This window comes from Diplotaxodon limnothrissa, linkage group LG19 (genome assembly GCF_057381915.1).
Source record: "Diplotaxodon limnothrissa isolate DT_005_m linkage group LG19, D_limnothrissa_male_GT1.1, whole genome shotgun sequence".
In the NCBI taxonomy this organism is placed as follows: domain Eukaryota; kingdom Metazoa; phylum Chordata; class Actinopteri; order Cichliformes; family Cichlidae; genus Diplotaxodon; species Diplotaxodon limnothrissa.
The window spans coordinates 9928885-10000973 of record NC_140614.1 but is presented as its reverse complement, the minus strand read 5'-3'; the positions used below and the strand labels follow the sequence as shown (position 1 = coordinate 10000973).

The 72089-nt window shown below is 42.1% G+C and overlaps 2 protein-coding genes, 2 non-coding genes and 1 pseudogene across 4 annotated transcripts; 1 reads left to right on the top strand and 4 right to left on the bottom strand.

Annotated features, from left to right (window-relative positions):
* Positions 1–16411: 16411 nt before the first annotated feature.
* trnas-cga (transfer RNA serine (anticodon CGA)) lies at positions 16412–16493 on the bottom strand. The gene has a single exon. It is a non-coding gene; the product is annotated as a tRNA-Ser (tRNA).
* A 575-nt stretch (positions 16494–17068) lies between these two features.
* Positions 17069–17140, bottom strand: trnag-ucc (transfer RNA glycine (anticodon UCC)). The gene has a single exon. It is a non-coding gene; the product is annotated as a tRNA-Gly (tRNA).
* Positions 17141–18125: 985 nt separating this feature from the next.
* On the top strand, positions 18126–18775 carry LOC146611704 (transcription factor 7-like). The gene is made up of 3 exons (XM_085343360.1): positions 18126–18260; positions 18396–18503; positions 18641–18775. Exons 1-3 carry the CDS (start codon positions 18171–18173, stop codon positions 18773–18775), a joined length of 333 nt encoding a protein of 110 aa, XP_085199486.1. The 5' UTR covers positions 18126–18170.
* Positions 18776–25573: 6798 nt separating this feature from the next.
* On the bottom strand, positions 25574–61082 carry LOC146611702 (kinesin-like protein KIF1B; annotated as a pseudogene).
* LOC146611703 (leucine-rich repeat-containing protein 31-like) lies at positions 39403–40261 on the bottom strand. The gene is made up of 3 exons (XM_085343359.1): positions 40207–40261; positions 39717–39881; positions 39403–39566 (listed from the first exon to the last, which is right to left on the bottom strand). The coding sequence occupies exons 1-3, from the start codon at positions 40259–40261 to the stop codon at positions 39403–39405; spliced, it is 384 nt and encodes a 127-aa protein (XP_085199485.1).
* Positions 61083–72089: the final 11007 nt, after the last annotated feature.

Sequence of the window (72089 nt, the reverse complement as noted above, 5' to 3'; positions counted from 1 at the left end):
TCTCCCCTTCAAAAGCTTCCTGCACCTCCTGTAATTCCTGCATCACATTTTCTGCCTCCTTCTTTGCAGTTTGATATTTATTTTTAGCTTCTTGTGCTGTGCTTTTCTCTTCCTGCAATGCTTTTTGAGCTTCCAACAGTTCTTTCTTGATGTTTTCATTCTCATTTTCTGCTTGTTGTTTTCCCATCTTCTCTCCTTTAAGCTTTAGACCCACATGCAGTAATTCCTTCAATACTACTTCGGTTTCAAACTTTGAATTTTTAGCTTCTTCTCTTGATTCTTCTGCCACTTCTTTTAATTTGACATTTTCAGCCTGTATTATTTGAAATTCTTCTCGTAGTTTAATCAGCTCAGACTGTTCTGTACTGTATGGTGACGCACTCACCAATCCTCTTCTCGATCTCCCTTGATTCATTTTGGCCTTTTAAACAAAGGAACCAAAGTTTTGTAGAGAAGTGAAGTTTTCGATGTGTTTTTTTCTTCAACCGTCGTCTGTCCTGCACAGAGATGCTGCTGTAGATGTGTCTCTAGCTGTGTCTGGATAAAATGAAAAATGCTGGAACTAAGTGCTTGTGTTGCACAGTTCTACAAAACATTCCATTCCATGCATGCTCCGCCCACATGGTCAGGAATGTCAGGTGCTGCATCACCAAATGCTGCTCCCGTTGCCTAGCAATAACAGCTGTTTACTTTTTGGGGTCTGGTTCATTATTTAATAAAGAAAACATGTCCAAGTATTGCAACCATGGTGCTGAGGCTCAGTGCATATTCTAGCCTGCTGTGTGGGTGGGCAGCTAGAAATCACTGGTGGGCAACATGAGAGAGGAGAAAACTGGAGCAGCCAAGCAGGGAGCTGCAGGTTGCTGGTTTGAGTCTCTGTTCAGATGCTGGTGTCTCCTCTCTCTGAGATGTTTGCAAACAGTCCCAGATAAAACAATAAGGATAATAAACAAACACGTGACTAAACTAACATTTATGACACTGATATGTTTCATGTGATGGCCTCTATACAGCAGTCACTGCAAGCATCCACATCAGCACACTTACTTTTCTTTAAGCAGGCGTGCTGGGGTCCTCCTAAGGAAAGTTTGAGAACTTCATTTCCTTCATGCTGGTGAACTTTTTACCAAATTTTTTCATCAAAGCTTCTCCATCACTGACAGCGATTGTTTGGATCTTCACACTCATCTCCATGAACCCTAAAAAATGAGTTTCACTTTGCTCATATAATGCCAGGAGTGTCTCCATATTCCACAAAAGTCTATGCAAACATGTAACAGTATCCCATATTCATAAAAATATTATTGATATTATAACAAAAGCTGTCTCCACCACAATTGTCCCAAGTGCTTTTTTTAAAACAGGATTTTAAACCAGAGGATTTCCCTAAAGCTTAATTTTTTTAATATTTTGTAGACAACAACAGAATCATTTCAGAAAAACTCAAAATGACTGGTGTCAATATTATTTGCCCCACAAAAAAGGTCAAATATAAAAAAATATTGCAAATATTGCACAGTGAAAAGGCACTACAGCTCAGTTGTTCCCACTCGCCTTTGTCCTCCTGTTTCCCCTCCCTCTCCCCTCCAACGAGGAGTTAAACAGTTTGATGGCGTGTGGGACAAAGGAGTTTTTAAGCCTGTTGGTTCTTGACTTTGAGAGAAGCAACCTGTCGCTGAATAGGCTCCTCTGATTATTTACGAGCATGTGCAGAGGATGCCCAGCATTTTCCATAATGTCCAGCAGTTTCTTTAATGTCCTTTTCTCTCCCACTATCACCAAAGTGTCCAGCTTCATGCCGACCACAGAGCTAGCCTTCCCGATTCGTTTTTCCAGTCTGGATGAGTCCTTTGCTGTGCTGCTCCCCCAGCTGTTTCTGGTTCTGTTTTGGTTAAGTCCTAAGTAGTCCTGATTTTGAACTGTTGTAGTCCTGTTTTGAGGGGAGAGATGATGAATAGCCTTAGATTACTTACTGGATCCACCCCAGATGAGCTGCTTTTGCAGTTCCAGGAAACCTGTACTCAGACCCTAAACCCTGTGAACCCATTAAAAACCAGGCGCCCAAAACGTGTTCCACAGCCCTGGTTAAATGAATCCACCCAAGCAGTCAGGCGTCAGTGTAGGAGAGCAGAGTGAAAGTGGAAGAAAGACAAATTGCAGGTTTCTTTTGAAATGTTAAAAGAATGTTTCTCAGGTCATTGTGTTAAATTGTCATAATCGCCGTGTTCTCTTTAAGACTATCAGCTCTACTCTAGACAACCCTGAAAGCCTCTGCTGACACATGTCATCAGTTCCTTTCTTTCTTTGTAAACAAGGTCGAGTCTGTCAGGTCAGCAATAGTGCTTCCTACAGATGACCCATCAGTGTTTATTCCATGACTGTAAACATGTTTCCATTTGTCACTTCAGTCTTTACTCTGAAATACAGGAAATGACATCATGGCTCAAAATCTTTGTCGTTCAAACAATTCTTTATTTAACTTTTTTTTAAAAAAAACTTTATTTAAGAAGTTAAACAAAAAGAACTTTAACAAAATACATTCAATAAAAACTTGAACAACAGGAAACTGATTTTTCATCCAACCACTGAAAAAAAAGGTAACGACTGAACACAAACAGAAGAACAATTTATAAAGATTAACATGGAACTACAGGAACAGTTTGATTCATAGCCTCATTAGAACTTTAACTTAAACTTAAGGAGAGCCGACCTGAACTCTGTGGAGCCTGATCTCCAGGGTTTTAAGTTGGACTCTGAAACCAGAGGATGTTTCTCTCTCTTCAGATTCACTCTGATCCTGTGATGGGAACGGTTTCAGCCCTGCGTGATCGCGCTGATGTTTGCACAGAGCAGATGATGAAGTGAATGTTTTGGCACAGTGGTAACAGTGAAACAGTTTATTAGTAACGTGGGATCGTTTGTGTGCAGAGTATGAACTGAGATTACTGAAGCTCTTGTCACACTGCTCACAGCTGTAGTTTCCTTCCATGTGTGTACGTTCATGCTTGTTACGATGACCTGAATGTGAGAAGCTTTTGTCACAGTGTCTGCACTTGTATGGTTTCTCTCCTGTGTGGACTCGTTTGTGTGTTTTAAGCTGACCTGCAGTGGTGAAGGATGACCCACACTGATCACACCAGTACACATCTTCTCCGGAGTGAATGCGTACGTGTATATTTCGGCTCCATACCCGGCTGAAGGTTTTTCCACAGATGTCACAGCTGTATGCCTTAATTCCAGAGTGGGTAACTAGATGACTCTGTAAGTTGCTACTTTGAGTAAAAGCTTTGCCACACTGATCACAGCTGTAAGCTTTAACTTCACTGTGGATGACTTGGTGTCTTTTTAGGACATTCTTCCAGGAAAACGACTTTCCACACAAGTCACAGCTGAACGGTCTCTCTCCAGTGTGGATGAGCTAATGTTGTTTTAGTTTAGACTTCCAGGTAAAATCCTTCCCACACTCGTCACAGGTGTATTTTTTCTCTCTCTTTCTTCTGTGAGGTTTGTCGGCCTCCTGAGAGCGCTGACTTCTCGGTCCACGTTGGTCCTGCAGTGACAGAGATACAAACAGAGGCAGTGAGTGAAATGCAGTCATTAAACAAACTGAAGCTTCAAACTCCCTCCATTAACACTAGTTTTAAACCTGAAGGTGGAGTGTGGCACCAAACACCTTAAAGGTCTCTTATCCCCACCTACTGGTAGTAGTAACACATTACATCCAACCTGCTGTTAAAGATAATTAATCATTGTTCAAACACTCTAAAATCATGCCCATCTCTCCTGCTTGTACACAAATATTAATGCTAACACACTCATAGTAATAAATGTTTACCAGGTCTGTACTTTTTTATATTTCCTGTTTGTTTCCTATTATATATTTCTATAATTGTCTAATTTATTCGATAATAATAAATCAAATGTAACAGTTACTAGCTTGGTTCAGTGAAGGATGATGTCAGAGTCTGACTGTAACCTGACGTTTTTTTTACTTTTACTCGCTACATTAAAAAAAAATCTGTATTTTCTACTCCTTACATTTTCAACACAGGCTTGTTACTTTTGGTTTAAGTCATTTGAGGGGAGTTATTTCATCACTGCGGGCTTCAACGACTAAATTGATTTGAGCCTAAACAGTAACACATGAAATCCAATCCTGCATCATACACCAGGCTGTGTGGTAAAGTCCTATAAATGGAGCATGTAACGATCACTGTAACACAAACCGTAAATTTTATCTGAGTTTAAAGGTTTAAATCACCGTCAATTTCATCCTTCTATGATTCAGAGTTTGGTGACATCCTTATCATACAGAGTTCCGTTGGCTGAGTTGGGAAAAAGTTCTCAATAGAGTTTTTGAGCTCAGCAAGGAAATCTGTCAGTTCATGGTGTGAGATTATTATATTATCTTATGCCACGTTATACCCCTAATTAAAGATAGTGAAATTATTATGTAGTTTTAGTTTGCATTATTCTCCTGACTTTGAAGAAGGTGACAACTATTACAGTTATTAAACTGATTTGTATTACATTAGACTGCTGATTTATTGTGAATGAGTGATATTGTTTTATGATGCATTATACTGCTGAGGTATAAGAAATACTGTTTTCAGAGAGTCATGGCCTTATTTGTCTGATTAGAAGAGAACAGAGCATACCGGAGAGGTTTTCTGCCCCATCTCATCAGGAGGAGATAAAACAGGGAGCCAAGGCCGTCACTTAGGCGCCGTAAGAGAGAAAGAATGTGAATGTTTAGGTTTTATGACTAGGTGGAGGGGGGCTGAAGCTATAAGAATGTGAGAAACATTCAGACGCTTCGAGATCAGGCGGACACCCTCCCGCGCTCATCTCCCCTCCGGATGGTTTATGCTCAAAAGTGTTGAATTGTATGGAATAAAAGATTGTTGATTGAGCATTTATACACCGAGTATTGTCCTTCCTTCAGCCCAAAGATCAAAAGAATTGGGAGATTTAACAATGGACATGGCATGTATGATGCAGTGAAGGCATTTCAAGTGAAGCTGTCACAAATGCACCAGTGCAACCTGTCTCACTTTCCCTGTTGCCAAGTAATGTTGAACCAAGTCGGCGCACTTTGCTGATAAACTGAGCGCACTGAGTTCGCGGCGCTTTGGTGACTGTGAATCACAAAAAGAGAATTTCAAGCTTCTTCTTTACGTGGAAACTGCACCTGTGCAGATTCAGATGGAGCTGCAGTGTAATGGTACACTCAAGGCAAAGTACGACACTGAATGGCCTGCACAGTTTATTAGTTCCATTCCTGCAGCAATGGCCCAGCTCCGTCTACATGCAGCTCCAACCTTGTGTATGTTTTCATTTATTTTTTCTGGGGTTTTTGCAGCATGTTCATATTTCTAACTTGCATAATTTTGACAGGATATATTTTTATGAAGATCAAAACATTTAAAGTTAAAGTTGATTTTTTAAGTTTATTTATTCTGGAATAAAATTCCTGTCTGTTTTTATTCATATTTCTGTTTAAAAAACATGGTTTTAGTGTGTTCAATAAATGTTTATCTTGTTTGGCCCGCGACCTAAAGTGTGCCTTGAGTTTTGCTCCCTGTGCAGTTGAGTTTGACACCCCTGGTGTAGAGGATGGAAATCAGCCAGGACAACTCATGAAACATCTGCAGACATCTGGTTGAATTCAGTTGTGTACATCCACAGAGAGCAGCAGGTCAGCTGATCACATCCTGTACATTAAGAACATCGACTGGAGCTCTCAACAGAAATGATTGTGAGCTGTGACTCTTTTCCCCACACTGAGCCACTACAGCTGATTTTAGGGTTGAATCCTGCTGAATCCCACTTTAACCTCTTCCCTGCCCATTTTCCTCTTTAGAGGCAAAGTCACCCTCTACAATGTAGGCATTGTATTATTACATGAATATTACATTACATTAATATAGCACAAGGTTCAGTTAGTTTTGCATAATATATATATCAGTACTTCATCTTTTACCCCTTTAAGACCTACCATAGAACCAAGAGCTTATGTTTATATTTTTACTAGAGATGGCACGATACCACTTTTTTATGTCCGATACCATAAATTTGGATATCTGCCGATATCGATATGAATCCGTATTTTTTAATCAACAGAACTGGGTTTTTTTTAAATATCTTGCTGTTTTTGTATAAGTTCATACTCAAGTTAAAAAACAAAACACTAAAGCTATTCTGTTATACCTGTATGCAAAAAATACACAGCACCCAAATATTTCATAGTTCAGTAATAGTGATCAATCTAATACACTTAATCCTACTCCATCCTCCCTATTCTGGTATTTTAAGGAGTAAGTAACCTAAATAATAGGGCTCTAAAACTCCCAGCAAAAAAAAAAAAAAATAGATAGGGAATCACCCACCCTCCACTTCATGATGCTTAATCAACATAATCAACTTTAATTTGATGCAGTGTGAAAAAAGATTCACAGAAATCAATTATTTTTCAAGAATAATTAAATAGATTCAACATCTTTCTTCAACAGAATTGCAGACTGCACAGATGGTACCTTCCCAAAGGAAAAAGTAGTAAAGCTTACTAGGGTATATTAGGCTTAGTTACTATATACAGTCATGGACTTCTATACATTTTACATCAGATTAAAACTTTGGGTGTAAGATTCAGATAATTATTTATTAAAATCTAGACATTTTAAATGAGAATAAGAAAGAAAAGGATGTCTTTGTGCCCCCTTTTCCCTGTTAATGCCCTATCGGCCACCCTGGCTAAACTTTGCTAGATCCGCCCCTGCACAGTTACCAGCCGTCAGCTAGAAAAGGATCCTGGTGTAGAAAGTAATATTAAATAAATTCTAACAACAGCTTATCAAGGTTAAACGTGCTGCTGTTGTTCAGCTGCTGGTTTCCTCTTTCTGGCGCGAAGTGGGCAATAAACAAACAAGAGAGACGGACTCGCGACAGAAAAGCCGATCAGCTGATCATGATTTCATGACTGAAGTAGCAGCAGGAGAGGGAGGGGGAGAGAAGAGGCAGTCGCTCCATATATGTTCCATCGCAGGAATGCTTTACAAACATTCAGAGACGAACTTACACACTTGCTTTACTTCTCTCTGGGATAACTTCCTCGGAGATGAAATGCCGGATTGGTAGCGAGGCTACAAATACACACAGCCGCTCTATCACGTGAGCACACTGCTCCGACGTGCTACGGTTATGAGCCGAGTTACGCCATGTCGCAAGTTTTGTGAGGTGCTTTTTTGAAATTTAATGGATCGGATTACATTTTTTATTTCTCTCCGATATCAGATCCAGTAATTTACGTCAGTATCGAACCGATACCGATACGTGATATCGGATCGGTCCATCTCTAATTTTTACATGCCCTTAATGCAGGGCTCTAGAGTGCGACCAATTTGGTCGCAAATGCGACCTGCGAACTTTATATGCAGAACATTGTAGAATATTTTGAAGGTTATCTGCTATAAAAAGCCAGACAAGGAAAATCTCCTTCATGTTTTTCTGTGTTTTATTCTCAGTTACTTTCACACAAAGGCATCTGCTGTGATGTTCACAATTCTGATGAAGTCAGTACTGATAAATGATCAGAATTATAATATTTCTGACTGTCTGAGGCTAAGTTGCATCGAATCGGGACTTTGAAAACCGGAATCGAATGGATTATAGAAATCAGTGATGATACCCAGCCCTAGTGAGCAGCCTAGGCACGACAGAAGTGGATCTAGCTGTAATAGGAAAAGAACTATTGCTAACTTTTCTGTTAAGTTAAGGCCTGATCCTTCTGAAATTCATAGCCAGTGCTCTGACACGGTGTCATCAATCTTTGAATGCTGAAAAAGCACAGTGTATCCAGAAAAACACATTATATTATATAAATTATTATAAAATTTGTGTGCGCCTAACTTTTGTGCTGGTACACCTAACTTTTTAAAGTTAGGCGTACCGGCAAAAAGTTAGTCTAGAGCCCTGCCTTAATGCCATTTTGGGGAGCATTTCAAGTTGCTATACATCAATATGACCATTATATCCCAAATGTTAATAATATCTATGCATTAAGTCCATAGTAACTACATAAAGTGCAAAAAAACTGCAATAAAATACAAAAAAATTTAAATTGTTTTTGTTTTGTTTTTTACACATATTTGTAGTTAGAAAATTGTATCCCTCAAAACTGTAAATTTAAAGTTGCACATTGTTTCCAACCACAGGAAATTTGTTTTTGAGCATTTTTGAGGAAAAACAAAAATAAATATTATAATGCAAATTTGCAAACAAACAGCATGTGCATCAAAATAAACTATTACCAACAGTGCAGTTTGAGTTCTAAGCATCCCAGAAACAATACAGAAAAGAATAAAGTCAAACATGACTTTTAAAAACACCAGTATAGGTGTCGCTGAAGGCAGGTTTTGGCAGGTAAAGTCGGACATGTGATAGTTCGCGCTGGCATCTATTCCAACATAGGAAGTGCTATGAACAGCAAAGCGTGTTTCTGGTATATTATGTTTTTTTGCTGCAAGTGCTTTTTATGCAATTTCTGCAAATACATATGTGGAAGGAAACGTGACCTAGGGCAAGCTGATGGCATAAGATGTAAGTACAACTATTCCTAAATAAAATAATTGTGTTAGCTTAAGTGCAGTTCTACCGGGATTTTAAAATTGTTACGCAAAACGGAGCATTCCTGCTCCAATAGGCCTTAAAGGGTTAATGGAGTATTTCTTAACACTAGTATCTGTCACCTTCTTTGTCGAACTCATTGTTTTCTCTGCAGTGGCTGAGCTGAGTCCAAGTAGCTGAAATGTTCCCCTGCTGCTCCGTCAGACTCTTCTCCTCCTCCTGATCAGCTGGGACACAAAACAGAACTTTGTTAGGCTCCACACTGCACTGAAGAGTCAAAGTGTCTCATATGTTCATCTGAGAGCACAAACAACAAATTTTAGCTTCCCTGGGTGAGCAACTTGTTTAAAACATACACAAAAGGTTTGAGCACCGATACCAAATTCAGCAGTATGGCACACCAGTACCAGGAGAGCAATTCCTCTTTAAAAAAAGCCCTGGCAAAGAACAAAAACAGAACAATCGATGGACCTGCATAAACGAGTACAGTGTTTCCCAACCACTGTGCCGCGGCATATATACGTGTGCCGTGAGAACTGATCAGGTGTGCCGTGGAAGATTATCCTATCTGAGTGGGTGTAGAAATCTGAGCCATGATCTGAGTAACCCTCATCACTCAGTCACACTCCGATTCTCTACTTATATCAAGTCCATTGCACTACTTTCAAGCATTCTGCAACCTGTCCTCTAATTTATTCTTACTGTCTTACTATTTATATTGTTTTCCATGCACAGTTGGTGTGGAGCACCCACAATTTAGTTGAATATGTACAAAGACAATAAAAGACTATTCTATTCTATTTTAAAAACTCTGCAGTACTTTTAAAACACAGATCCCCTCTTGGGGTTCGAGGCTGTATTTGTTTTAAAAATGAATCTCTGGTATCTCTGGCCTATCATTATTATTTTGCTAACAGTTAATCAGGCTCATTTACTGAATACTGATCAGAATTTATCAAATTATCTTTGAAATGATTCTAACAACAGGCCTCTCAGAGTGAGGCCAGTTTTTACAATCACATGCCCTGTGGGCTGACACAACTTTGCTGATAAGACAAAGGCAGCTGTGTTTTAGTCTGGAATACATTTATTTTTTACCTTTCTTTTAAATTGATTTCATTATAGCACTTTTACCGCCAACATATTTGGATTTTTTGGCGCTGGAAGTGACCTTATATTGATGATGGCTGGCGTTAGCTAGCTAGCTAGCTAGCTTGGATAGCACGCTGCATTCAAAAACTATGCAGGTGCCACACAGTGACAGAGATGCTAACTAGCGCTTAGTAACAGACTAATAAAATAATAGAAACTCTGATTACACTTAGCTAATTTAAAAGCTTTCTTCTAATAATAACACTGTTTTCTTCTCTGTGTTTCATTAGCATTTGTTAATATTTTCTTGTAAATTAGTTTATAGCAGCTTGACTTGATGTAGAGGCTTTTTCTTTCAACTGGTTCACAAATAACTGACAACAGAGACCGAGGAGAGCAACAGAAAACTTCACTCAGGAGCTAAATTCAAGATTGACTGAACTCAGATCAAAGTTACCTTAGTGCTTCACTTTAGATGAGGAAGAAAAATAAACTAAAACACAAACACAATGAAGCGGGAACTTCGCGGCTTCTTCTTCTTTGGGGTTTTTCTTTGGCGGTTAGAGCTTTAAGGTGCATTACCGCCACCTGCTGGACTAGATGGTTCTTAAACTAAAACTAGACATTTAAAAGTATTTTAATAAACAATAAAAACAAAGACAAAATGTTTCAGTGTGTTATATTCATGAACATAAACATCAGATGGCTTCAGCTTACGCTTACCCCCATTTATTTAAGAGATTTTGCTCTCTGCAGGCGAGGATTTTTTGTTTAGAGGATCTTTGTAAGCCTGTATTTACTTTAAAAGAAGGGAAGCACTTCTTCATTCTACAGAAAAGGTGACACATTACAGATGAGTTCATAAAAAGTGTCTCTGTCACTCTTTCAAGGCTCTGTCACTTTTTCTTTTTGACTGGAACAGCATGGTAAAGTAGGCCTAGGCTGCCATCTTGTGGCAGTGTGTTGTTACTACAACATATGAAATTGTGTTTCTATTGGAAATATAATTCAGCACCACTGAGCCGCTCTCTCAGTTACAAACTGAACCTGTTTCTTAGACATATAAATCACTAAGTACAGTGAAGCTTTTGGTTTTGTAAAAGTGTTTCTTATTCTAAATGCATGTTGATTTTTATCAGGGTGAAGAGCAGTTAGCAGTGCATTCATGGACATCTTTAAACTATTATTTGAAGAATCTTTGGTGATGATGGCATGAACTAGAAGCGCGAGCTCCAGGTGAGACTGCACAGAACAACAAGTGTCCTTAAACTGCATCAACTGATGACTTCTCACAATTTTATTCCACTGTGTGTTTTTATCATTGAACGTTTCTGTCTTCAGGTTTCTCTCAGACCAAGATTGAATGTGATGACAAGGGTGATGGATGGTGTGACATGTGCTGCTGGCCCACAGAACCAGGTGAGTATGCTGTCCATGTGCTCTGCAACAATGAGGACATCCAACACTCTCAGTTAAGATTAGTTTTCATGATTGTTGCCTCAAGGCCTGAGATCATGGTGGTGGGCTTGTGATGGACACACATGGCTGAAACCTCTCCTGTAGAGGCTAAGCCCAGGCTTGAAACCACTGGGGTGTTCGTTGGCGGGGGTGACGCGATGTCACTGGTATGCATGAATTTATTAAACTTGATACAGTCCAATAACTCCAGCCTTACTCATCTTGTCCTTCAGATTCTTTATTTCTAGGATTTAACAGCAGCGCAGCGGTCACAAACTGTTTGCTTCCTCCCGATCAACAACACAGCTGCCGCTAATTACGTGTGTCTACCTTAAATATCTTCACAAACTCAAAATGTGACCTCTAGCACCAAACGCTTGCTGCAGTTGTTGGTGTCAGAGGTGACACACAAGGTATAGCACAGATGTCGTTATATTGCTCCAGCTGTGTATTGCTAGCTGTGGGGAGGCTTTTTATCTTGTTTACAGCATCTCTCCTGAGCAGGAAGCTCTGCCAGCCCAGCTGGGCTCTGAGCCAGACGTTATAGTATGAGTGGACCAAGATGATGGTGCTTCCCATCATACTCCACTCGCCAAATACACTCTCTGATACACCACAGCACACGGCAACCTGGTGAGGTAACAAATCACTGACAGTGAGGCAGAGACAGTGCTGATGCATTACATGACAGTGTTGGTTTACAGTCAGAACTTAGCAAAGAGTTGCTGTACGTGTGTGTGACACATACCAGAACCTCCAGCAATCTGTAGGTCCCATTTACACAATATATGACTTCATCCATGTTCTCCACTGGAGCTTTATGAAACTCCTCCACCATGAAGAGAACAACAGGTCAACAGAGTGCCAAGCACCTGGCGGTAGAGTGTTTCAGAGTTATTATGGAATTAAAAAACAAGCAAATATACATGTTTAATTATTATTGGCCTGAACTGTTTGGGTAGAGCAAGTTTAAACTATTTAATTTAATGTTTTTGCACACTGCGATGCGGTTGTGTGTTACCTGGAGAGAGGTGAGGATTGAGGAGGAGATGATGATGAGAAGCCAGAAGTCCGTGTGGAAGAACTGGCAGATCATAAAAGCCATGTACGCTGGAAAGATCAGCAGGAAGGGACAGAGAGAAACTGCACGGAAGTGCTTCCACAAACTCCTACGGGACGGGCAGCAAAACCAGCGTATGAGAAAGCAGTCAGGTTGATAACAGGCTTTGCAAACACACATTCAGTCAGATTACATTTATTGATGTCAAAAAGACAAACTGCCTGTTTAAGAATGAAGAAAGAAGGACAGTACACCGTAGTATTACTTAACTTATGATGTTAGCATGAGTTGTACTGATGACCATAGATAATGAATTCTGTGATAATTAACTAACTGCCCATAGTTATTAATAGTTGTTTATGATCAGTAAAAAATAAAACAAACAGTGGGACACAGAGTTTTCTTAAAAATAAACACATGAAAAAAGTCTTTGGTATATTATCTTAATTGCCTCTAGATGCTCCCAGGGCTAGGACTCAGCTATCTCCAGCATGGACTGCAGGATGGAAGCAACAACAATAAAGAGGATGATAGAGAGGAGGAAGGCTCTGTGGATGACCTGCAGCTCAATGAGGCCAGTTTGGACAGCAAGGATTAGCAAGGTGATCCCTTCAGTCATCCCCCTGCACAGAGAGGAAACAAATTAGAGCAACACACCACAATTATATGCCTTGGCTTTGCACTCAAGTTGGAGATCATATACACGTTTATCCAGACTTGACCTTTGGGTATACAATGTCAATTATTTTATCCTATTAGACAGTTGTGTGAAATGCAGACATCCTTAAAGAACAGTGTAGTAGCGGCCGGTAATAAACCAGTCCTCATAAAGGAACAGTGCTCTTTAATGAATTCAGCACAGACTTTACATCGTAGAGGTAACAGGGAGACACAACAAGTTATCAGTTAGCCATCTAACTATACTCTAACTCTAAAACTTTTCCAACTCCACTTTACTCTTATTTCACGACACCACCCTCTAGTGGTGCAATATGGTACGATCATTACAGGACAACATCTCCTCTCTCTTTATGAAAAGAGTTCACCAAATAGCGTAGTACAGAAATAAAGTAATTCACTGTTTAGCAAGTCACACATACACTTGTGAACTTAAATGTCGCAATAGTTATACCATCAGAATACTACAACTAGCAAAGTTTAATAAGCCTGAAACTATATTGCACTCCTACGTAAAATGAAAAGAAATTATTATTCCAGTTTTTCCATGACAATTTTTTCTTAGTGCATTGGTGGCAGAAAATCAGTTCTTTTTAAACTCAAGATAGAACAAGTAATAACATTTCTCTAATGTTCTTTTTCAAGCAACCTATTATGCTACAATATAGTCTTTGTGCCAGCGAGGCTTGTACTTGACGCGTGGCAGTCTTCTGGCAGTAGGTGAGCCAGTCTGAGTGTGGTGCAGCCTAGCAGCTCAGTAGGTAGAGTGGTGGCCCCATGATCGGAAGGTCGGGGGTTCGACTCCACTGAACGGCTACCCTGAGGTACCCCTGAGCAAGGTACCGTCCCTACACACTGCTCCCCGGGCGCTGCACTGGTGGCTGCCCACTGCTTCACTGGGTGAATGGGTTAAATGCAGAGGAACTATTTCCCTATGGGGACTAACAAGCTCACTTTACACTTTACTTACTTTTACACAGTGTCAGCGTTCTTTTCAGTCACTGGGCGACAGCGTGCTAGATGAGTGGCATTCCAACTCTTTCCATCACTCAGCAAGAAGGCATTCAAGCCTTTGGCTTTTGTTACTGTTACAGGAGGGGTAAATCTGGGATGTCCTTTGGGAACATGGTGGGGTTTCCTTATCCTCACACTCTCTCCTGGTAGAAAAGAAGGTTTCCGTGCGTGACGCCTACCATCAGTGTAACGTTGCATTTTCAACTGATATTTCTGAACTGAGTGACGTGCAACGTATCCAGTGGAGACACAGCAGGAGGCAAAGGGAGTACATCCAGTATAGTACGCATCTTCCTGCCACACAGGAGTTCTTAGGGAGAGGGAAGTAGAGGGAAGTAGTTGCATGCGGTGTTGCACAGTAAACTTGAAGCCAATCCAGCACAGTCGCCTTCCATGGTTTCGACTGCTGGATTGATGTCTGGATACAGGTGCGGAGGGCACGATGAAACCGTTCGATTGCTCCGTTTGCAGCTGGGTAGTAGACAGATGTTCTGCTGTGGGAGATGCCTCTATTCTGGAGGAATGAGGTGAACATTACAGAGGTGAACTGTGCACCATTGTCAGTTATGATGTTCTCTGGGTTGCCATGACGACTAAAGACAGATGAGAGGAACTGAATGACATCATCAGTAGTAGCATAAGGTGAAAAGGCAAGCTCAGGCCATTTGGAGTAGTAGTCAGTCAATGTTATGACGTATCTACAAGCAGGTATTGCAGTATCAAAAGGCCCAACAATGTCAAGACCAAGTTTTTTCCACGGTCCATCAGGCAGTGGGACGGGTTGGAGAGGAGCAGGATTAGTATGTGCAGTTTTGTCATTGGACTGGCAAAGGAGGCATGAGGTTATGGCAGACTGAACTTGTGAGTCCATTTTTGGCCACCAGTAGAGATCTCTTAATCTTTGTTTTGTGCGCACAATGGTGACTTTCATGTGCCAGTGCAATCAGTTTAGGTCTCACTGAAAGTGGTGCAATGAGCCTTGAGCCTCTGAGAACATAATCACTTAGGGTTGAGAGTTCATTACGGATTTTGTAGTAAGGTGCAAGCGTGACATCAAGTGCTTTGATTGAGGCAGGCCAGCCACTTTGTATTTGTGAACGCAAAGCAACCAGTTCAGGGCAAGTTGAACAGGCAGAGTCAAAGCCCGCAACTGGAAGTGAGGACATGGCAGCAGAAACTTGGGCTACCATTTCATGATCTGAATCTGATGTGGAATGGGAAGAAACGGGCAGGGGCAGGCGAGAGAGACAGTCAGCTGTATAGTTCTGAGAACCTGGGCGGCAAATAACATCATAGTCAAAACACAGGAGGCGGGCAGACCAGCGGGCGATGCGCATGCCAACCCTATTAAACCCTTTGGTGCTCAGCAGCGTTGTCAGAGCTTGGTGGTCTGTCCGCAGAGTGAAACGTCGGCCCCACAAATACGTTCTCCATTTCTCTGCAGCCCACACACAGCATAAGCTTCTTTTTCAACAGTTGAGTACTTTTGATCTGTTGCAGACAGTGTGCGGTAAGCAAACGCCACAGGTTTTTCTGTGCCATCAGGTTGCACTTGAGCAAATACAGCACCAAGCCCATAGTCACTTGCATCAGTAGAGATCACAACACACAAGGCAGGGTCAAACAGTGCCAGTGCAGGACTATTCACCAGGAGTTTTTTTACTTCTTCAAAGCTCGCTTGTGCACCTGAAGTCCATGTGAAAGTGTTCTTGTCGTTAGCACAGCCACACATAGGGGCTACAACAGTTGCAAAGTTTGGCAAAACTTGGAGTACCATGACACCAAGCCCAGGAAGGATCTCAAACTGAGGGAACTGAGGAGGATTAAAGGGGCAGCACAGCAGCGTTTTGGAAAATAGTGTAAAGGCTTTTCAGGAAGCATTTAGGACGCTGTGAAAATACTGAATTTGAATAGTGGAGGCTAGAAGTAGTGAATGTATCCTTCCTCTCTATCATTAGATGGAGAGAGTGTACAAAGGCCGGCATAGTGGGTCTGTGGCCACTCTTGCTTGCGCTTTTGCGTGTCCGTCAGCCAGCTGTGGAGAAGAGCAAAGTTTTTACATGCAAAGAGCTGAAGTGAAAAGCAGTGCTCCAAACAATGAAATGTGTCCACTCTTTGTGCTTTTCATGCAGTAATGTTTGATGTTTGAAGCTATTTCTGCTGTTGTCCCATTCCCGGTGAAATCCGCTGTCCCTCCAATCCTCTTGCAAAGCAATCAGCATTTGTCAGACGCATCAGTCATTGGCGGTACTCAGACAGGATCCTGGATGACTACACGTCTGGGGTGGCTAAGAGAGCAATTGAAGGATGCCATGTTTACTGAATATGTGCCTAATTTTGTCAGGACATAGCTGGGTCCATTGCTTCTGCGTGCTCTATTTTCACAAGCAAAGGCCTGGCTCTTTCTCCTGGCACCTTCTCAGGTGATCTCCATGCTGTGGCTTCTTCTCAAATCAACGTCTGGACTGCCGCAAAACAGCTGACCGTTGTCGACAGGATTCGAACCTGTGCGGGGAGACCCCAATGGATTTCGAGTCCATCGCCTTGACCGCTCGGCCACAACAACCACGTTTGGTTTTGGAACTACATACTTGAAAGACATACGTCTTCCAAGTCCTACGCCACACGTCTTTCAAGTAGGATGTGCACAACAATGGCCACGCTGGATTGTAAATGCGGTAGCTGCATGACTTTGGTGCGAAAGCTTGTGGTTTTGCAGTTCCGTGAGATCGGTGCAGCACAGCTGCGGTTGAAGCTAGCTGGCTGACATTAGCTTGCTTGTTTGCATGAACAGTAACACACACAGCTGATGATTTTGCCACCGCAAAGAGCTGATCAGTACATGGTTAGTAAAATGTTATCTTCATTCCAAACATTCAGCACAATATTTAAAGTGGGACTGGGTGTCTTTATGAAGAAGTAGCGTGTCCAATCACAGTGTCATGTAAGAAGGTATAGGTATGAAGTGATGAGAACTCAAAGCCTGTGTGAACAGTGTCTTTCCACAGCAAACGGTAGCAGCGAGGCCGATGAAGAATGCACCTGGCCTGACATTGTAAGCCTTTGCAGAAAGAGCGGAGAACGTTTTTAGTGTAAAACAGTACGCAGCCCACATGCTTGAACAGCACTGCGAGAAGCAACTGCGATGGCCGGGAATCGAACCCGGGTCAACTGCTTGGAAGGCAGCTATGCTCGCCACTATACCACCATCGCTGTGAAAAACTGCAACATCACTGAGTCATTGTCCGGCTTATGAAGCTTTCAGGACAATTAACAAGGTGGGCATTGTGATTACTCGCTTGTCAGGTTCTAAACTGGTCAAAAGGTGGATCACTAAAAAGACTAGTGCTTTCATGCAACTGCACATTTAATCTCATCAGCAAAGCTTCTTTGCTACTCAAGTGTGGCCTCTCACGCATTTAAACTCTTGCGTGATTTTTAGCACCTTGACAGTCGCAATGGTCACGCGAGTTCTTCAGGTCACAGCAGACAAGGTGCGAATAGGTGTGAATCTGTCTTGGGACGAATCTGGGACGAGGACGTCTTTGGCTCCTCTCTCAAGTTATTGGACTTTGGCAAAAAGGTTTCACGCTTAATTAAAAAATGAGAGCAAGTGTCTGTGTCCCGAATACAAAGTGGGAGCTGGTTCCACAGAGAGGGGCCTGAAAAGTGATGGCTCTGCCTTCCATTGTACTTTTAAATCCCCTCGGAAGCCAGCAGTCTGAGAGCAAAGCACTCTGTTGGGATGATATGGCACTGTGAGATCTTGTAGACAAAATTGGGGGTGATTATTCAAGACCTTGTGTGTGTGAGGGCAAGTATTTGGATTTTTATTTGGGATTTAATTGGGAGCCAATGAAGAGAGAAGTCCATATGGGGGAAATCTACTCTCTCCTTCCAGTCCCTGACTGTGCTCTGGATGCAGCGTTTTGGAAAACAGTGTAAAGGCTTTTCAGGAAGCTTTTAGGACACTGTGAAAATACTCAATTTGAATAGTGGAGGCTAGAAGTAGTGAATGTATCCTTCCTCTCTATCATTAGATGGAGAGAGTGTACAAAGGCCGGCATAGTGTGTGTACCAGAGCAGGGCTGTGTGTAAAGCACAGCCAGGCAGCTGAACACTGTATTGTTCTCTATTTTGTCCTCTTTGAGCGCGAGACAAGCCACCACAGCTGGCAACACCTGTCAGTGAACACATTCAGGATGAAGATGGGCCATACGTCACGAAGCCTCCAAATGCCTTCATGCTCTATCTCAAAGAGCAGAGGCCAAAGGTCATTGCTGAACTCAACATCCCTGGAAGTGCAGCCGTAAATGCAGTGGTGGGACAGAGAGTAAGTGTGTAACTCTGCATACATTTATGCATCTGTTAATGTTGTCTGCTCATGTTTTTGCATGTGTCCCAGCTGTCCTGTAGTTATGTGTAGTAGCAGTGCTCACAGTGTGTTCTTATGATCTTCTGTCCACAGTGGAAGTCGCTTTCAAACGACCAGAAAGCCAGATATTTCAAGCAGGCTGAAACAGAAGGACAGAATCATGCCAAAGAGCATCCAGCCTGGTCGACCAAAGAAAACTATGTATGTCCAAAGTGCCAACATGCAGTTCCTACATGTGTGCATCACTGCACTGAATGATGAAACAGTCACTGCACAGAGTTTGTATCAGCTAATGAAAACTCTGTGTTTGTTTTCCTCATTGGACTCCCCTGTTGCAGCCCTTCAGTTCCAGACAGAGGAAGCCTTTGTCGCAGACAGTGAGGAAGAACTGCTGTCAGTGCTGGAAGAGCTCGACCCCCTCCCCATCACTGCGCAGTCTCAGCAGCCCTCACTCACCCCTGCCTCTCCTGTAGATGCCTCTCAAACTGCATCAGTTCAACCCCGAGTTGAATTATTTCAAGACCGAGATGAGCCCATCTGTTTTGCTGAAATCCAAGAAGACATGTGGTCAGTGCTTGACTACCTCCCCGTCTCTCAGCAGTCTAATGTGCTCTCCTCTCCTCATTCACACAACTACTCGACTCCTAAACAAAATCTCATCTGTCCTGCTGATTCCCCTCCATCCAAACTGGCGTCCTCCCCTGTTGCATTCACTGAATTGCCGTCAACAACCCCCATCTTTTGCCAACTAATGAAAAACAATAATTTCACTATAGACGATTGGACCGATTTCAATTGAATTAAACTGTTACTCCTGTTATTTCAACATCTGTCTTTGTGTAAATAAATAAAAAAATAAACAAAAGATGCTTCTGTCATAAGTTACAGCAGGATGAAACAACCTTCATGTAGTTCTTGTTTTTAACCCTGCAAACCTTCTTTAGTTCTTTTGTTTCCTTTCATATTCAGCACACATCTGTCAGTGTCCACTAACTGTCAGGGAAAAGCCAGATAAAAACACTGTGGGGTCTTTTGGGACACGTGCTCGTTGGGTTTACTCATAGATATCAGAAATGATCTGTTCTGTATTCAAAGGATACACGAAGGACGTTTGTATTAAATGCAATATAGCGACTGATCATATGCTGCTTTCTTTGGGGGCTTTTCACCACCATGTTACACAAATCCAGTTTCTAACTGAAAAGAAAATCCTTCACCATTTTCTAATCAAATTCCCTGGTTTCCCATGTCAGAGATGTCATGGCTGAAAGGATCATCGCATATTGAGCTCAAAGCTAAACTCTTGTGTAGGGCCTCTTTCCATGTTGCACCATTCATTTTAAAAAGTCCTGGTAACAAGAGACAGAGGTGACTTGATGTATTACAGTTACTTCCCAATTTACAGAAATGATGTGACTTCTGACATTTTCCTAGCAGGAAATGTGCTACTGTGGGACACTGAAAGAATAAACAGCAAGGCACGTTTTGTTTTAATAACTTTTCTTTACTTCATTTGTATGAACTAGGTTTACCTTACAAAATCTTATACTGTATATAATGTTTTATGTTTAATTCATGTCAATGTCAGCTCGTGTTTACTCGGGTGAGCAGTACCGGCCCACAAAGAGAATGCTCTTGGTGGGTTTATGTCAGATGAAGAAGATGAAGTGATGGTCAAAGAACATTTCAAAGCCCACACTGAGAAGTTGTTCAGAAAAAGAAGTTGAACCTGACCAAGATGAAATCCAAAATTGGGAATTAATTGTTTTATTGTATTATTTTTAATGTCACATATGGTGTTGTGTAATCCGTGTATGTATTATGTCTCTCTGCTGATGTGTTTTATGCCTTACTTTCATTTTACTGTAATTAGGCTAGTTTTAAGTTTCTTGAGTATTCTGATAAGGATACTGTGTAGTATGATTTGCAAATGAAGAGGAATCAATTAGTCTTAAATTAATTGACTAAGAGAAATGAAGCGTTGGAAGAATCTTATGTTGATGACTATGAGGTTTCTGGGGTTTATTCAATAGAGCAACAACTGTGTGGGATCTTTATACAAATTCTTATATTCTATTTAGAGCTTGCTTTAAAGTATGTTAGCAAAAAAACAGCGCACGCATTCGTTTTCACGATTTTTGTTCTTCTTTAGTCATTGGGTCTTTTTAGGTGGTACCTCCAGGTACCACAAGGGGGAATGTGGTGGATTTTTGTGTGATATGTATAACTATACACTATATATCTATGTGCACTGAACATATATATTTTAACTTTCATGTAGTCTTAAGCACAAGACATTTTGCTTCACCATGGTTTATTAAGGTGGTGCAGTAACAGGGCAGTTAATGCTGCTGAGAGTTCTCCTGCCTAACTCGCTCTCCAGCTAACTAACCTTCCCTAACGTCTTTCATGCAGCACATGTCTGTATCTATTTTTTCTACTCTTTTACAGAGCATCTTTTTGAGTGTCTTGATTTTAATTGGATCTAAAAGGGTTGGATCTCCACATCGTTGGTGGAAGAAGATTATCAGGATGGCTTCAAAATTTGCGACTACAGCCCCTCTTCTGTGGAACCAGCTTCCAGTTTGGATTCGGGAGACAGACACTATCTCTACTTTCAAGATTAGGCTTAAAACTTTCCTCTTTGCTAAAGCATATAGTTAGGGCTGGACCAGGTGACCTTGAATCCTCCCTTAGTTATGCTGCAATAGATGTAGGCTGCCGGGGATTCCCGTGATGCATTGAGTTTTTCCTTTCCAGTCACCTTTCTCACTCAGTATGAGTTAATAGACCTCTCTGCATTGAATCATATCTGTTATTAACCTCTGTCTCTCTTCCACAGCAGGTCTTTTATCCTGTTTTCCTTCTCTTACCCCAACCGGTTGCAGCAGATGGCCCCGCCCCTCCCTGAGCCTGGTTCTGCTGGAGGTTTCTTCCTGTTAAAAGGGAGTTTTTCCTTCCCACTGTCGCCCAAGTGCTTGCTCATAGGGGGTCATATGATTGTTGGGTTGTTCTCTGTACCTATGAAGCACCTTGAGGTGACTTATGTTGTGATTTGGCGCTATATAAATAAAATTGAATTGAATTGAATTGTGTTAACTTGTGTAGTTACACAAGTTACACAGGCAGAATGCCGTGTGAACACTGTCTCCAGGTGGAAAACAGAATGAGCGATACACCTGCTGTCAGGCCTGCAGGGTTTCTCCCTGTGATGTTCTTCTCTGTCTTGTGGTTGACAATTTTTTTTTTTACTGGCACAAATAATTTGTGGGGCGTCTTATTGTGACACCTGATTGTTGTAGTATTTTTAAAATGGCTGTGCAAAAAAATAAAAATAAGAACCCCAGATGCATTGCCTGCATTTTTAGATGAATAGTTGTATATAACTTTATTATTTACAAAATTTTTGTTTAATTTTAATTTAAAAAAAATTACCACTTATATTTGCATTTCAAGTTATGAAAATAATTTACTAAACATGTCTGTGGTTTTTATAGTAAAGAGAAAATATAACTACTACTAGGGTTTTATGTGTTTGTGTGATTTCAGACCAGTTGTTTTAATAACTGTAAATTTGGACGTGTGAGGTTGTGCTGAAAAGAATGATACCAAGAAAGACAAGGTAAAAAAACAACAACAATCAAAAGCAGCCAAAAATGGCCAATTATATTTTGGACCTCAGAATATTGACCCAACAAATCATGAAAAATGAGGTTTCAATAATTGTTTGTGACAGTGCAGCTTTCTGGCAGTAGTAGTAGTCAGTACAATTTGATTTTTTTCTAACAAAAACAGTATGAAATTTAAGTTAGACTTGTGTTTGGAAATGAGCCCCCGCCCAGTGTTGTGTAGCTTTCTGGATTTTATACTTATTGGTTACATATTTATTTATTATACAGGCTATACAGTACACACATTTTACGTAACTGAAATGTTTAATTATGTGGGCTATAGAAAATAATTAAGTTATAGACCATATTTATATGAAACATATACTTAATGTATATTAATCATATGTAACACCTGCATATGTCTTTAAAACAAGGCTTTGATTTTGCCACCCCATTTGATTTCCATGCCAGCCTGGAAAAATTTCTCTAGATCCGCCCCTGGACCTGTCCTGGACCAGCAACACCAAATCAGTGACTAAAAGAGCTCAGCAGCGACTGCATTTTAAGAGACGACTGAAGAAGGTGCACATCCCCAAACCCATCTTTAATACTTTCTACAGAGGTACCATGCAGAGCATCCTAACCCGCTGCATCACAGTCTGGTATGAAAACTGTCATGCGTCCAATCGCAGAGCCCTCCAGAGGATTGTGTGGACCGCACAGCGTGTTATTGGCAGCTCTCTACCCAGTCTACAGGATATTTACACCTCACTGGGAAAGCCACTAGCATCATGGCTGACCCACATCACCCTTCCCATCAACTGTTTACCACACTTCCCTCCAGAAGACGACTGCGTCATCAGGAGCAGGTCGGCAAGATTGTGCAATAGCATTTTCCCCCAAAGCAGTTTGGCTCCTGAACACCATGGTTCCCTCCTCCGCACTGAAAACTTCTCCACACACTTCTTGGACTACATAATACTCTCCTCTAATTATTATTACTATTATGATGTGAACATTTTGTGCACTTAAATCTTACTGTGCTAATGACCCCTGCATCAGCACCTTGTTTGGAATAGCAGTGGAGAAGACATAGATTCAATGCTGCAGACGTCTGAGCAAAGAAAGCTTCTAGAAGAGTAAAGACTAGCTAGAAGAATGAAGATTCACAGAGTAAATGTGAAAATTCATCACAGGGCTCTATGCACTTGATTAACTGACCATGAGCAAGTTTGCTAGTCTGGAGCATTCAGATCCACCACAAAGACTGTTCAGTGCTCACAGAAACTGCACAATACCCAAGAGCTGCATCTGAGCCTCTACAGGCCTTAAACAGCATGTTAATGTTCAAGACAGTTTAATTAGAAAAAGACAAAACAAGTATGGTTGGTCTGGAAGGGCCGCCAGGAGAAAGCTTCTTGTCTCTAAAGAGAACACAACAACTCAGTTGAGGTTTGCAAATTTGCCCTTGAAAGCTTCTGGAGCAACATATTTTTAAAAGATGAGACTAAAGTGGAGGTTTGGTCATAATGCACAGCAGTAACTTCAGCAAAAATCAAACACAGCACAAACACCTCAAATCCACTGTCAAGCACGCTGGTTCAATTGTGGTGATTTGAGCTTGTTCTGCAGACACAAGCAATAAGCACCTTGCAGTCCACGAACTCCTCTGTATGCCAAAGTTTTCTAGAGTCAAATGTGAGGCCGTCTGTCCAACAGCTAAAGCTTCTCCTAAATTAGGCCATGCAACAGGATAATGAGCCCAAGCACAGCAGCAAATCTACTGCATGGAAGTCCAGACCTCAACCTGACAGAAATGCTGTGTATAAAGAAATGCTTGCAAATGTTGATGAATTGAAGTTATTGCTGCTAACTGCTGCTTCTGTAACCGACTCAATCATAGAATGATTATGATATTGAAAAAGACAAATGCCTGAATCCTAAATTGTGGATATCCTTTTGTTGTGATCTAAAATGTAACACTAAATGTGATTAAAACACTAAAAATCTGGACTCTTGGGCTCAACAACTGCAAGGATCACCAGCCCGAGGAAAACACAAAATACACATGACCCGGTGACAAAGACAATTCATTCTTGAATGAAGACATTGATCTGACTTTTTAAAATTTTGCCAATTGTGTTTATTATTAAATTATTGAGGAAATAGAAAGGGGGGAGGGGTTTTAAAGAAGAAGGTAAAGGAAAGGGATAGAAAGGAGGAAAGAGATAGAGGAGAGAAAACCCCAACAATCCCCTCTGAGCAAGCACTAGGTGCGACAGTGGATAGGAAAAACTCCCTTTAAAGGAAGAAACCTATGACAGAACCAGGCTCTAGAGGAGGCAGTCAACTGTCGGGACTGGTTGGGGGGTGAGGGTGAAAAGAGAGAGGGGGGGGGGGAGGGAGGGAGATGGGACAGGTGATAGGAGTTAAAGGGAAACAGGGGAGGGAGAGGTGTCAGGAGAGAAAGGGAGAGAAAGGGAGAGGAGAGGTGAAAATTAAGATGGAACAGACGAGGTGACATTAGCAGTAGAAAAAGTAGAAAAAGTAGAAAAAGCAGGAGTGTCCCTCCTCCAGAAGAAGCAGAAGCGTTTTTTCTTCTTTTCCATGAGCTTTTCCACGAGCACTTTTTTCTCTAGGATGAGGGTTCTCAACTGATCGATTGTTTCTGCATTCTCCTGCTCAAGTCTCTTGCATGTTTTCTCCACTTCTTCTAATTTGGCTTGTTTGTCTTCGAGCCTTTCTTTCATTTCTTTAGATGTTGCCTCCTGCATTAGCTTTGCCTCGTGCAGCTCTGTATAACTCTGTTGTAATTTGTTGTGTGTGTCTTCCAACTGCTGACTTCTGCTCTCGATTTCTTGAAGTGAACACTGCAGGTCTTCGTTTGTTTTCTCTAGTTGTTGCTTTAGCACCTGCATCTCAGTGTTTTTGCACTTCACGTTGTCTGAAAGTTCCTCGACTTCTGTGTTTTTTCTCAGCATGTCATTGAGCTTACTCTGCATCTCTGAGCATTGGTTTTGCAGTTTTTCCTTTTCCTCTTCCAGTTCAGGTGTTTTGTAGTTCAGTTTGTTATAAAGTTCTTGCAGGTTTTGGTTTTTCCTCTCAAAGTCCTGGAGAATTTCTTTGTCTTCTTTCTGCTTTATTTCCTGTTGTTCTTGGTCTTGAAGCAGCTCTTGATATTTGTGCAGTGTTTCATCAAGCTTTACCTGCAGCGCTCCGTATTGTTCCTGCACACCTTGGAGTTGGCACTGCGTGTCTCTCTGGTCCAGTTTTTCTTTCTCTTCAAGGATTTCTTTATTCTTTTGCAGAGCTTCATCAAGCATTACTTGCGAGCCTTCGTTGTGTTTCTCGATGTTCTGAAGTTTGCAATCCAGATGTTTCTGTTTCATGTCTTGCTGTTCTTTCTCTTGAAGGAAATCTTTATTTCTTTGCAGTGCTTTATCAAGTTTTATTTTCAGCGCTGTGTATTTTTCCTGCACGTCTTCAAGCTTGCAGTCCGTTTGTTTCTGTTTAATTTCTTGTTGCTTTTGTTCTTGAAGCAACTCTTTATTTTTGTTCAGTGTTTTATCAAGCTTTACCTGAAGTGCTTTGTATTTTTCCTCCATGCCTTGGAGTTTGCACTGCTTCATGTCCTGTTGTTATTTTTCTTGGAGGAGTTCTTTAATTTTTTTGCAGAGCTTCATTAAGCTTGATTTGCAAGCCTTTGTTGTGTTTCTCCATGTCCTGGAGCTTGAAATCCATTTCCTTCTGTTTTATCTCCTGTAGCCTTTTTTCTTGAAGAAACTCTTCATTTGTGTGCGGTCTTTCATCAAGCTTTACTTGCAGCTCCTGATTCTTTTTGTCCTTCAGCACTAGTTTTTCTAGTGCTTTATCAAGCTTTGCTTGGAGCTCAAAGTTTCTTCCCTGCATGTCTAGGAGTTCCATTTCTTTCAACTTTTGAATATCTTCCTTTTCTAGAAGCTGGTTGAATGATTTGTCTACTTGATCAGGAAGTTGAATTTTGTCTTCCTGATCACAAAGAGGAGAGTTGGGCTTTACTGTTTTTTTCTGTTTTCTCTGAGACATGTTTGAATCTGTAAACTGTCACTCTGTTTATATCTAAATTAACTAATTTCAAGAAACTGCTGAAATTACCTGGACTGCCTCAGCCCAGGTGATGTAACATTAGCAGACAGAGGGTTTGATGTTGCAGAATCTTTGGAGCTGTGCCATGCTGAACTGAAGAGCCCAGCTTTCACCAAAAGGAAGAACTAACTGGGCCCTAGATTGCCCAATCAAATCTCTTAATGCCACCTGCCCTCTCCTACATTAACTGTGGGCTCACCTTGTAGAACAGAGTTGAGTGTGGAAGAAATGGCAAAAATATGGAGCTGAAAAGCTGAGAGAGAAAAAGAAATGATAAATAAATCAATGTGTCAAATTAACTGACATGTTAGCTGGTGGAGTGCCCACTGCATTATATATATATCATCTCTTTTTTATAATAAATAATCAAAAACTTTATTTAAACTAAGATTTTAAAAAATATGTGCAGTGATTGATGTGCTCTCAGACATGTGCTTCAATCCACACACAAATACAAAACAATCTGACCACACGTACAACTGTTTCACAAACTCTATAAAGCATTCACACTCCAATGGATGCATCAGAAAGCAGCTTGGGATTACAATCTTGTCCAAGGATATTTCGCCTGCAGACTGGAGCAGCCAGGGATCAAACCAGAAAACTTTCTGATCAAAAGCTGACTTGTGCTAAATGCTGAACGGCAGCCAACCCATTTTAGCCATTTAATGAATGTGCCATTTAATCTTGGCTGCAGCCAAGATTAAATGGCACATTCATTAATTACAGAGTTACGGATTGTTACATGGAACTCAAAAGAAATAATGAACCCATCTCGTGTCCTGTGTCTTCTATAGCTGTCTGTACTTTTACTTCCAAAGTTCATCAGCAAACAGTTTGCAGGCCTCTAATTATCAGGCTGTACTCAAGCGCTTGAATTCAACCTAAAAGCTGTGCTGTCATACAGAACCAAGTACCCTCCGCGGAAACTATAGCTAATGTCACAACTGGATCTGATGAGACAGCTATGATTTCTGGACTCGAAGTAAATAATCCTGAATCAATTTATACAACATCAGTTTGTTTGTTTTGCTTTCATAACAAATAGTTTGAGCCATATACAAATACAGAAGTGACAAAAGGAAACATATTTACAATCCAAAGTCAGACTAACAGTTTTCAGTAGCACAGTCTTTTATTTACAGTCTGCTTCTCCTGGTGGTAAACCTCTATCACATGTTTGGATTAAAAATTAGGCCTATATAGCTGCTGGTTCCAGTTTAAGCAATATGTTAAAAATACTAAATTCTTCATTGATTTGAGCTGTGGGGTTTGCTATACACTGGCAGAAAATTGTAGAGTAAATGGTGAAAACGAACAAACCAAATAACAAGATCCTTGAATTCCATCTTTTTTATTAACAGAAACTCCAACAAATTTGTGCCCAATTGATGATGTTTGGGACATGAAAAGTCCAGTCCAGCAGGTGGCGGTAATGCGCCTTAAAGCTTTAACCGCCAAAAAATACAAGAGCAGAAGAAGAAGAAGCCGAGTTCCCGCTTTATGGCGTTTTTCTCTCCGATTATTGTCAAGACTGATTTAACACTTAAAGGTAAGCACCGAGCTAATATTAATCCGAGTCTAGTTAATCTTGAGTTTAGCTCCTGAATGAGGCTTTCTGTTGCTCTCCTCGGTGTCTCTTCTCAAGTTTTGTGAACAAGTTGGGAAAAAAAATCTGACTAAATTGACTCAAGCTGCTTTAAACTAATTTACAGAAAGATATCAGCAAAAGGTTGTGAAACACAGAGAAGAAAAGAATTTATTAGAAGAAAGCTTTTAAATGAGCTCATTGTAATCAGAGTTTCTGTTATTTTATTAGTCTGTTATTAAGGCTACTTAGCATCTCTGTGGCACCTGCACAGCTTATGAATGCAGCTTGCTAACTAAGCTAGCTAGCGCCACCCTTCTTCCATATAAGGTCACTTCCGGCTCCAAAAGACCCAACATGTTGGCGGTAAAAGTGCTATAATGAAATACATTTATGAGAAATGTAAAAATAAATGTGTTCCAGGCTAAAACACAGCTGCCTTTATCAGCGCAAAGTTGTGATGAGGCTTACTCAGATGATGGCTCAGATTTCTACACCCACTCGGATATACAGATGAAATCAAGACAAGTACATCAATACAAAAATTCACACGACTGTTCAAAAAATAATAAATTGCATGAATATAGGAAATCTTCCTCTCAGTGACTGAGTTGTCTCATTGTGTCCTCATTTTTTATAAATCAAGGCCTGAGTAACCCAACCTTAAGTGTTCATTAAGGTTTTTGTCACATAGATAGAAAATAAATTAAGAGATTAAGCGGCTGTTATAGACAGAGTGATTAGTTGTTCTGGTTTACGTGCTGAAAATGGTTTTATTTGTGTATGTTCAATGTGTTAGACTTGTACATAGTTAAATATATGATCAAATAATGTTGAATCCTGGATATGGATTTGTAAGCAATGAAATTTGAAATAAGGGGGTAGGAACAAGAAAACTTCATCCTACTCCTTTTCGAGCACACACATTCTGTAGACATAGATATTTGCATGAAAACTTGATGATTTTTAAGTTTTGTTATTTTTATTTTTTTCTGTTGTTATTTCAATTATATTTGCATGTTTGAAATAAATTTTATCTATCTATCTATCTATCTATCTATCTATCTATCTATCTATCTATCTATCTATCTATCTATCTATCTATCTATCTATCTATCTATCTATCATTTCTCACGGCACACGTATATTGTCGGGTTTTTTCTTGGCCAGGGCATATTTTAAAGAGGAATTGCTCTCCTGGTACTGGTGTGCCATACTGCTGAATTTGGTATCGGTGCTCAAACCTTTTGTGTTTGTTTCAAACAAGTTGTCCACCCAGGGAAGCTAAAATGTGTTCTGTGTGTTCTCAGATGAACATATGAGACACTTTGACTCTTCAGTGCAGTGTGGAGCTTAACAAAGTTCTGTTTTGTGTCCCAGCTGATCAGGAGGAGGAGAAGAGTCTGACGGAGCAGCAGAGGAAATTTCAGCTACTTGGACTCAGCTCAGCCACTGCAGAGAAAACAATGAGCTCAACACAGAAGGTGACAGATACTAGTGTTAAGAAATACTCCATTAAAAGATGAAGTACTGATATGTATATTTTATGCTAAACTAAGTGAACCTTGTGCAATATTAATGTAATGTAGAAATAATGTATACAATGTATACAATGCCTACATCTTAGACGGTGACGTTGCCTCTAAACATCAAAATGAGCAGGAAGATGTTAAAGTGGGATTCAGCAGGATTCAACCCTAAAATCAGCTGTAGTGGCTCAGTGTGGGGAAAAGGGTCACAGCTCACAATCATTTCTATTGAGAGCTCCAGTCGATTTTTTTTAATGTGCAGGCTGTGATCAGCTGACCTGCTGCTCTCTGTGAATTCAACCAGATGTCAGCAGATGTTTCACGAGTTGTCCTGGCTGATTTCCTTTCTCTACACTGACAGTACACTGTCTTTTTATTAGACACTATACTGTTGATATGTGGGTGGAGCTCAGTGAATGAATGTCAGCATCATGAGCTTAAGTTTAAGTTAATCTTTGCTACACTTGATGTAATCTAACTCTGACATGAGCACCACAGTCACTGTGCACCAGTCACACACTGTTCTTTACTTAAATCCATCACATTACAGTAAACTTGCCTGCTTATCCTGCACTAACCTGCAGAGGATTTTACTGCAGTCTTTACATCACATTGTGAGACAAACTGCACACAAACAGTTTGTTTACTGATGTTTGTTGGGCTGATAGAATTGCTGCATTTGAAATTACCTGCCACATAAAAAATATTACTCCATTTATTCTCGCTCGTCTTCTGTATTGCTAACTAGATGTTGAAATACCGCGACCGCAACTTATCAGCACCTGCAGTCGTTCAGGTTCTGGTGGTGTTTGGTGCCACACTCCACCTTCAGGTTTAAAACTAGTGTTAATGGAGGGAGTTTGAAGCTTCAGTTTGTTTAATGACTGCATTTCACTCACTGACTCTGTATCTCTGTCACTGCAGGACCAACATGGACCGAGAAGTCAGCGCTCTCAGGAGGCCGACAAACCTCACAGAAGAAAGAGAGAGAAAAAAAACACCTGTGACGAGTGTGGGAAGGATTTTACCTGGAAGTCTAAACTAAAACAACATCAGCTCATCCACACTGGAGAGAGACCGTTCAGCTGTGACTTGTGTGGAAAGTCGTTTTCCTGGAAGAATTCCCTGAAAAGACACCAAGTCGTCCACAGTGGAGTTAAAGCTTACAGCTGTGATCAGTGTGGCAGAGCTTTTACTCAAAGTAGCAACTTACAGAGTCATCTAGTTACCCACTCTGGAGTTAAGACATACAGCTGTGACATCTGTGGAAAAACATTCAGCCAGCTAGGGAACCGAAATATACACCTACGCATTCACTCTGGAGAAGATGTGTACTGGTGTGATCAGTGTGGCAAATACTTTACAACAGACACACAGTTACAACGCCACATGTTTACCCACACTGAGGAGAGACCTTATCAATGTGACCTGTGTGAGAAGACTTTTAAAACTCCACAGTACCTGAGACAACACCAACAGATCCACACCAGAAAGAGACTCTACAAGTGCAGTTACTGTGAGGTTTGTATTTTTATTTTATTCTTGTAAGTTCAGTCTGACTGTTTGGAACAAGTCTGCTCATTAAATTGTGTTAGCATGTTAGCACTTCTACTGCACCGAAGAGTAGCTCTGAGCCATTATTCAGGTTTTCATTTCATTTAAGTGTAAGTCAGATGTTACTGTAATATTAAATAAGTATTGCTGTAGTATTATGGTGGTAGTATTGTAGTTATTGTAGCCCAGTAAACTGAGTGTGTTAATCGAAACAGTAAAATGTAACTGGACGTCTGCAGAGATGCTCTTTATTTCAGGCGACTTTCAGGATAAAAGTGTTGAAGGACTGACTTACACTGTCTTTGTGTCTTTGTTTAGAAGCAGAGCGACACAGATGGATCCACTTCTCAACCCTGTCATCGCTGTGGTGGTGGGAAAGACTTTCGTTGTGACATCTGTGGAAAAACTTTCAGTCACCAAGCCAGCCTAAAAATACATCAACGTAAACACACTGGAGACAAACTGAAATACTGCAAAGAATGTGGGAGAAGCTTCCCCACATCAGCTGAGTTAAAACAACATGAACTCTTTCACAGTGGGGTCAAAAAGCACCTCTGTGATCAGTGTGGGTCATCCTTCACCACTGCAAGTCACCTTAAAAGACACAAACGAGTCCACACAGGAGCGAAACCATACAAGTGCAGACACTGTGACAAAAGCTTCTCACAGTCAGGTCATCGTAGCAACCATGAACGTACACACATGGAAGGAAACTACAGCTGTGAGCAGTGTGACAAGAGCTTCAGTAATCTCAGTTCATACTCTGCACACAAACGATCCCACGTTACTAATAAACTGTTTCACTGTTACCACTGTGCCAAAACATTCACTTCATCATCTGCTCTGTGCAAACATCAGCGCGATCACGCAGGGCTGAAATCGTTCCCATCACAGGATCAGAGTGAATCTGAAGAGAGAGAGACATCCTCTGGTTTCAGAGTCCAACTTAAAACCCTGGAGATCAGGCTCCACAGAGCTCAGGTCGGCTCTCCTTAAGTTTAAGTTAAAGTTCAAATGAGGCTATGAATCAAACTTCCTGTAGTTCCATTTTAATCTTTATAAATTGTTCTTCTGTTTGTGTTCAGTCGTTACCTTTTTTTTCAGTGGTTGGATTAAAAATCAGTTTTCTGTTGTTCAAGTTTTTATTGAATGTATTTTGTTAAATAAAGTTAAAATATTGTTAAATAAAGAATTGTTTGAACGACAAAGATTTTGAGCCATGATGTCATTTCCTGTATTTCAGAGTAAAGACTGAAGTGACAAATGGAAACATGTTTACAGTCATGGAATAAACACTGATGGGTCATCTGTAGGAAGTTCTATTGCTGACCTGACAGACTCGACCTTGTTTACAAAGAAAGAAAGGAACTGATGACACGTGTCAGCAGAGGCTTTCAGGGTTGTTTAGAGTAGAGCTGATAGTCTTAAAGAGAACATGGCGATTATGACAATTTAACACAATGATCTGAGAAAAATATCTGTTTCTCTCATTTTTACTGTATTCTGATCAAATTTCCAACATTCTTTTAACATTTCAAAAGAAATTGTCTTTCTTCCACTTTCACACTTGGCCCTAAAAACACCAACATCCGTGCATCACCCTTGTGTCAGTCTAATGAACCTAACATGTGAGTGATACATAACACACATTCACACTGGCTGCATATATCAGTCCGGGGGGGCAGAGCAGAACTCTGTATGAATCAGACGCGCTCACATATTCAGGCTTTCCAGAGGCGTTTACCATCAGAAGAAGCAGAACAATGAATCATCAGCACCCTGCAGAAGAACACAGCAAGCAACAACTCTAACAATAAAGACGTGCTGGAGCCAAAAGATGCAGATAGTGAGTTTTAAACGATAACGCACAGGACCAAAGGGGGAGAGGGTAAAAACCCACTGCCTCCTGAGATAAAGATCAGCAAGTCAAGCTGGCAGCAGACGACACAAAACGCTCTCTGGAGGAGGCGGCGACTGTGGAGCAGGCCGACGGAGAGGCGGATCGGCAGACAGGAAGCTCCTGGGGTCCCACAACAAGATGTTGCGCGTCAGACTGGAGCAGGATATCCCCATGTTGGTGACACTGCCCATCGAGGTACAGCCCAACTTGGCAAACCAACCCTTCCCTTTCTTGGACACCACACTGGCTGATCTGGGCATCCAAGACTGAGTCTCACTCCGTGTGGGGACGTTTTTTTGTTTTTGTTTGTTTTTTAAGAAGCAATCATGTGTATATATTCAGCTCAGAGCTGAAGGAGAGGGTGGTTTGGGTTGACACCAAGAAGACCCATCCTAGAGGTACGGCGGTGGGATCCAACTGCAGGGATGTGGTCAGATGGCAGTCTGTGGAAATCAGGTGACAGTGAGAGCAACTTGATTTTCCTATTTTGTCCTTCAGATACGAGTGAAAGCCCAGATGCCAGGAGACAAGCAGCTCCAGGAGGTCCTGTACAGCACCGAGGTCCACACTGACCGCTCCTTCTGCTGCACTGGAATGGATATCCTGCCCTGGAAACAGACGTGTGCAGGTCTAGAAGCAGTTTAAATCCCATACTTTTTTGATCTGTGAGGCTCTTAATGTCACGTCTGCAGCCATGAAAGTCAGCTCAGGGTTTCTTGATTCTGATTTTTCTTTGCTGTGTCACATTTAGCTCATATCTGCATTGCCATGCCCTGAAAACAAGCTGCCGGGCTTTAGTCAGGCTCAGGGACAACGGGAGATCTGAGGAGCAACACAATGAGAACAACTAAAACTGAACAAACTTAACATCTGATTACCTTTTTTATTTATAAGAAAAAGTTTAACGCGCCAACTGTCCACAGCAAAGCTTATTATGACAAGACTGCTTTTATTCAGTGATGTCAAAGTGTCATCACTTCATACCTCTGAACTGACATTAGATGTATTGCATACCTTGTTAGAATTACACTGTTGAAGCATTTGTAAAAAGCTTCTGTCCTTGTTAATTTATGTTTTAGGATAAGTTTTTGGGCTGTGTAAGGTCACAGGTTGCATTTCTGAGCAGAGTAGTAAAGGTAAAGTAAGTGTTTTCAAAACTAGCCACTCAGCATGTGTACAAACAGTGAGAAATCTCTGAAGAAAACCGTTTGAAGGAGCAAGAGCACACGTGTTTCTCCACATGTTAAAGCCCGCTTTAATAATCAATATGAATCAAAGACTTCTGTCAACACAAAATAAATGTAAGGAAACACACTTTCCTGTGCAACATCCAGTTTCTATAACTGACGACAAGCTTGGACCACAGTGATCTAAACTCATCCTCTACATTGGAAATGTAAACAAATGTAAATGTGGTTTTTACTGTACCAGAGCAGGGCTGTGTGTGTAGAGCACAGCCAGGCAGCTGAACACTGTATTGTTCTCTTTTTGGTCCTCTTCGAGCGGGAGACGAGCCACCAAAGCTGGCAACACCGGTCAGTGAACACATTCAGTTTTCAGGCCCCTCTTCTGTGGAACCAGCTTCCAGTTTGGATTCAGAAGACAAGATTTCAAGATTAGGCTTAAAACTTTCCTCTTTGGTAAAGTATATATTTAGGGCTGGACCAGGTGACCTTGAATCCTCCCTTAGTTATGCTGCAATAGATGTAGCCTGCCGGGGATTCCCATGATGCATTGAGTTTTTCCTTTCCAGTCTCCTTTCTCACTCAGTATGAGTTAATAGACGTCTCTGCATTGAATCATATCTGTTATTAATCTCTGTCTCTCTTCCACAGCATGTCTTTTATCCTGTCTTCCTTCTCTCACCCCAACCGGTCACAGAAGATGGCCCCGCCCCTCCCTGAGCCTGGTTCTGCTGGAGGTTTCTTCCTGTTAAAAGGGAGTTTTTCCTTCCCACTGTCGCCAAAGTGCTTGCTCATAGGGGGTCATATGATTGTTGGGTTTTTCTCTGTATCTATGAAGCGCCTTGAGGTGACTTTTGTTGTGATTTGGCGCTATATAAATAAAATTGAATTGAATTGAATTATCTGAGGAAGAAGCAGAGTTGGTTTGTTTCCAGCTGAAATCATCCAGGCTCAGGAATTTGAATCGATCCACATCATTTCTGCTTGAACTAGAGAACATGAGTGTCGACTTACATTTGGTCTGTGAGACACATGTCATAGTGACAGTATTTGGGTTAATATGGCATTACTCACCCTGGTCGCATTTCTTCAATATCAGGCACCAAGTTCAGGAACTCGTTCTTTGCAGCCCGCGCAAGGTAGGAGGTCTCCAGAGTGGGAACCATCGGGAAGTTTTCACAGTCTGAGCAGGAGGGACTGGAGGCACGTGAGCTGTTCTCAGGGGTCCTTTAACACAAATCACACCAAGTTAGAATCAAATAGATAACCTGTCAATAACCGTTTGCAGATCGAGGTCAATGTTCCTAAAAATATGTTTACTTCTGGCCCATGGAGCCACAGCGGGAGTCCGAGAGAGAGGGGCAGGTAGAGGAAGGGGTGAGGGTGGCACTGCTGAAGCTCGTCACGGATGGATCACGTCCGATCGGTGAGATGAGAGAAAGCTGAAGTGAAACAACAGCAGGATGAGGTAGACGTCAATATAGGAACTCCCTGATGTGACACAGAAAGGCTATTTTTTAATTTCTTTGTATTATTTCTCACCTTGCAGTCACTGATGCTGTTCACCAGCTGCTTGTATTCAGTACTGAAGGTGTGTGTCAGAAGGCGCAGGCACTACAACACAACAGGAACAAGACCGATCAGCTCCGAGCAGAGAAGGAAGAAGGCAGCAACAAGAACGCCCACTAAGCCCACGTTTTTCTCACCTTGGTGGCCAGCTCCTTCTCACGCTTTCAAAGGTGGTGCTGGAGATCTGCGAGGAGACGGAGGTGGACGTGGACAGAGTGCCGGAGCTCACGCTGGGGGACAGAGACTCACTCAGGGACTTGGTGGTGGGAGCTGTTCCCACGGGAGCCGCCTCTCCCAGAAGGTGACGGGTCTTTTCCACCTGGACGAAAGATGGGGGCGAATGTGAGGTGGGGAGAAGAGGGGAGGTTAGTCATGTAAAGTCTGTACTCTAAGAAAAAACTTTTTAGAATAGCACTTTGGTCTTTGAGTTGAAAAGTCATTTTTCCCTCTACGATATTAAACAGATTTATTTCTTTATGAATCTTTTAAGGCCCCACCTCCTGCAGCTGCTCCATCTTCTCCAGCTCCCACTGGTGCTCTAGGATGAGGCTATCTCCTCTGGGCCTCCAGCCGGCCAGGTTCTCCTCTCCACGCACATAAGCCACTGATGTGTCCAGGACCTTCCTCCTCCTCCTCTGCATCCCTGCTCAGGACATGAGCCCTCATTAGGATGAAGCTCTCCACAGAATTATGATAAAACAGCTGCCGTTCTTTAAACATGTTTCATGGCCGCTCACCTGGGCTTCCAGTGTCAGACATCTTACACAAGCTCAGCTCGTAGATCCCAGTCACTCGGTTGCTATAATGAAGCAGAAGTTTTGAACAAGGAAACTTTGTAACGAAATGCCAACGACCGCCTGTCTGTTTTCAGGGCTGTATTTGAAGCCATGCTCCAATCAGGCAAAGTTTTAAGTGTTGCACATTTCGATGGGTTTCTTTCAGCTGACATAGTTTCCATTTGGGTCATGTGGTGTTAGATACCCCAGCGTGTGGTCAGAGGGTGAAGAGCCCGGACGATTAGTGGGATTTTAGGTGTGGTGTAAAAATGACGCTGCAACTTTAAAAACGTTGTTGCTTTAAGGATTAACGTACAACCATACTTGGGCTGAGTTTGACACTGGTTCTCTTCAGTAATTAAAATAGCTTTAACACATGATAAGATCAAATGTCAGCTACACTGTGACAGTCGAGGGGCCACACTCAGATATATTTATTCGCTTGTTCTCTTTGTGTGATAAGAGTTTCCATCTGAATTTAACCCCTGTGTGGGGCTGATCTTTCATTTCATTTTATTTCAAGCTCAGATTCTTTGCCTTTGGCACATTTTCTGTGACGAGACTTCAAACCATTCCCACCGTCCTTATTAATCAACATGGTGAAGTGATTCTTCGCAAGGTGATGGGATAGGAAGAGTTTCAGAAAATGAGGCCTTTTGTCTTTATTGGAGAGGTCAGTGCAGACAGGACGGATGGGGGGAAGGCGAGGGGGGAATGACACACAGGAAACGGTGTTGGTCAGACCCAAAGACAGGCGTGGGCAGTGAGGACTCTCACCTTCAGACTCACTGTCTAATCAGTCTGACAGTGAGTCTGAAGACAGAGCAACCCAACACACGTTACTATGTTCATCATCATCATCATTGTTTATTTATATAGCACTTTAAAAACACACAAGGCTGACCAAACTGCTGAACAATAGAAACATAATAGATACCATAAGAATAATAAATACGATACCATAATAAACATAGCGAAAAACAATAAAATACAAGTCAGTCAACCACTGAGTCAAAAGCCAGTGAATAAAAATGCTTTTTCAATCTGGATTTAAAAACCAGCACTGATGTCGATTGCCTAATGTGAAGAGGAAGATTATTCCAAAGCTTAGGAGCCACGATAGAGAACGCTCGGTCTCCTCTCAGTTTCAGCCGTGATTTGGGGACTGAGAGCAACAGCTGCTCAGCTGACCGGAGCGAACGAGTGGGGACATAGGGCTTCAGCAGGTGCCAGACCATTTAAAGATTTAAAAACCAATAAAAGAACTTGAAAATGAATCCTAAATTCAATTGGAAGCCAGTGCAGGGAGGCCAAGAGTGATGTTATCACTAAGCAGGACATTAAATCAAATTAATGAGACACCAAAACAAGAGCTGGAGCCCAAGACAGCCATGAAGTCACAGTGTACACAAATACACAAGAAACACAGAAACCAGCTGGGTGGATGTGGCTCGGGAACCTTCTGTTACCTTGAACGTCGGTGTTTTGAACGCTGGCTGCTCCAGTCTGCTTGTATTTGTCCAAGATTTCCCCTCATATCTTGGTTATGGTTATTTTTTCTTTTATTAAACTGATCACACTCCTGTTCATGAATAGAAAAAAACCCCATCAGTGTATTTTCACTTAAACAAGCAGCTGTTTTTTTTGCATTAAAGTTATATAAAAATGTAACAGTGCAAATTCCTCGCTGACAGTTTAACCAAAAGGCATTTCCAGTGGAAAGTAGCCGACATATCCTCAGCATAACCATGTATAATATCCACAAAACCTGAGAAGGTTGGAGAGAAGGTAGGTGAACTCTGCTGGGATCTGCGTTTAACAAAGTGTCTAAAGACGAAACAAAGAAATCTTTCTGTAAATGTTCAGATGCACAGACTGGACTGAAAAAGAGTGAAAAAGCAGCTAACGTCCAAAAATAAGAAAACTTTGAAAGAACTCCAAAAAAACCTGGAGAACTTTTGCTCAAAAAACAGTTTTGTTTTTTTTAAATTACAAGGCAATCTGACAAAATGTCATCAAATGAGACTCAAGACTTCTGCAGGTCTCTGCCATGACTCAATTTTTTTTTCTTAACGGCAGAAACAATTGTTCCTTTTTTACTTTGTTTCTATTTTCTCTTCTCGTTTTTATCTGTTGAACAACAAACAACATTCATGCTGATTCACATAATATCCTGTCTCTAATCTCTGGGATTTCCTCGTAGCTCTTTGATGCAAAGAACATCCATCAAACGCTCCAGCTTGTGCTCAACATCATCGTGAACGGTGATGGTACTCTGACGAGAAAATACTCAGTCGACCTTTTGGTTGATTTGTTAAAGAACCCCAAAATAGCTGATTACCTAACAAGGTATGCAGATAATTCACAGCTCTTTTCCTGAATAGCTGCTTTAAAACTCTGCTGAAAGCCTTTGTCCATTTCCAGGTATCCCCACTTCTCGGCATGTGTGTCTCAAGTGTTAGGACTGCTGCATTGGAAAGACCCAGACCCTGCAGCCAAGGTGAGAGACGACAAATATGATAACCCACACCAGCTGTGCTTAACTCTGTAAGTTCCCAGTATTCCCTGAAACCATCACGTGTGACACAGTTTACATCAGACGTGATGCAGCTGACGTCAACACTGACCTTCTTGTGGTAACAGAGACTTAAAAAAATAATAATAAAGCAACAAAGTGGGTCGCTCTTTGACAGTAAATTCCAGTGCGGTCCGCTCCAATCTCCTCAGGCTGACTCTCTTCTAGGCTCTCCTGACTGTTCCCTTTACATGCTGATGATGTGTCTTGTAAATCTGGATCCCTTTCCAGCAGGACGCTCCTCTTTTTCAGACAGTACCTCAGCTGCTCTCTCTCCTGACAGTCAGCTGTCCACCTCTGCATGGCCAGTCGAGCCAGCGCCGGCATTTGAGGCAGAGCTCGGAGCAGAGCGGGCAGCCAGGCTGTTGTAGGACAGATCCAGTGCACGGAGTGAGGAGAGACAGCCCCGTCTGCACACGGCAGCTGCACAGAGGAAGAGGACCCATTGATAACTGATCACTTTATGCCTGTTCACTTTACTGTTTTGTTCACAATGTTTCTGATGGAGACAAAAAATAACACCGAATAGTTTCATTGTTTTGTTTTATACGACAGCTACAGATGCTGGCAGCATGAAATAAATGAAAGAAATATCAATTTCCTTCAGGCTTTACTTGTCTTAATATACATTTATGCAGCCTAATGATCCACTACAGACCAAAAAAGAAAAAGTATAATGTCATTGTGTGTTAGTTACCCAGATGTTGCATGTCATCAGTGGTGAGCTCGCAGCTGCAAAGACGGAGCTCGCTGACGACTGATGGCTGCAGAGCATCCAGCAGGAGCGCCAAGTGACCGCCAACCACTTTACACCAGGAAATATCCACCGTGCGCAGATAGGACACCGCCAGGGCTGATGCATAAACACAAAGTTTTCACCATTTCAGGCTAGAGGGTGGAAGAGGTATTCGGGGAGAATGACTTGAAGGAAAACGTCTATAAATAAACAAGTGTGTGTGTGTGTGTGTGTGTGTGTGTGTGTGTGTGTGTGTGTGTGTGTTACCCAGAGCAGTGAAGGACTCGTTGCTCATGTAGCAGCTGTTGAATGGCAGCCTCCTCATTTGTGTCGCAGGGAGGGCGGAGACCAGCAGGTGGACCACACCTCCCACTTCCTTATTGGATGACACATCAAGCTCGGTCAGTGCAGTGAGAGAGGGCAGCACCTGGACTGAAAAACAACGAGTCACATGACTGCTGCAGCGAGCATGCGATTAGTGTCCGGCGTGTGAGATTGGTAGCAACTGACTCAGAGCCTCTAGATCATCTCGCGTGAGGCAACACAGGTGGAGGTCGAGTCTCTCCAGGTGTGTGACGTGAGCCAGGTGAAAGGTGAGGCGGCTCAGTCCACCAGCTAGAAGCAGCTTTACAGTATATTAATCAGAACAATGCTGCTCTCTAATGTATCTTGGTAAAGCGCAGAAAAATCTAATGTTTTATATGATACAGTGTGATTTCAGTAACATATCATAATGGAGGCTTCAGCAAGTACTTACGAAGGAAATCTTTCCTCTGCTCTTCAGTTAGTTCATCAAATACCTCCCAAAACATCTGTATGGTGGGGTGGCGGTCATGATATCTCCAACCATAACTTGTGTTCTGAAAACAGTGAAAATGACTGTTATAATCATAGAGTTTGTAAGGTCAGGCATACACTATGTTGCCAAAAGTATTCCCTAACACATCCAAATCATTCAATTAATGTGTTCCAATCACTTCCATGGACACAGGTGTATTAAATCAAGCACCTAGGCATGCAGACTACTTCTACAAACATGTGTGAAAGGACGAGTCGCTCTCAGGAACTGAATGAATTCCAGCATGGTAATGTGATAGGATGCACCAGTGCAACAAGTCCAGTCATGAAATTTCCTTGCTATTAAATATTCCATAGTCAGCTGTTAGTGATATTATAACAAAGTGGAAGTAATTGGAAATGACAGCGAGTCAGCTGATGCTAAGGCTCATAGTGCACTTAAGTCACCAATATCTGCAGTCTGCTGTTGTTACAGATGTCCAAACTTCATTGGTTTCCATGGCTGAGCAGCTGCATCCCAGCCTTACACTGACAAACACAATGCAAAGCGTCAGATGGAGTGATTTAAGCATCTCAACACTGGACTCTAAAGCAGTGGAGATGTGTTTACTGGAGTGACGAATCACACTTCTCTGACTGGCAATCCGATGGATGTGTCAGGGTTTGGTGGTTGCCAGAAGTACTTGTCTGACTGCACTGTGCCAAGTGTAAAGTGTGGGCATGTGTGCACATGGCTGGGCACCAGTGCACAATACAAGGTCCATAAAGACATGGATGAGTGAGTTTGGTGTAGAAGAACTGGACTAGCCTGCACAGAGTCCTGACCTCAACCTGATAGAACATCTTTGGGATGAATTAGAGCAGCAACTGTGAGCCAGGCCTTCTCCTCCAACGTCAGTGTCTGACACCACAAATGCACCTCTGGAAGAATAGTCAAAAAATTCCCATAAACACACCTAAACCTTGTGGAAAGCTTTCCCAGAAGAGTGGAAGCAGTTATAGCTGCGAAGGGTGGGCTGACTATTATATTATACTATCATACAAAAGTCTGGATTAAGACTGAGATGTGACTCAAGTTCATATTTGTGTTAAAGCAGCCGACTGAATGCTTTTGACAGTATGCAGTACACAGTTATTGTGCTACAGGACAGCTGTGAAACTACAGCCTGTGTCTGTTTGGCTGACTGTACCTGTTTGAACTTTTCCCAGTCATGCACGTCCTGGCCGACCAGCACTCCCTGCAGCTCCTCTGGTCAAAACAGCCTCACCAAATCCTGCTCACACACCAGGAAGAAGCCTCGCTTGAACTCCTGGAACAGATTCTCCACTGATGTGTTGAAGGCATGATTCACATAGGCCTCCACAAACTCCTTCCTGTTTAGGAGGGAAAATGTTAAATTAGCAAACATTTCACAGAGACAAAGGTGCTGCAGATGAACCTCACAAACACTTCATGTTTTATATTTACCTCATATTAAGACCTACTAAGGACCTGATTGTTTTTAATTATGTCCTGATACATAAAACCTGAGAGCTCACATAACTGCATATGCTCAGAATAGACAGCACACATGGATACAAATTACTGCCTTGCAGCAGCAATCTTCAGACCATCACTATGAGCTCCATACAAGGTTACACTGTTCCTGTTATTAACAGCAGGGGGCACTATCAGCCACAGACTGGGAGCCAGATATGCTCTGCTGGTGCCTCATTGTTACAGAGGAAAGACTCTATAGTGAGAAACAGCTGAGGGGGAAACACTGATCTGGAAACGTCTGAGTGTTACAGAGGATATACATAGCACTGTGGTTCAGTGTCACACAATCACAAACAAATACAGCAAAGTACTAAAAAGGGTGTTGCCTCCAAAGATTGCTTTTACTGGTTTGGAGCTTAGGAGGCTTAATAACAACAGGCATGAATGAAGACAGATCAGAACAGCTGTTTGATCACAGCATCCAGTACCAACACAATCATCCACACTCAAGAGCCTGTTGGCTTCAGAGTCAGCAGCTGAATGTCTAAAATATCAAATGTCATTTTTGGTCCATCAGCTACAGCATGAACTGCTTAAAGTGAGAAGCAGCCTGAAGCCCGACAGATTCATCTTTCCAGACTGAAAATATCTCAGAGTGAACCGAGTGGTGCGTTTTCAGGGTGATCTCACAAAGTCAAATCCCTTTAATGATGTTCTGTCCTGTCTTCCTCTATCAAAAGCACACAAACACTATAAAACATTGTTTCGGTGCTTTGGGGTTTTGTTTTCTACACAGAGGTATAGCACGACTAGACCCTAAAGGCAGGCTGCTCACCTACAACCAGCTCACGAACATCTTTCCAATGGAGCTCGCTGCCTTTCTCGTGGATGAGGGTCACTGTGATCCTCCGCTGGATCCCCTGCAGCAAACATAACAGGAGCTCAGGATCACAGTGAGCACAGCTAGAGCAACATTACGCTTTAAAAGAAGATATTCAACTGTGTACAAAGGAAGCAGTTACCACTGTGTGAGTAATAAGGAAACAACATGTGCACCAATCCTGTACCTGGTGCAGCAGGTAGGTACCATGACAGGGCAGGCCTCCACTGTGATCCACGATGGCTGGGATGTACCTGTGCATGGAGGGAGGAGGTGACACAACATCCCAACTTATAATATTCTTCCTGGAGATCATTTTTATGGTTCCTTTAAAGCTTGTGCGTGAATATAACACTCCAGGTGGATACTCACTCTCCAGTGGGCTCCAGCTCGCTGATCTCAAACCAGACCAGCAGGTCGTACTTGCTGACACACTGACCCAGGTTGGATTTGGTGATGGTGTTCAACTTGGAGGCTGCAACTGGCACACACACACACACACACACACACACACACACACACACACACACACACACACACACACACACACACACACAAGTATAAATAAAGACCGGGGCAGTTTCTTAGTGCGAGTCTCAGTCTGGAGGCTGCCCTTGCTAGCAAGAAGTTCTGTGTGTTTACTGTCTTTACTGAAGAAGTGTTTTAGAATATTTTCCCTAACATTAGGCAAATGAGTATTTTGTCCACATCATCCTCTTCATGCATGTTGTCTTACTCCAAGCTGTATAGGCTCGAAAGCCTACTACCAATTAAGCATATTAGGTGATGTGCATCCCTGTAATGAGAAGGGGTGTGGTCTAATGACATCAACACCCTATATCAGGTGTGCATAATTATTAGGCAACGTCCTTTCCTTTGGCAAAATGGGTCAAAAGAAGGACTTGACAGGCTCAGAAAAGTCAAAAATAGTGAGATATCTTGCAGAGGGATGCAGCAGTCTCAAAATTGCAAAGCTTCTGAAGCGTGATCATCTCATCGAACAATCAAGCGTTTCATTCAAAATAGTCAACAGGGTCGCAAGAAGCGTGTGGAAAAACCAAGGCGCAAAATAACTGCCCATGAACTGAGAAAAGTCAAGCGTGCAGCTGCCAAGATGCCACTTGCCACCAGTTTGGCCATATTTCAGAGCTGCAACATCACTGGAGTGCCCAAAAGCACAAGGTGTGCAATACTCAGAGACATGGCCAAGGTAAGAAAGGCTGAAAGACGACCACCACTGAACAAGACACACAAGCTGAAACGTCAAGACTGGGCCAAGAAATATCTCAAGACTGATTTTTCTAAGGTTTTATGGACTGATGAAATGAGAGTGAGTCTTGATGGGCCAGATGGATGGGCCCGTGGCTGGATTGGTAAAGGGCAGAGAGCTCCAGTCCGACTCAGACGCCAGCAAGGTGGAGGTGGAGTACTGGTTTGGGCTGGTATCATCAAAGATGAGCTTGTGGGGCCTTTTCGGGTTGAGGATGGAGTCAAGCTCAACTCCCAGTCCTACTGGCAGTTTCTGGAAGACACCTTCTTCAAGCAGTGGTACAGGAAGAAGTCTGCATCATGCAGGACAATGCTCCATCACACACGTCCAAGTACTCCACAGCGTGGCTGGCAAGAAAGGGTATAAAAGAAGAAAAACTAATGACATGGCCTCCTTGTTCACCTGATCTGAACCCCATTGAGAACCTGTGGTCCATCATCAAATGTGAGATTTACAAGGAGGGAAAACAGTACACCTCTCTGAACAGTGTCTGGGAGGCTGTGGTTGCTGCTGCACGCAATGTTGATGGTGAACAGATCAAAACACTGACAGAATCCATGGATGGCAGGCTTTTGAGTGTCCTTGCAAAGAAAGGTGGCTATATTGGTCGCTGATTTGTTTTTGTTTTGTTTTTGAATGTCAGAAATGTATATTTGTGAATGTGGAGATGTTATATTGGTTTCACTGGTAAAAATAAATAATTGAAATGGGTATATATTTGTTTTTTGTTAAGTTGCCTAATAATTATGCACAGAGTCACCTGCACACACAGATATCCCCCTAAAATAGCTAAAACTAAAAACAAACTAAAAACTACTTCCAAAAACATTCAGCTTTGATATTAATGAGTTTTTTGGGTTCATTGAGAACATGGTTGTTGTTCAATAATAAAATTATTCCTCAAAAATACAACTTGCCTAATAATTCTGCACTCCCTGTATTGTCTTATGTAGTCTGGAAGATGAGTGGATGACGGGGTGGGTGCAGTTTTCTCTGTGGTGGGGTTAGGTGCACTGGGCCCCGGCCCGGATGGACCTGGGCCCCCTTTCCCTGGCGGGTCGCGGAGTATGGGGGTGCCTACTGGGGTCAGCGGGGGAGCTGGCCCCAGGGAGGGGTCACTTGCCCCTCCCTTCCTTCCCTCCCCATCTCCAGCTACCTCCCTCTTCCCGCTCCACCACAACCACCCACACATGCAGGGCTTTGGAGTAGGGGTATGTCACCAGGGTGCAGAGGAGGCTACCCCCCCCCCCCCCCCCCCCCCTGTCCCCTTCTGGCTGCCTCTGCCTCAATTTTATCCCACAACTTAGACATTCACATTACTCACACTCTCATTACACATACATGTGTATGTGTAATGACCCTTGGGGGTGGGCACGATACACGGAGTCCAAATTACCATCAGGGTGTACACCTCACCCCTGGCGTCGTTGCCCACCTCTCAATTTTAAATACACGTAGACATTGAGGGCTAGCAGGAGGGACTATGCGCTTACCTGCTGCTCTCTGGCAGGTAGCTCCATGCCCTCCTGGGTTTTAAATGCACCTTAGAACACACATGCATCAACACTACAATGAGCGGGTGGAGGGAGGTTTGGAGTCTTCACACACACCTGTTCTCTGTGACCTGCTGGAGCAGGGGGGGCTAGGAGGAGGAGTTGGGGTCTGGAGTGTGGGGCCTCCCTGCTGCTGCGGAGTCGGGGCGGTCTGCTTCTCCCCACCGCAGGGAAAAGGGTAACACCACCTGGGTCTGGGTGCAGTTCCCCCCTCCAGGGGCCTAGACCCGGTTCGTGAAGTACGCTTGGGGAGTGTGATCGTGTGTACAGCGTCTCTTTATGTCTGTCTCCACGTTGGTTGAGTGTGGAGTAAGTACATATGAGAGCATGAGGGTGGGAATGGATGTTTGTATATGTGTGTGCCTGTATGTCTGTGTCTATATGTCAGGTTGGGTATCAGACGCCACCTCTCTGGGGACATCTCAGGCCCTCCAAGGTTTGGAGGCCTATCTCCCCCTACCACCACTTCCCCTGCCAGTGGCGGACTCCCTCAGGTGTCGGTGCGTTGGTGGTTCTTTGTGTCCGGGGATGGACGTCCAGGTACACACCGGCTCACTCCTTGGCGGCCGCTTATCGGGGCCTGGAGCCTGGGGCTCGCTCGGGCCACTTCGGAGGTGGGGTGCCCCCGGCCCCTCGGCCTGGGGCTCGGTCACTCAGGCGCAGCTGGCTGCCGGCGGAGCTCACGGGCGCGTCACTGCAACTCCCCCTGGCTTCTGCTCCACGGCTGCTGAGTGAGCCCTCATCTGGGACTCTCCTCAGCTCTTTCTGGGACAGTGGCGCGGCTGCCCCTCCGTTAGTCTTCCTTGGTCTCTTGTGTTCTGAGGGCCTCTGGATGTCTGGAGTCTTGATCTCCTCCATACCTGCTTCATGTCCTGGAGGACGGGGCTGTGGCCCCCCCACACTCCCTAGCAGATCGTTACATGGAGAAACCTTTGGAATGCAAGCATGCTGATCCACACAGGTATGCACACAGGTGTACACACGGGTATTCACAGACGCGGACTACAGCTTTCTTGGCTGCTGCCTCAAAGCACATTGTGCGCTGTCTATCTTGCGTGCTGCACAATATCGTTTATTACTTAGTATCTACTGATATCTACTGCTAGCTAGCAGATCATTACATGAAGGAACCTTTTAAATACAAGCGCGTCTTTTAAAAAAAACAAGCGCGTCCATGCTCACAGGTGTACACACGGGTGATCACACCCACAAACTACACCCTTTTTGGCTCCTACCTCAAAGCACACTGTGTTCTGTTGATCTTATGTGCTGCACAATAATGTTTAATATTTAGTATTTACTGTCATATTCCCATATATCATTGTGATGTTGTTTATTCTATTACTCTTGTTTTCTTCTGCTTGTTTTCTTTTTTCTTTCTCAACAGGTGATCCAGGTGATCGATATATGCATTTTTTTTCTCTGCTTATTCTGTTGGTTTTTGTTTTTTGCCCTTCTCCCCCGTCCCTCTTCTCAGCTGTTTCTCTTTCCCTCTTTCTTTCTCCCCTTCTTTCCCCCAGTCAAGTCTGTCCCGTATTCAGTAAATGAAAATAAAATAAACAATAAAAGGTGAATCAAATGGACCATTACGGCAAGGCTGGGATGGTCAATTTGGTAAAGTAAATCCGTTGGGCATCTTTCTTTGCCTTTAGACAATAATTCTGATGGCAAAAGGCCAAACGGGACAGGCAAAAAAAAAAGAAAAAAAAAAAAGAGAAACACAAATGAACTCAGAGACACAGACTGATGCGACAAAACAAGTTAGTAGGTGTACAGCGTAAACTGTAGTCTATAGCACACAGGAGTATTAGCGGGGCGATCGTGGCTCAAACAGTTGGCAGTTCGTCAGTCTTGGTCGTTGTGTCCTTGGGCAAGACACTTCACCTATTGCCTATTGGTGATGGCCAGAGGGGCCAATGGCACAATATGGCAGCCTCGCCTCTGTCAGTCTGCCCCAGGGCAGCTTTGCCTACAACTGTAGCTGCCTCCACCAGTGTGTGAATGTGAGAGTGAATGAATAGTGGAATTGTACAGCGCTTTGAGGGCCCGAAAAGCGCTATATAAATGCAATCCATTATTATGTACACGTTGATAAATTGTCTTATGGCAACTGACAAATTGAAACAAATGAGTGTGCTGTGTGTGTAACAGACATTACCTGTCCTTTTATTAACTGCGCAAGTAGTGCTGGTCATAACTGCTAGCTAACTGTGTAAGGCTGTAATGGGTCTGTAGCTCTGTCACCGTTTTAGTGAACATATTTAGTTTTAAAGTAAATTACGGGACTTTTCCTGCCTTTCTGGAGGGCTTATATTTCACTATGTCCACATAATTATGGATTATTATAATTATGATATTTAAACACACACTGTATTTTAATTAACATACCTTAAGAAACAGATTATATTAGATTTATATTTTAAATAAGACAAAATGCTTATTATACAGCAGCAATATTATTGTATTTCTACAGTTTAAACACTTAATAACCTTTCTGCCTGCACGGAGTGGATAGTCAAACATACAATATATATTTTTTTATTATTTTCTTTTTACTTAATTATTATAGCACTAGGAATAAATAATAAGGGAGGGATTCTGGATGAGCACCACGAGGGAAACTTGTGCCCATAGTATATACAGTATTGTGAAGAAGGTCAAAAATGTCACTGTGTGTGCGCTTGTGTGTTTTATGTATATAGATTTTTTTTAAATTATTACTCATGATATAACACAGTCCAGACATGCCTGGTAAGGATGTTTCTATAACATTTTCTATCATTACTTTATTATGGATTAGGTGCGAGAGTTATTAAGTGTGGACAATTAAATAATAGATTAATGCAATAGCAAATTGTGTCTTGTTCTCAGATAAGATAAGATAAGATAAGATAACCTTTATTAGTCCCACACGTGGGAAATTTGTTTTGTCACAGCAGGAAGTGGACAGTGCAAAAGTTATGAGGCAAAAATTAGAATACAATAAGAATAAATACAGTACACAACTGTACAGAATAGAATAAAATAAAATACTATATACAGTAGAATAAAATAAAATAAATATACAATAAGATAAAAATAGAATACAAATACAAATACTATATACAACTGAGTAAAAATACAATGATGACAGAAAGGATTATTGCACAGATGGACAGCATGTGGAGAGTTATACCGCAAATGAGGAGATGGAAGGAGGAAGAGAGGCAGAGTAAGTTTCTGGAGGATTTATATTTCACTAAAAACTTTCTAATATTCATGTCAAATTTCCCCTTGTGGGACAATTAAAGGGTTCTATTCTATTCTATTCTATTCTATTCTATTCTATTCTATGTCCACATAATTATGGATTATTAAAATTATGATATTTACACACACTGTATTTTAAACAACATACAGTAATAAACAGATTATATTAGATTAATATTTCAAATATGACAAAATGATGATTTTACAGCAGTACAATTATTGCATCTCTACAGTTTAAAAATTTAATAAGCTTTCTCCCTGCACAGTACTTTCTTTTTACTTAATTATTATAGCACTAGGAATAAATAATAAGGGAGGGATTCTGGATCAGCACCACGAGGGAAACTTGTGGCCATAGTATATACAGTATTGTGAAGAAGGTCTAAAATGTCACTGTATGTATGTGCGTGTGTGTGTTTATAGATTTTTCAAATTATTACTCATGATATAACATTGTCCAGACATGGCTGGTAAGGACATGAGGAGGAAACAGTAGGAGCTGTGTGAGGCTAAAGGCAGTGGGTCCCTCAGCAGCTGGATTACAAAGAGCACAGGTAACAATATCACATGTACCAGTTGTTGGAGATGTATTCCAGTATATAAATAATACTAAGCACAACTGGAATGTTTTGCTTCTATAACATTTTTCTGTCATCATTTTATTATAGATTAAGTGCAAAAGTTGTTGTGGATAACTAAATAATAGTTTATTGCAATAACAAACTGTGCCTTGTTCTCAGATGGACAGCAAGAGGAGAGTGATGGATGAGATGAGGAGATGAAGGAGGAAGAGAGGCAAAGAGTGATTCACAGGCAGAGCCGAGTTTATTTCTCACAGTTTTTTGTTGCCTTATGGTTTCAAGCACCGTCAACAATCTTTGCATTTTGTTATTATCTCATAACACTTGTTTAATCAGCTACCATCTCGCCTATGGAGTTTTTAATGTCTACAGTCTCAGATCAACACAGCCCTGGCCTTCAGCAATATCAGCAGCAGGAGCAGCAGAAACCCCTCAACAGCAACATTGTACCCTATCAGGTAAAACATAGGCTACGTTTGCTTTGCCTTGTCGCCACCTCACAACAGTGATATAGTATGAGGCGATCCCATATTAGATTCTTGATGAATGTGTGTTGTTGTTATTCAGCCTGGTTCAATGTGCCCCTCTTGAAATTCGAACCTTTAAACATCTTTGCACGGCCCTGCTGTGTGATACAGACTGTGGTGCTCTAACCTCCTTATCTGCAGACTTAAACATGGTATTATTTTAATAAAAAACACGATTAAAAAGCCGACTAAAGGGCACTTTACTGTGCTTTTCATAATGATTTCAAGTGTACTCAGAGCAGAGGTCTTTTACCCGAACTTGACTGCTGTGCCACAGTTCAGCTAAGATAAAAAAAAAAAAAACACTTTACTGATGTTTACTGAGGATTATTGAGCATTTCATTTATTCCTTGCGAAGGCTGCCAGTCACTACAACAGAGATACGTGGCTGCATCTGTGCGTAGCAGATAGTTAAGGGAAAAACTTTGCCGTTTTTTCCGCTGCTTGGAAATGAAAGACGAGATCTGAGAGTTAAGTAAAAAGTCAAATTAAGCACAAACAAACAAACAAACATCTCCTCACACCCATATATGGCTTAACTTTAATGGTTCACTATATATAGCATAGGCGAGCCCCTAAATGGCTGGGAGTGAACATCCTTTACCAGATAAGGAAACCAGAATCTCACATGGAATGTACTTGCAGTTAAAGCTATTGCATACCCTACCTAGATGGTGGGAGGAACCGAAGAATATCTAAACATGCAGTTCAAGGCAAGGTTTACAAATTTAAGTACAATAATGGCAACATTTAACAATTCACTCCAACACTGCCAATCAGCAAATATCAACTGTCAGAAATTGACTTACTGTTTCTCATCTTCTGAGAGAGTATCATGGGTGTTGGATGCACTGTGAAAATTTATCAGTGTTTCTGAAACTGTTCCATGAGCCAGCTGGAAAGAAATGCCAACCACAAATCAGCAAAAAAGTTGAAACATTTAGCATTCCTGAGATGTTCATCTGTCACTGTTATCTTGGTCTTCTGGGTTGCTGTAACCATGATGATGATAATCTGTGAGGTGAAATTAAAAAGGCCAGTCTTCCTTTTAACTATAAACTAAAAGAGAGAAAAACTAAAGAGATGCCAGTTATGTTCAGTTCTGTCTGCAACCCTAAACATGTATTATCAGTCTTCCATCTTTAAAAACCTGTACAAAAAAATTGTCCGGTCCTTATATTGATGGTTAAGTTAGTATTATTAGAGTTGCAAAGTACAAAGTCAAAGCAAGTGGAAAAAAACATGTGTTTTTCTTGGCTACGGTCAGTGGGCTAGCCAGTAATGATTTCCTCCCTACAAAGCTGTGGACAAACCACATTTACTCAGGGCTTACTTGATGTAATAGTCTTCTCCTTCCTGCCAACCACTGTGTCTGTGCGGATCGTGTTCGCTCTGTGTTGTAGCGTCCTGATGACACCCAGTTTATGCTCCAGTGGATGATGAGACTCAAACCTTAAATACTAATCCATATGGGTAGGTTTACGGAAATCTCACAGTCTAAGAAGGCTTGGTGGTGTTCCAGGGTAGGATAACAAAGCCCTCTTTTCCACTTCTTTCATGTACAAGTTGGCCACGATGGGTGAAACTGGGGAGCCCAAGGCTCTGCCTGTAGAACTGACCCTTGAATGTGAAATAGGTGGAATGAAGACACAGTTCCTGTCACAATCTGGTAGTAGGAACTCAGAGCGGTAGGCGTCTCCAAAAAACATTTTATTTACAGCACCAGTGCACGATATATACAGTGAAGGGGTCACAGGTACGGGGAGGAAAGTCTGTCGCAGAAGAGAGGGAAGTCACACACAAATCACGAATCACAGGTTCACAAGAGCTGGGAGAAACACTAACGTCTGTAGTACAATCATCCAGCGACGAGAGGATCTGTGTTCCAGCCTCAAATAGTGCTCCTGGGTGATGACCGCTGATTGTTGACAGGTGTGTGGGCCAAGGGCGGGAGCCCACAGTGAGCTCCGCCCAGGCAGAGAAAGAGAGAGAGAGAAAACCAAACAACACATGTAGCCTTGTGGGGCCGGCCGGGCAGGCACGGAGACCATGACAGTTCGAAAAGCAAACACACTTGGTCGATGCTGAGAGTGGTCCTGTTGCTGAGGTTGGGGTCATCCTGTAATCTCTTACAAACTACCTCCAACGCTTCTGTGACCACTGAACGCTTCTGCTCAGGTGGTTCCTGTAATCCGCCATCTTGCGTGCTGTTTGCTCATACTGACGTACAAGCTTTAGGCAGTCCTTGCCAAAGTGGTTTAAAACCTCTTGATGCATGCTCAATCATCCAGGTAAGTAAATCCCCAAAAGTCGATTCTGTTCATTTACATACATTACATTTGCATGATGACTGAAACTAGCACCACTGAAGGGACAATGGGCTGAGAGGTCAGTTCCTTCATCATGATTATGCAAATTCTCATGACCATTGATCAGCAACCATTGATCAAATCCCACTGATCATTGGCCATGAATACCATTGACAGAGAGTTGAGGAATGGCTGCAATCACAGTATTGTAAGATGGTGAAAGATGTACTCTTAGGCCCTCGTGAGAATTTGCCTTGAGGGCATCTTCTTTCTTACTTCAAAACAGGTTCTGTACTTTTAATTTGTCAAGGCAGGTTAGTTTGAGTGACCTGTTTTTTCTTTTGTTGTATGTTCTGTTTGCTTAAGAGGAAATTCCTTCTTGCATTCTGTCAGTCTGCCCCAGGGCAGCTGTGGCTACAACTGTGGCTTGCCTCCACCAGTGTGTGAATGTGAGAGTGAATGAATAGTGGAATTGTAAAGCGCTTTGAGGGCCCCGAAAAGCGCTATATAAATGCAATCCATTATTATTATTATTATTATTATTATTATTATTATTATTAAGAGCAGTGGGTTGGGTGATCTCAACTATGTGTAACGTGACTGTGAAATATGAAGATTTACAGGTTGAACAAACATACACTGGCCTACAAATGTTTCCTCCTGTGACAAATGTCAATGCACTGTATGAAAATATATACTATATAAATATATGGAAATGTCGCATGATTTGAGAATGAAGTTACAAAAATGTCTGATAACCTTTGTTGCTCACTTTTACCCATCATTTTGAAATAAAATATCATTGTAGAGGATGAAGATGTTTTATCTAATCCAAAGACTGATATGATGCTTCTGTTGTCTTCACAAATTTAATGTGACAAATAAAAACACGTGCAAAGTCCAGACCTTAACTTGACTGTGGTGGAACCTTAAAAGATGTGTGAGTCATCGGGACCACGAGACAAAAACTGCATCCTGTAACTCAACCAGGGTTGCTCTCATGGTCACTAATACAGCAAGTCATTTGGTAAAGGTTAGAAAATAGGGGAAAAAAACCTTTAGTGCTTAGTGGCTGGGACTAGTTTGGGGCACCAACAAAGGGATAGTTTAGTGCAAACTATAATTTCTCCCCATCAGTTTTAACCAATCAGATAAACACAAATTCTCATATAAAACTTTGGGCCAACCAAGAACTGTACAGGGAGTGCAGAATCATTAGACAAATGAGTATTTTGTCCACATCATCCTCTTCATGCATGTTGTCTTACTCCAAGCTGTATAGGCTCGAAAGCCTACTACCAATTAAGCATATTAGGTGATGTGCATCTCTGTAATGAGAAGGGGTGTGGTCTAATGACATCAACACCCTATATCAGGTGTGCATAATTATTAGGCAACGTCCTTTCCTTTGGCAAAATGGGTCAAAAGAAGGACTTGACAGGCACAGAAAAGTCAAAAATAGTGAGATATCTTGCAGAGGGATGCAGCAGTCTCAAAATTGCAAAGCTTCTGAAGCGTGATCATCGAATAATCAAGCGTTTCATTCAAAATAGTCAACAGGGTCGCAAGAAGCGTGTGGAAAAACCAAGGCGCAAAATAACTGCCCATGAACTGAGAAAAGTCAAGCGTGCAGCTGCCAAGATGCCACTTGCCACCAGTTTGGCCATATTTCAGAGCTGCAACATCACTGGAGTGCCCAAAAGCACAAGGTGTGCAATACTCAGAGACATGGCCAAGGTAAGAAAGGCTGAAAGACGACCACCACTGAACAAGACACACAAGCTGAAACGTCAAGACTGGGCCAAGAAATATCTCAAGACTGATTTTTCTAAGGTTTTATGGACTGATGAAATGAGAGTGAGTCTTGATGGGCCAGATGGATGGGCCCGTGGCTGGATTGGTAAAGGGCAGAGAGCTCCAGTCCGACTCAGACGCCAGCAAGGTGGAGGTGGAGTACTGGTTTGGGCTGGTATCATCAAAGATGAGCTTGTGGGGCCTTTCCGGGTTGAGGATGGAGTCAAGCTCAACTCCCAGTCCTACTGGCAGTTTCTGGAAGACACCTTCTTCAAGCAGTGGTACAGGAAGAAGTCTGCATCCTTCAAGAAAAACATGATTTTCATGCAGGACAATGCTCCATCACACGCGTCCAAGTACTCCACAGCGTGGCTGGCAAGAAAGGGTATAAAAGAAGAAAAACTAATGACATGGCCTCCTTGTTCACCTGATCTGAACCCCATTGAGAACCTGTGGTCCATCATCAAATGTGAGATTTACAAGGAGGGAAAACAGTACACCTCTCTGAACAGTGTCTGGGAGGCTGTGGTTGCTGCTGCACGCAATGTTGACGGTGAACAGGGCCCTGTGCTTCGTACGTCGCTTACTACATCCAAGATCAAATGAAACATCCAAGACCAAATCATCGCGCTAACTCTGAGCTCGCTATTCCGGTTCCCCGAACACACCTGTTGTTGACGATTAGTATAGCTGGATGAAGTAATGTGAGATCACTGGGTGGCCCAACAGGGGCTACGCATCGATAGTAGAAACATTGATCGGCAACCCTTTGATTGGTCGGCGAAAATGTCGAAGGAGCGCGCTCGGTATTTTTCGGTAGCAGAGCAAGAACTCTTGAGTGAGGGATTTCAGGAGTTTCAGAGTTTAATTAAAACGCAAGGGAACACTGCAAAGGCTGCAAAAGCAAGGAGAGAGGGCTGGCAGAAAGTTGCTGACAAATCAAACTCGTAAGTAATTCAATAATAACAATAATAATGGAGTGGATTTATATAGCGCTTTTCAAGGCACCCAAAGCGCTTTACAATGCCACTATTCATTCACTCTCACATTCACACACTGGTGGAGGCAGCTACGGTTGTAGCCACAGCTGCCCTGGGGCAGACTGACAGAAGCCAGGCTGCCATATGGCGCCATCGGCCCCTCTGGCCAACACCAGTAGGCGGTAGGGTAGATTTATCATATCACACCATATTATCCAATATTATATTACATTATATTATATTATAATATGTTATATTATATCCCCTTTCACATTAGAGCCACAACAGGACCCACTAGAACATGGGAACAAGTAAAAGTGAAATATAAGAATATTCTACAGAATGGTAATATTTATCACTTATATTGCTTGTCGTCTCTTGGAAAGAGACCCTGAAATAATCTGTTTGTTTGTTCATAACAGCAACCAAGAAAAGGGCAGAGCAAAAAAAAAGACAGGTGGTGGTCCTGCACCCCCTCGTCAACAAGTTGGTTAAGTGAATAATACCCTCACGGGAAAATCGATATCTCTCTATGAGCACACTGTCGCGCTGAGCTAAAGGATCCTGTCTGTCCCGCAATATACGCTGAATTCTGAGGACTCTCCTTATCAATCTTGCACCTTCCGCAATGGGTGGCTCGCGTAAACGGACAGGACATGGCTGCGACAGACTTCCCAAATCCACCTTCGCTTTTATAGCCGTGGTCTCTCATCTTGATTACACGAAGTAATTTACAATTACTACTCTAAAATATGAATTACATCTGTAATAATCACATACATGTAATAGAATGTTAATAGTACATTTCCCTTTTTTAGGGAATGACCTGTATGTATCTGTGTGAAATCAATAAAAGGATCAAGTGCTGCATTATCTTTAGTTACATTGATAATATTTATTTATGGTGAAACAGTGGTGGAATATCGCTGTTGCTTTCGTATGAATGACGCGGACATACCTGCGTGGCCGCGATCTAATCCTGTTTACATAAAGTAAACCTGCTCCCCAGCAGGTTTACGCTTACGGCTCTGTTGCTATGACAGCAAGTCCTGGATGGGCTTCGGGGAACCGAACGATCCAGGATCACGCGAAATCGTCAACAATCTCATCCAGCTAACTCACTTAGCGCGGTACGAAGAACAGGCCCCAGATCAAAACACTGACAGAATCCATGGATGGCAGGCTTTTGAGTGTCCTTGCAAAGAAAGGTGGCTATATTGGTCGCTGATTTATTTTTGTTTTGTTTTTGAATGTCAGAAATGTATATTTGTGAATGTGGAGATGTTATATTGGTTTCACTGGTAAAAATAAATAATTGAAATGGGTATATATTTGTTTTTTGTTAAGTTGCCTAATAATTATGCACAGTAATAGTCACCTGCACACACATATCCCCCTAAAATAGCTAAAACTAAAAACAAACTACAAACTACTTCCAAAAACATTCAGCTTTGATATTAATGAGTTTTTTGGGTTCATTGAGAACATGGTTGTTGTTCAATAATAAAATTATTCCTCAGAAATACAACTTGCCTAATAATTCTGCACTCCCTGTACATGCCTGTGTTATTTTTTTAAGGTACATCCCTGTGCTCCTCCTCCTCTGTTCATATTTGATAAATGGGAGAGGTAGTTCTTGGAAATAAAGTAAATAACATACATCAGGTTTGTTCAGTTGAGCTCTTGGTGTCATTTGAATGTTATCTTTGAAAGCACAGACATGGAATGGGAAGAAATATGTGAGTCTATTTTTTTTTATAACAGTGTTATCCCATTATACAGTGGATATGAATTATTATTATTATTATTATTGTAAAGAATTTATTTGACATCTTTTTGTATTTCGTTAACAGGCAAGGCGGTCCTTGTGTCTGCAGGTACGCCATGACATTAACCACAGCATAATTTTGAAATGAAAATCTTTAATATATGTTTTTTGGGGTTTTTTTAGGAGCTGGTGGAACTGTGATTCTGACTCCTGCCATTCTGGCTTCACTGGGGTTCACTTCAGCTGGAATAGCAGCAGGCTCCATCGCTGCCAAACTGATGTCATATTTAGCAATCGCTAGTGGAGGTGGAGTTGTAGCAGGAGGTCTCGTAGCAACCTTGCAGTCCTGGGGTAAACTGAATAATTTACTATGCCACTGCATTATTTGGCGGTGTTGGTGGAGCAGCGGCTTGGGTGCTCTCAACTGTATGTAACGTGACTGTGGTTTATGAAGATTAACACGTAAAAAAACACAAACTGACCTACAAATGTTTTCTCCTGTGACAAATTTTAATCGCCTGGATGAAACGTTATTCTTATGTGTGAATGTCGAACACTGAGATTAAAGCATATTTTGAGAATTAAGTTACAAAAATGGTTCATAAAAATTTCATTCAGATTTTATCCATCATTAAAAACAAAAACAAAAAACAACTGATATGGTGCCTTTATTCTCTTCATTAATTCAATGTGAAAATTAAAAGTGATGCAAAAATAAGTGTTTCCTTGCTTTTATTGTAAACAACTTAATGTAAAGCACAGTAACAATACCATATGTTTCTATAGTCCATAAATCTATCACTCTTACAGAGCCACAACTCTGACGGGAGACTATGTAGGACAGGGGTGTCAAACTCCAGTCCTTGAGGGCCGGTGTCCTGAAACTTTTCCATGTGTCCCTGATGCAACACACCTGAATATAACTGACTGTATGCTCAAGTAAATTTGACTAAAATTGACTTACTGTTTCCCCAACCTCTGAGAGTATCATAGGTGTTGGCTGGACGTAGTGAAAATCTATCAGCATTTTGGAAACTGTTACACAAGACAGCTGAAAGAAAATGCCACAAACAAATCAACAAAACAGATGTTCAGTAATCTTTCATTGTTATCTTGGTCTCCTGGTGATGATGATAATCTGTGAGGTGACATTAAAATGGCCAGTCTTCATTTTAACTGTAAACTGAAAGAGAGAGAAAAACTAAAGAGATGCCAGTTATGTTCAGTTCTCACTGCACCCTTAAACCTGCCTTATCAGTATTCCATCTTTAAAGCTGTTTCGTCCTTGTATTGATGGCTAATAGTACAATTAGTTGCAATAATGCTTTAATACAATATTATAACTGAGATCACCTAAAGTTTAAAACTTTGTATTGTTGTAATAATTAGTTTAAAGTAAGACAATGAGGTAATAAACATTGCAAATGTTTAAATGATTTTTATTGAAGCTAATATAATTTTCTAAAGTGTTTGCAAAAACTGGTGGGAAAAAACTTTAGCAGAATAACCAGACTTCCAGTTGTGCCTAATAAATAGATATCACTTCAGTCCTGCTGATATCATAGTGTACTGTATTATTATCATCATAAGAACGCATAGCATACATTTTCACTGCTATACAGATGACACCCAACTTTATCTATCCATGAAGCCAGATAACACACATAAACATAAAGGCCTGGATGGCCTCTAATTTTCTGCTTTTAAATTTAGCTTTAGGCAGTCCTTGCCAAAGTGGGTTAAAACCTCTTGATGCATGCTCAATCATTCAGGTAAGTAAATCCCCAAAAGTTGGTTGTGTTCATCTGGACGTAGCGTTTTGTGGGAGAAACGTTTCATCACTCATCCAAGTAACTTCTTCAGTCTCAGCTGACTGCAGGTTTCCCCAATCTTATAAACAGTACATTTGCATGATGACTGAAACTAGCACCACTGAAGGAACAATGGGCTGAGAGGTCAGTTCCTTCATCATGATTATGCAAATTCTCATGGCCATTGATCAACAACCATTGATCAAATCCCACTGATCATTGGCCATGAGTACCATTGACAGAGAGTTGAGGAATGGCTGCAATCACAGTATTGTAAGATGTTGAAAGATGTACTCTTAGGCCCTCGTGAGAATTTGCCTTGAGGGCATCTTCTTTCTTACTTCAAAACAAGTTCTCTACTTTTAATTTGTCAAGGCAGGTTAGTTTGAGTGACCTGTTTTTTCTTTTGTTGTATGTTCTGTTTGCTTAAGAGGAAATTCCTTCTTGCATTAGAGCAGTGGGTTGGGTGATCTCAACTATGTGTAACGTGACTGTGAAATATGAAGATTTACACGTTGAACAAACATACACTGGCCAACAAATGTTTCCTCCAGTGACAAATCTCAATATGCTGTATGAAAATATTAGTGATGGGATTTCTGGCTCTTATTAGAGAGCCGGCTCTTTTGGCTCCCAACCGGCTCTTCAGGTTGTTTTGTTGCTTTAATTAATTTATTATTAACAATAATATAAAATTATGCACAAAAGGAATTACTAATGTAAAAAAAAGTTGGTTTTATTTATATATGTTTATATATAAGTATATGCGGTGGTCCTTAGAGACAAAACACGTAGAACCTCCAAAACACATTTCTAGCGTTAACTGAACTTCCAAACAGAGCTACCTAGATCACTTAAAAAATGTATTGGAAATCATCTTAGTCAGCATTGATCTTAAACAAGGTAAAATGCATCCTATACATAAGCAAATCAGTATCAACAATACAAAAGCAGGAATTAATATTTTCAAAAGAAGATGCCACCAAGGACCAGACAGTAACCAACCTATCCAGCCTTGTGGCGGATCTACTCCTGTCGTGCGATTCATTATGTATTTCTGCAAGTAAACAACTGAATGTCAAAAGTCGAACAAGAAGAATCATCATTCTCAAAAATCATATGTCACTACAATCCAACTGTATATAGACATATGTATTTAAACACATCAGTTGACTTTATTGTTTGTCCATGTGGCTCTCAGCTAGCTTCAAAGCTGCAGCCTGGTCAACACCCTTCTTTATGACTCCTATCAACCCCCCAAATCTTCTCACTGTAGGCATCCTGTGGGGGTTAGAGTCAACTGGTGAATAATCTGCATTTACAACTCTTCTCCTGTCCTGTTGTCACCACAGAAAAAGCTTTGTAAAGGAAATTGGATCAAGCTGTTTTGATCTTCTTGGCTCAAAACCTCAAGTGTTCATGATGTAAACGTAGACAAAAACCTTCTCTGTTTACATCCTTCTTGCAGAAGACAAAAGAATAGGTGATGTTGCCATGTTCCATGGTAAATCTCCAACTTGGACTAATCCATTGTCCTTCATACACATAGGCAATTGGCCTGTTTCCAGTTCGTTTAACTAAATAATGTCCTGCTACAAGTCATATTCATGAGTCATGAGCTTCCCTCCCTCCAAGACATCTACAGGAAGCGCTGCCTGAGGAAAGCGGGGAGGATCATCAAGGACTCCAGTCACCCCAGCCATAAACTGTTCAGACTGCTTCCATCAGGAAGGAGGTTCTGCAGCATCCGGTCCCGAACTAGCAGACTGAGAGACAGCTTCTTCCACCAGGCCATCAGACTGCTGAACACGTCATAGACACCTCAGCTTCACTACTGGAACTTTAACATTATGCACTCCATACTGTACAGTAACGCCACTGTTTTGCACATGTCTCACTCTGTATATTTTATTTTATTTATTTTATATATTTTATTTATTGTTTACTCTATTTAATTTGTAAAATATGTGTACACACACACACACACACACACACACACACACACACACACACACACACACACGTAGAAAAATATTTAGTATACACATCCAGAAATGCATATACTATTATATATATTGTACATATATTTATTAGTTTCAGATGTAGCCATTCTTGTATTTTGCTTGTTTACATTATTGTATTTTGCACAACTCTGTTGCTTGTGAAGCTCGCACACAAGAATTTCACTCACATGTGCTGTACCAATGTACCTGCACATGTGATGTGACAATAAAAGTGATTTGATTTGATTTGATTTTGATATTCTTTAAGTCAGATGAGCAGGTCTGTCTTACCAGAGCAGTTCACCTTCCCAGCTACTGGTGAATCAACCTTCCATTCAGGTTCAGAGCAGTTGAAAAGTTGGCAGTGTTCCTGGATGTGTTGCTAAAGCAACCAAACAAACTGTCTCGCTCTCAGTGATGCTATATGGCCACAGTCCAGAAGAATGTGTAGCCAGTGGCATCACAAGCATAACCATTGGTCTCGTTCTTTATGTGAGCGGTTGTGTTCTTAAACTGCCACCAGTAGTTGTTGAAAACCCATGGGTGTGGTTTGCTCTGTTCCAGTGCGCTCCCTGTCATCCCACTCAGGGTCCACAGGCTCAAGAAGATGCACAGCACATTCCCAGCCATTCTGATGAGTACCTGTGGCTCAGTTGGTTTCTTCACCGGATTGAGACGAGGGGCCCTGGAGGCTTTCCCCACCCTTTGTTCCCGGTCTTCCTGCCACTTACTCCGAGCTGGCCTGGATGTGTGTCACCTTCTTGCAGTGCGCTTGATGTATCCAAGTGTTCCTTCCAGCAATCTTCACTGCTGTGGTCGTTGTCAGCAGCACCCGATAGGGACCTTTCCATCATGGACTGGACCAGCACTTCCTCTCCATGGCCTTATCAACATCCAATCTCCAGACTTCAGACTCTGCTCCTGCAGAGAAACAGAATCATCTGGCAGATCATTTGTTCTCATGACTTCTTTACTTTTAAACATTTCAAGCATCTAATCTGCTAATATGCTCTCTCTTCTGCTTTTCTATCATCACTACAGAAGACTAGAACTCTAAATGCTCTAACATGTATAATCTCAAAGAGTCAGACCATTCTCTGCTGGAGTAATCCTCATGTACTTATTCTATACAGTCTAACCATGTCCTGCCTGTCTTCCTAAATCTTAACTTTACTGTTCCATTAGTTCTCTCTGCCTGCAAAAAGTTTTTTTTTTAAAAGAGTATTTAATAATCCTAGAGTGAGTATAAACTACTGCTCATCTCCCTCCTGTTTGAGACATGGTATAGCCCATGGCTCAAAACAGCAGCAGTCTTATACAAATTATTAGGCAGTACTGGTTTATCCCACAGATAATAAACACCATCCTATAAGCTCGCTCCCTCTGTAAGTCACAACTGTTTTCCTGCTGTAGGTGAGTGGGCCTGCATGTCTGCTGATGTTGTACTGATAAAAGGTTAACACCATGTTTAACTACAGCTGCCTCTTTTGCGATCTTATCTGCAAAAACTTTCCCTAATGCAACTGGATCTTTCCCTCACATGTGTGCTGCACATTTACAAACGGCAATTCTACTGGGTAATAACACTGCCTCCAGCAGATTTTGCAAGCGTTTGGTGTGTTCTACAGGTTTCCCTGTAGAGGTTGTCACACCTCGTCTCACTCACTGCACTACAAAGAAATGTACAGTAGCAAATACATACTGCCTATCAGGGTATATTGTCTCTCTACAGCTTTACACGCTTCCGTTAAAGCTAGCATCTCTGCTGCTCAAGCAAATATGAAACATGCTAGTTGTCCTACATAGATAACTTTCTCACTGTCTGCTACAGTAAAACCTGTTCTAGTCTGTCCCTCTGCTGTTGTAAACTCAAACCATCAACAAACCAAACCTTTCCCTCAATGAGTGGCACATTTAGTAAGTCATCCCTCAGCTTACACTTCTTCTCCTCGCGCTCTCTACTCTCATGAGAAGTGCCCTCCTCTGTTGGCAAAAAGGGTTGGACAGATTCAGAATTGTGCACCACTTTATGGTAATATGTGTGGTTGTGAGAGTAACAGTAACATTAAAGACAAGTGTCTTGTAGGTGACAGAAATGTAAGTTTAGTAAACATCTACCTCGTGTGGAACTAACAATTTCAAAGGTGAAATAAACTATTGAAACATTGTACAGCTTAAGCTGCTGCACATACTGATCTCACGCATGGAGGTAAAGCACGAGCAACTACAGCTAATCTTTTAGGATAGTAAGTTACTGGCTTCACTTGTGGAAAAAGTGCTGTTAGTTATTTTACAGTCACCTGGCATTTGTGCTGTTCACAGAACCACAAGTCCATCGCTGGACCTCCTCTGCGCTGTCACTTTTTGGAGCTTGGCACGCTCCCTCAGGTTCCATTTTCCAATGCTGCTGAAGATTTAAGGCAGAGCACGTCGTACCCCGTAGTTGTCTTCCTTAACGTCAACGTCGAAACTCTTTCATCTTATTTAAGATTTTGCTGTGCAAAGTCTCCTCGTGACGATCCTTTGGAAGCCCAGTAGCACAGCTCTCTGTGCTGAAGGTGATCTCTGATCCTCCTGAAGACTCTCTCCAGGCCTCAGCTTCCATCTTGTGGACGATCCTCTGAGTCACTCCTTCTCGTCATGGCACCTCACGACATCTACAAATCAAAAAGACGACACTCCTCTCGCCACACGGCTTTCGCCCTGTGTCAACTCCCCAATGAGACATGTACAAGAATGTTGCACAGTCTCCCTAAAACAATCTCCAGGGTTGGCCCCTTGGAGCAGCTTCACTCCAAGCTGTAACCCTGTGTAAAAACATTAGTCAGCAATTAAATGTTTAGCTTGTTTAACTCCCAGCTCCACCCAGAGCCTGTATCCTAGAAGACAAAGTCTTAAAGTTAAAACAACTTCACATTTGCAACTAACTATAGATCATAAGAGTAATAAAGTATTCAGCATCACAGAGACAAGTATCATTGCAGGTTTATTCTAAACTCATTAAACTCCTACTTTTTCCCATAATTTGTTCCAAATTATTTAACATCTCAGTGTTATTCCACATTGTAATCAGTGACTTTCCTTAAGTTTGTCACTCACCATAAGCCCAACAGTGTGGTCAGATAATGAGCTCCATGTAACTATTCTGTAACCACTGCACATCTGTTCAATCGTCACTTGTCTGTCTGTGCTGAATCCTTTACAAGCACTCTTAAAGAAAAACAAACATTAGCCAAACACACGGTTCGTCCTGGTGTTCAGGTGTCGGCCATCCAATTACAGAGATGCTGTGAAAGGTCATAAAGTTAACACTCGCTGTGGAAAAGTAACAATGGTCTCATCACAGTATGTCTCACACTGTATTAATTTCTCCCCTGTAACATTCACATTTTCTCCAACATTTTAACACAGTGTAATTTCATCATCAACATATAGCCTGTAACTACAGTTCTCTTCATACAAAATCTCAGTAATCCTGTGGTAGAAAAACATTAAGTTGTGTCCTGCTGTAAATCACATGATCAAATCACATGATTAACCATCTGCTGTAAAAAGAAATGTAAATGTTAGCGCTGCGCAGGTGTATACACTCTTTCTCACAGTAATCTCTGTGAGCAACACAAGGTAGTGAATGGTACCTGGTAAATTCACAGACACAGAAAAATTTAAACTAAAAGGTTAAATTTTCAGAGTTCACATAGTCATGTGACCCAAGTTTCCTCCTGTGGTCTCCTTCTGCTCCTGCAACAGAGACACACACAGAGATACATCCACACCTTTGTTAGGTGGGGGTTAACTTCACACAATGGTGTTAAGTCAGTCAGTCAGTTCCCCATTTATTTTAAAATTCTTACTCATTCACTCAGTGATTCCTTCTTTTGCTGATTGTGGAAATTATCGTCGCATTCGTTTCCACGCTCAGCAAAACGACGTCATTTCAAAAAGAAAAATAATTTAGACTGGATTTCCTCGTTGAATCCTTTTGGACAGGAACTTGTTTCCTAATTGTCCCAAATAAGTGGCTTTCTCCTGAGCCCATTTTAATTTTGGAGAAGCTCATTTTGCAACAGTTTTCTTGACGACGCTTCGGTTCTAATCGTGCAGATCTGCTCAAACATGGATCATCAAACAAAACTTTCAGTGCACCATGAAAGTAACAAAATAAAAAGGAAAGAAAGAAAATAAAGGAAAACAAAGGAAAGAAAGGCCTTGTTTTAGTCATGACACGTGTTCTTCATGCCAGGGGGATAAATCGTAACAACCCAATTGGCAGGCTCAACTTAATAACAAAAGACAAATAAACAGCCAGTTTAATCTCAAACATTCATCCAATCACACACAACATACAGCATAACCCTGCTGTCTCAGCACATAGTAAGTTTCTTCTCATGTAACTAAATGTGTGCCATGTTAAAACTTCTTCACACACCAGAAACTCACAATCAGCTCACTCAGCTCACTCATTTAAAACCTCTCATCAGCATTCTGTTTTCTCCTCTATGATGCAACCATCTGTCCTCCTATAATATTCAGTCCACTAGTCTATGTATCACTTTCATCTTACTAGTGACTTGGACAAGATGACAAACAGAATCTCATGCTTAAGATGCTGTCTGGTCTTCATGAGTATCATTTATGTGTATGTGCATGTAAGGGTTAGTATGGTTAATGCATTTTCTGTATGTTTTTGTGTTCCTCTCTCATCACACTTTCATTATTCTCATCACTGCTTAAAACAACACACATCTCTCTCTGTTTTTTTTTTTTTACTGTACTTTTCTGACAGAAAGTAGCATTACAGCTGTTTCAGACTGAGAAACACCAAACACTCTTCGTGCTATCATTCATCCACACAACTATTTTATTTCTTTTTGTCCACTGGGCAGGTGATCTGCAGAATCACGTCTGCCCCAGCTGGATACCTTTTCTCACACACAATGACGTCAAACATGCTCACCTCACAGAATGGATCAGGAGAAAAACTTTCTTCATCTTCACACTCTGGGACAGAAACACCATATGTTTTTTTTATGTTGTGTCAGGGATGGATATGTGGTTGCAACGTCTGTGTTCACTAACTTTACTTTCTGTTTCCTGCCCTGCCTAGTCTGTCTTGGACTCAATGCTGCTCCTAATGCCTCTCCATACTCAGCCTTTAATTTCTCCTCCACCTCTGCCTCTGCTCTCTCACGCTCTTCTCTGGCTCTTCTTTCTGCTAACATTCTTGCTCTTTCTAATGCTTTTCTACAGTTCTAAAGTAGTTGCAGTGGATTGAGCTGTGGTTTCATCCTCAGGTTTCACAACTACTGCTTGCAATATTGTTCTTTTAACATTCTGTGCTTCTCTTCTCTTTTGAGCCTGCTCCAGCCACAACTTAGCAACTGCTAACTGCAATTCCTTCCTCTGCTTCGCTTTCCCTGTTTTACCTGCTACACTTACAGCTATTCTTTCTTCAAGCATTTTACACTTAACTTCCACTAATGTCCCTTCAAATCCATATTTTTCACGCCAACAACCTACATACTGCGTGCTGCCCGGTAAAAATTTCTCCATAAATTTTACATCCCCTTCTAAGGCAGACTTACACATTTTATTCCCCATTGTGACAATTCTTTTAAGTTTACGGCAGGTAACACCTTACTCCAAAACCCAGGCTACGTGTACACAACAGGTCACAGAATTACGTTAACACCGCTTTAGGTTTCCTTCTGTGTTGCTGCGTTCACTTTACTGGCACTCACACACGCATATGCTCATTCACACACTTTTTAAGGCCTATAATCTTAAACTCTCTATACCTTTAACGGCGGAGAAAAATACACTAAAGTAAAAATAAGATAAAATAAAAATCAAAGCTTGCGTCAGAACGCACAGCTAGCGTGCTCTTGGACCTGCGACCTATCCGCACAGTCACAGAGCCGCTTCCTCTAGGTTCGCGTGGACCCGCGCAACCAACGCACTCCCGTGCTCGCGTGAAACCACGCAGCTACGGAGCCGTTTCTTTTGTTTAATAGCTTGCGTCCTGCCCGCACAACTAATGGACCTGCGTCCTAAACGCACAGTCTAACGCACTCCCGTGCTCGCGTGAAACCGCGCAGCTATGGAGCCGTTTCTTTAGTAGCCTGCGACCTTCCCGCACGGCTGGCGCACTCCCGTACCTGCGAGAAACCGCACGGTCACGTAGCCGCTCTCTATTGTTTTAGGTTCGCGTGAAACCGCGCAACCAGCGCTCCCCTGGACTCGCGTGTACCCGCGCAGTCTCAGTGACGCATAAGGCCTTTTCTACTCACTGTTTGTTTACGTTCATGGGAAGAGTCTCTAGATCCCGTCAATCGTCATCCATCCCGAGGGGAGGTCAGGCGCAAACTTCCCGGCCTGGTAACAAAGCAAAGTGAAACACCAGGGCTTTACGTCAATCATCCCAGACGTTGCGGTGGCGTCCTCTCCCTCTCCTCGGTGGATGCAATGTGTTAGGCTCCGGCTCCGAAGGACCAAAAGATGTTGGGTCTAAAGTCAGACCCCGCTGATCCCAGAACTCATTCCCGTGAAAGAAAAACAAGGCAACAGCGATCGATCATTTTACTTGCAAGGGAGGCCTTGTCGGTATCTCAGCTCCTCACAAATGACCTCCACGACGGCCCCCTCTCGCTCCCTTTTATTGACAACGTTCACACAATAAACAATAGTTTACAACACATACCTACCCCCGTAACCCCCCTTGGTTACAAAGACAAGGCACTGTGTGTGTGTGTGTGTGTGTGATCCTGCTGCATATAACATAAAAGCACAGTAGGAACATCTTTGGTCATAAAGAGGGTAGTCTCCCCCACACCCTAGATGGTTCACCCTAGATAACACAGTGAAGCCATACAAAGGGGAGGAAGTTTGCCAACATCAAACAAGGGTGTTCCTGTGATAAAAACACTACCACCCCCCCTCCCAGAATCTTAAGGATTTGGGGAGGGGAGGACAGAAAGAATTCTTTAATACTATGTACAAATGGTAAACATAAAAATGACAAACATTTAACATTTCAACTTAACAGTCACATTAGAAAGGTATAGTTGTGGTGGACCACTAGAGGGCTCCACTCACACCCAGTGTTAAGGAAGTGTGTTCCTGTGTTTTGTGGCGCGATATGCGCAGTTGATGTTGGAGAGGAATAAAGGAGTGAGAACTGAGAGCTCTGTGTCGTTGATGCTTACCTCCACATTGGTGACCCCTGACTCGAGCATGCAACGGGCTGCAGATAACGCAGACTCTGCTATGGATGCAGCTACGTTCACTGTGGTGCTGAAACTGCCGGACTTTTGGCTCCATGACCCCCCGTCATGGTTCGTACACGTGGAGGCTCAGTTCGCCCTTCGCGGCATCTCGGCTGACGACACGAAGTATCACCATGTGGTGGCCTCGCTCGACCAGGAATATAAATAAAAAAAAAAAAAAAAAAAAAAAAATACGCCGCCCTTAAAGAGCTGCTTCTTCGGCGCTATGCCCTCTCCGACGCTGAACAAGCCGAAAAGCTCCTCAACCTGTCAGGCTTGGGTGGCGGTACCGCGCTCGAGCTCATGGAGAACATGCTATCGTTGCTCGGGGCGGATGACGGGGGATTCCTCTTCGCGCACCTCTTCATCTGCCAACTACCGGCCACCGTGAGAGCTGTCCTCGCAAACTCCCCGCTTCTGCCTGCAAAGGATTATCGCTCCCTGGCTGAAGAAGCGGATCGCATTCTCCTGGCTGGCCGCACTTTCGACGTTCACGCCCTGGCTACGGACTCGCCAGCGGCACCTTCCACGCCTCCACCTGCCTCCTCCGGAGCATCTGCCCCCTTGCTGACGGCAGGGATTGCTACACGTTGGCACCGCGGAAAGAGCATCTGTTTCTACCATAAGCGATTTGGCGACAGAGCGTGTTGCTGCCTGCTGCCTTGCGCTTTCACGGCCCAGGGAAACGGACCCGCCAGCGCGCCGTAGCAGCCGCGACCGCTGGCAATACAGAAAGGCTGCTCTTCATAGAGGACTCGCGCTCCGGGAGACGTTTTCTCGTGGACTCCGGCTCCCAGAAGAGCCTCCTTCCCCTACCGCTGCCGACGGACAAGCAGCGAACTGTGGGCCGCAGCTCATTGCAGCTAATGGCTCTCCCATCAAAACGTTTGGGGAAAGGTTGGTGACTGTTTGTTTTCATGGCCAGGATTTCCAGTGGAACTTTGTTGTTGCCGCTAGCTCTGTACCTATTTTAGGTGCTGATTTCCTGTGTGCTCATGGACTGCTTGTCGATGTTGCTAACAGACGTTTAATTGATGCTCTCTCGTTTTCTTTGCTACCCTGTTTTACTCGGGCCGCCGAGCCCCTGATTCGGGCTAATGTAGTGACCTCCGGGGATGCTTTTCAGCGTTTGCTTTTAGACTTTCCATCGCTGTCTGTCCCAAATTTCTCTAGCACGGTAACGAAGCATAGGGTTGAGCATTATATTCCCACGGTCGGGCCCCCGGTGTTCGCGCGCGCACGCCGCCTTGACCCCGCGAAACTGTCCGTCACTCGGGAAGAGTTTGCAGCCATGGAGCGCCTTGGCATTGTACAGCGTTTGAACAGTGCATGGGCCTCTCCGCTTCACATGGTGCCCAAATCGGACGGTCGGTGGCGGCCGTGCGGAGATTTCCGCCATTTAAATAATGCCACGGAGAATGACCGTTACCCCATCCCCCACATTCAGGATTTTTCTGCCAATCTCGCCGGAACGTCGATTTTTTCTAAAATTGACTTGGTGCGGGGGTATCACTAGGTTCCCGTGCGCGCCGAAGACGTTCCTAAAACCGCTGTCATTACTAGGGATGGGTATTGATAAGATTTTAACGATTCCGATTCCATTTTCGATTCTGTTTAACGATTCGATTCTTTATCGATTCTCTTATCGATTCTTATTTTTAAAAAAGGAGAACACTAAGGTCGATTAGCTTAGAACTTTGTTTTTTATCTTCTCTTTGAACAAGATAGAAATTTAGGAGTAACATGGCCTTACAAACCCAACAGTGAGATCTTAAGAGATCCAGCCTACGGCTCTTCAATGGGGTGTCACAGGGTCCCCAGGAAAAAAAATGTAAATGTAAAATAATAAAATTGTCAGGGTCCTGGGACTGGGCGACCCAGGATCCCTGGGCAGTCATGGACCTGTGTATTATTATGTATTTTTGGTGTCGTTTCCCCTTCTCTGTGCGTGTACATATGTGTTTCTCTGTGCTGTGTTAGTCTGTGTCCCACTCATATGTTTAGGTGAGGTATGGGTGTGTATGTCTGCGGGTGTGCCTGGAGGATGGAGCTCGGCTACCTGCAGGCCTGAGGGGTGTGGCCCTGCGGAGGGACTGGCCACACCCGAAGCCACACACCTGCCGCTGATCGGGGGAGCTACTTAGGAGAGTCTTGGAGCTCCCACCGACGCGGGATCATTGCATGAGACTCCACGTTAGTCACCCCGTCTAGGTTTTGTCTTAAAGTGTATGCCTGCCATTCCTAAGTGTCCTGACAGCTGCCGCTATTGTTTCCCACAGGTGGAGCGTGGAAGGCTTGGGAGAGCAGCGAGCACCGGGGGGTGCTGACACGGGAGCAGAGAGCACGAGGGAGACACGACATGGGAGTCTGGGGAATACACTGGGGTTTATTGTTACTTTCCATCACTGTAAATAAACGCACTGTTTATACACAGAGTACCGCGCCTGGGTCCTCCTTTTCCCCACATCCAGACCGTGACAAAAATAAATATTCTCCTGTAGCAATAACAAAGTGTAACATAAATTATTCTGTAGCAATTACACAAGAATATCCAGTAATGTCCCTGCCTACAATTAAACACATTCACTTACCAAAGTGAAATCGGGGGCATCTGCTGTGGCAAATGGGTGCAAGCCTTTGACCACAAACTTAGTCACTGCTCTGTGACATTCGTCTATCCTGGCCTGAAAGGAGACGCTACCGGTAGACTGCAGCAAGAACTGCCAGCATCTGAGCCAGACTCTGTCTGTCTCTCTCGTCATGGTCACCTACACAGCAAATTCAAAAGTGTTAAATTTTTTGGTGTTAATAGTCTCCTTGCAAAAGTAGAGTTAATTTTACTCTAAGCAGAGTCACATTCTTTTAATGTAACTCTGAGGTGTAAAATGATAGTAGTTAAAATCGAGTGTTAAAAATGAGTGTTTCTCTGTCAAATCTGGAGGTGTTAAAATGGAAACATTAACGCTTGACGTCTTAACTCTGAACTCCTAGAGGGGCTATGACACCAACAGAGTAAATTCACAGACTCCGCCCCCAGCACGGCTCCAATCGAAGCTGAAGTGAAGCCGTTTCAGAACATTTTGCTCTACATATTTGAGTTGTTTGCCATGCTTGGTAAGTCATTTTTTCAAAGATTGTTTCAATTGTTATTAGCTTTTACTTCTGTGGCTCTTTGGAGTTGAGACAAAGCTGTGTGAAAGGCATTAGCCATGTTGCTCGGTGATAGCATAACATTCTGTTTTAGCTAGCTGAAAGGTATTGTTTGCAGGCAAATACCACAGCACTGAAAAAAGCTTGCATGTGAATTTTCAGTCAAACCTTTGGTCAAATACACCTAAAACAATGTCTAGAATGTGAAATGTTGGTATAATGGTGCTACTTGAAGCCTGAAAACGATCGCCCATAAAAAAAAAAAAAAACGAGCAAACAGCAGTAGCAGACGTCCTGACTGGATTCTACGTTAGCATAGATCCCTCCAGAGTTTTGTGCACACGGTTTAGGTAAAAATGAAAAAGGTTGAGGTTTTACATTTAGTTCAGTATTACCTGTTGCCTGTGTCCTTGTCTTTTGGGAAAATACTTTACACAAGTAATGGCTCAAAGAGGATTCCTTTTTTTTTTTTTTTTTTTTTTTTTTTTACTGTGCTGCAATTGTTTACTGGATTATTTGTGCCATTAATTAGTGTCAACTAATTTTTATTCAATCTCCGCACAGGATATGCTTGTGAAGATGGAATATGGGGGAGAGCAGAAGTGCGTTGAAGTTCCACAAAGGGATGAATGAAGGACATGCATATTGTATTGAAGAAATAAGTGATGAGAATGCTGTTATTTGCATTTACCATGTCAGACCTTTGATAAACAAAATTCTAATGAAAGTGAGAACATGTATACTGTTACATCTTTCAGAAAATGTTTTGAAATTGTGGTGCACAGTTCAGAATAAATGTTTTTCAAAAACCATTGCATCTTTTTAGTAAATGTTTATTTCCAAAAGAAATTTCTAGAAGTTCAGAACAGTAAAATTCCCGCTTTTTAGAATGAATTAGAAGATAACTCTTACGTAGTTAAACTAAAATACTCTTTGAGAGTTAATATATAAACTCTTAACACCAAGTGTTAAATTATCAACTCCAGACAGATTTGGTGTTTAACACTAAATCAGAGTTAACGTACCAACTCTCCAAAAAGAGTTAAATTAACTAGAGATGGACCGATCCGATATTACGTATCGGTATCGGTCCGATACTGACCTAAATGACTGGATCGGATATCGGAGAAAAATAAAAAATGTAATCCGATCCATTAAATATCACGAAAGCACCTCACAAAACTTGCAACACGCCGTAACTCACCTCAGAACGTTAGCATGT

Excerpts from the sequence above, each read along its gene's own strand:
- LOC146611704 (XM_085343360.1), top strand. The coding sequence starts at position 18,171 with ATGCTCTATCTCAAAGAGCAGAGGCCAAAGGTCATTGCTGAACTCAAC. Across the intron at positions 18,261-18,395 it reads ATGCAGTGGTGGGACAGAGA|TGGAAGTCGCTTTCAAACGA; the intron begins GTAAGTGTGTAA and ends TTCTGTCCACAG. Across the intron at positions 18,504-18,640 it reads GGTCGACCAAAGAAAACTAT|CCCTTCAGTTCCAGACAGAG; the intron begins GTATGTCCAAAG and ends CCCCTGTTGCAG.
- LOC146611703 (XM_085343359.1), bottom strand. The coding sequence starts at position 40,261 with ATGTTTTGGGAGGTATTTGATGAACTAACTGAAGAGCAGAGGAAAGAT. Across the intron at positions 39,882-40,206 it reads GCAGAGGAAAGATTTCCTTC|TCCAGGTGCTGCCCTCTCTC; the intron begins GTAAGTACTTGC and ends GTTGTTTTTCAG. Across the intron at positions 39,567-39,716 it reads CGAGTCCTTCACTGCTCTGG|CCCTGGCGGTGTCCTATCTG; the intron begins GTAACACACACA and ends TTTATGCATCAG.